This window comes from Aotus nancymaae, unplaced genomic scaffold (assembly GCF_030222135.1).
Source record: "Aotus nancymaae isolate 86718 unplaced genomic scaffold, 86718_ANA_hifiasm-v0.15.2.pri h1tg000002l, whole genome shotgun sequence".
Taxonomy (NCBI): domain Eukaryota; kingdom Metazoa; phylum Chordata; class Mammalia; order Primates; family Aotidae; genus Aotus; species Aotus nancymaae.
Window position 1 is genome coordinate 30683671 of NW_026988413.1, and position 72089 is coordinate 30755759.

The window sequence follows — 72089 nt, forward strand, 5'->3', positions numbered from 1 at the left end:
ACTAGATTATTAGTTTGCAATTTGGATATGTTTCTAAAATTGTCAGTAGTCGTTTCTGAGTAAGACAAACAAATTCAAATAATATACATCAAAATAATAAGTACCATTTTTTGGAAAAAACCTGTATCTATATTTTCCCCAAACTTGATTAAAAATATCTATATAGTTGGCTGTAACTAAGAAGCCAGACATAATCAACTACATATTGTATAATTCAATTCATATGAAATGTCTAGAATAGAAAAACCCGTAGAGAAAGAAAGCATATAGTGATTTTCAGTGACTGTGAGAAGGGGAAATAGAGTTTGACTGCTAATGGGTATGGGGTTTTGGGAGGGATTCATAAAATGTTCCGAAGTTAGATGGTGATTGTGAATACTCAACTCTGATTGCGTGAAAAACCATGGCATTGTACACTTTTAAAAGGTGAATTTTATATGTAAATTGTATCTCCATTAAACTGTTATACAATGTAGAATTCTTAAATATTTTTATTATTTGAATGCAACATTTTTTTAAATTGTATGTTTTCTATTTTATTGATTTTTTTTTCTTTAACATTCCCTTCTACTTTTTTGCATTTAATTTTCTGGTCTTTTTTAGCTTCTTAGGAGATGATTAAATAATTTATCAGATTTTTTCCAAAGTGTGTGTTTGATTTTATAAATTTCTCTGTAAGCCCTATTTTGTCTACATTCCACAAATTCTGCTAGCTATACTTTTAATTATATACTTATAATTATATACTTAATTATTTGATTCAAAATATTTTCTAATTTGCTTTGTTATTTCTTCTCTGACCTGTGGGTAATTTAGAAAACAGCACTTAATTTATAAACATTTGATGATTTTCTAGTTATCTCTTGGTTACTGATTTCTAACTTAATTCTACTGTGGTCGGAGTACTGATCCTGGCTTCATGGTCCATTTTGGTAAATATACCATGTGCATTTGAAAAGAATGTGTATTCTGCAGCTGTTTGGTATAATGTTCCATATACATATCAGTTAGATCTAATTGGTTAATTGGATTGTTAAAAAATATATCTTTTTATTTTTCTTTTTATCAGTTACTGAGATGGGAGCTGTTTTCAACCTATAAATGTGTATTTTTGTTTCTCCTTTTAGTTTGTGATTTATATTTGATCCTATGTTATTGATCAGTTTGTGATTTATATTTGAGCGTATGTTATTAGGGGTATACACAGTTACATTCCACCAAAATCAACCTTTTATTACAAGTTCTGCCCTTTTTTATTATACTTTAAGTTCTGGGGTATATGTGAAGAACATGCAGGTTTGTTATATCGGCATACACGAGCCATGGTGGTTTGCTGCATCCATCACCCCATCATCTATATTAGGTATTTCTCCTAATGCTATCCCTCCCATATGCCTCTACCCCCTGATGTTACTCCCTCAGCCCCCCAATCCCCCAACAAGCCCCAGTGTGTGATGTTCCCCTCCCTGTGTCCATGTGTTCTCATTGTTCAGCACCCACTTATGAGTGAGAACATGTGGTGTTTGGTTTTCTGTTCTTGTGTCAGTTTGCTGAGAATGATGCTTTCTAGCTGTATCCATGTTCCTGCAAAGGACATGAACTCATCCTTTTATGAATGCATAGTATTCCATGGTGTGTATGTGCCACACTTTCTTTATCCAGTCTATCACTGATGGGCATTTGGGTTGGTTCCAAGTCTTTGCTATTGTGAACAGTGCCACAATAAACATACATGTGCATGTGTTTTTATAGTAGAACGATTTATAATCCTTTGGGGATATACCCAGTAATAGGATTGCTGGGTGAAGTGATATTTCTATTCTAGATACTTGAATGCAACATTTTAAGAACAGTGTGGTCATTATCTGTGTCTTGATTTTTCAGCTATGTTCTCAAATGGTTTTTAGGGAAAATCTATGTGACTTTAATATAGTTATACCGTAAGTTTTTTTTTTTTTTTCCAAACAGATTCCTTTAAAAAAAAAAACAGCCTTTTGAAATGTGTACTTATAGACATATTTTGTTTGTTTTAAGAAGACTATAAATACATAAATCTTCAAAGCTGAGTTTGCAAGTGGATAGGGGTAAAACCTACACTACTTTTTTTATTGCTGTGCAAATATCTTAACCAATATATTATGCTCTAGTCAGTGGTATTTTAGGCGTGATGTAAAGTGATACCTACCTAGAACTTAGTTTTGCAAAGCTCTGGGTAGTCCTTTAAACTAGTATATTTTCTGTGAACAAGTCTTTTATTAGATGGTTTATGCTAATAATACTGAGTTTTGACTTTCATTTGAGTTTTCTTCCAAAAATGAAGGAGAGATTTAGAACTTACACTAGACTCAAAAAGCTATTTTCAAAGCAAATGATATTTTTGCTTGTAAGCTTCAGTAACTAAATAGAGAGGAATTTTAAATGCTAAGGAAAAGAAAGGTTCAGCAGGAAATAATAATAAATGACTAGCCATATGGAAACATTGTAAGGAAAGCCAGTGGGATGTAATTATTACCAACATTGTTGTGGTAGACAGGTTATGTGGTAACATTAGATTGTAGGAAAGTCACTGAAGCCACAGGAACACAAGTCATTGGGTAAACGTCCTTATTATTTGCATTAGTTTTTCTTTATGTGTGTTTTTCACTTGAAAAGCTAAAAATGAAATATTAATTGACCTATTTCACAAATGCCCATTTTGCATTTATCTAATATGTATATCCTTAATTTTCCATAAAGAAAAATTGTCAAAAAATTTACTTAAAGTACAAATGAGATCTTTATTTTATGTTGTGGGAGATACCGTTTTAAATGCAGAGAATGCAGCTATTTTCTTTTTGCTAAAAATAGCTGAAATTTAAGATTTAAAAAAATTGTAGTCAAATCATATAGTTACTTTGTTTTTGGAAAAGGGAAATAAGGATGTAGATACAGAATATTCACATAATTTAAATGGACCTAAGTATTAGAAACTTCACATGAAATGATGCAATAGTAGTTTTCTCTGATTTGGTAACACATAGTCAGTTCTGAAGGGAAAGAGAACAAAATATGAAGGTTTTACATTTGTCCCAGCTTACTCCCTGAGGTACTTTTTCAGCTCTTGAGGAAAAAAGAATGAAGAAAGATGAACGGAGACTCAAAGACCTGTAAAAACTTAAGTACACATATCCATGCAATGGGAAATCAAAAAGGAGAGGAGAGAAAAAATAGGTGGGGAAAAATATTTATTTAAATGACTAAAATGTCCCAAAATTTGATAAAAAATATTAGCCTATGCATCCAGTAACTCAACTTTATATATTTTCTAATAATTAGAGTTTATTTAGCATTACTCTGCACTGGATTGTTTGATAGGCTTTATTTTTTGATATTTGATTGCTGACAGCCTTTGAGCCTCATCTTTCCTTCTTCCTCTTCTGCCTCACTTCTGGATAAGCTCATAAGAAAGCCTGGGTGCTGCCTCCTTTGTTGCCAGCCAGCAGGAGATTTAAGCCACAGAAATCCCACCCTATATCCAGGAAGCCTTCCACCTCATATCCACAATAAAAGTCGAACACAGGGAGGGGAGCATCGAACACTAGGGTCAGTTGGTGGTGGGGTATAGGGGAGGGACAGCAAGGGTAGGGAGGGTGGGAAGGGTGGGGAGGGATAATGTGGGGAGAAATACCAGATATAGGTGATGGAGGGATGGAGGCAACAAACCAATTTGCCATGTATATACCTATGCAACAATCCTACATGATCTGCACATGTACCCCAGAACCTAAAGCACAATTGAAAAAAAAAGCCCAAGCCAGTATCCTTTCTTTGCTCTCACAGGGCATTTTTGATCATATTGGGAGGACTGATTGGTTTTTTTCAGAAAGCCTCAATTATGTATGTAACAAACCTATATATACCCTCTTGGATTGTGTGTGTCCTAGCATCAGTCTCAACATGCAAAGTAAATTTTGGGCAGGATTCCAGAATGCCATTACAGAGTAGTCAAAACCACTATAATCTTTTCATATATATAATTAGCCTTCTCTATCTGTGGATTCCATATACACGGATTCAACCAATTGCAGATTGAAAGTCGAGTATTTGTGGATGTGGAACCCACAGATATGGAGATTCCTGGAACAAATTCCTTGTGGATATTGAGGAAACAACTGTATAATCGAACTTCTGATTTCACTCGATGTGGAGTAAGAAGGATCCATCTGAATGAAGAACAGATAAAAATAGAAAAAACATGTAAAATCAAATGTTACAAATACTAAAATGTATAGTACTACCACACTGAAGATAAGGTACAGAGGTGAAAGTAAATTTTTTGAAGCATATATCTGATAAAGAATTTGTTTCAAGAATGAAGAACTCTGAAAAAACAATAAAAAAGCAAAAACCCAGTTAAAAATGGGCAAAATATTTGAAGAGACACTTCATGAAGAAGATGTATTCATGGAAAATTAAGACATGAAAAGATGCTCAACAGTATTAGTTATTAGGAAAATGCAAATTAACCAAAATGAGATACCACTACAAACCTAGTAGAATATTTAAGACTGATTATATTGGGTGTTGCAGAGGGTATAAAGAAATTGGAACTTTCATACACTGCTGTTGGGAAGGTAAAATGGTACAACCTAATTGGAAAACAGTTTAGAAATTTCTTAATGATTGCATAACCTTTACCTTGTGATCCAGCAATTCTGCCCCTGGGGTAGAATTAATTAGATAAAGGAAAAAACATATGTCAAACAATTGTGCACAAAAGTTCATAGTACTTTTATTTGTAATAGCCATAAACTGAACAACCTAAATGCCCATCGATAGGTGAATAAACAAATCGTTTTATATCTTTCTTATAAATATAAATACTATTGAGAAACACAAAGAAATGAACTGTTGATACAAAAGCATCATGAATAATTCTTAAACAAATTTTGCTATGTAAAAGAAACTAGGCACAAGAAAGGTACATACATTATGAGAACATGAATATTAAAACACTAGAAAACACAAACAAATCCATTGAGACAGAAAGCACATCAGTGGTTGCCTGGAGAAGTGAATTGTGAAGGCCAAGACAGAGGTATTACAAAGAGAAATTAAAAACATTTAGAGGTGGTGAATATTATCTTTCATGGTTACATAGTTATGTCAAAACTTGTCAAATTGTGCACTTTAAAAAGAGTCCACTCTAGCATATGTACGTGAACTACAACTCAATAGTGCTTTTGTACACGTGTATATATACATTTATATCATATATAATGTATATGTTATATATTATGTATTCATACACAGTAATCCCTAAAGCAACTACTAAAACAAAACTTTAAAGTTATAGACAAAATTGAAACAGTAATAACTAAAATCAAGTGTTTAAAATCAAATGAGGCAGTCACAGAGGAACAGAAGAACAATGAAAAATGACAATGGATATATAGAAAATAATAGCAAAATGAGAAATGCAAATCCAGCCATATCAATGTTATATTAAATGTACTTTTTTTCTAAATACCCCAATCAAATAGCAGAGACTGTCAAATTGGATAAAAAATTCAGGAATCAATATGTACTGTCTAAAAGAGACATCCTTTTGATTCAAAGACATAAATAGGTTAAATGTAAAAGATTGGAAAATGTAGACCTTGCAAGTAGTAACCATAAGAGAGTTACAGGGACTATATTATATTTTACAGTATATACTTTATTTTTTTTTCTTGTTAATGTTTTTAGTTTCTTTTTATTAATTCACTGTATTTTTCCAAATTTGCCACCATAGGCTTATACAAATCCCATTAATAATTCCTTACCTATAATTCCAAAATCCACAAAGCTCATTTGACAGCAAAATATGAATTCTTCTGAGTTTACATGAAGTCTTTAATGTTCTCAGGTGGTGTAACCATCTATACATTTCTCTGAAGAAATATTAGCGTATTATTTGACATTCAGTGTAAACAAAATGCATCTAAAGGCTGAGAATATTTGGCGTGCAAAATGCATCTGGCCCCTGGGTTGGGGACATAGGTTTGTGGGTCTGTATTACTTTTATAATCAGGACGATAGAAAGGTGAAAATTATAATGATACTCCCCTACTCAACAGAAGATAATCAATTAAGAAGGTGTGTATACAGTAAATGTTCACCCAGAAGATTATCTCCAAAAAGTAAATTTTGGGAAAAAGACAGGCTCAGTGGCTCAAGAAATAACAATAAAGTCCAAGAAAGATATCTATAATGAGAAAGCAGTTGTTAAATCCTGAATATTTAACAATTATTAATATATACTCACCTATTAAAAGTACCTTGAAATCAATGAAAGAAAACCTACCAGAACTGAAACAGATAATTCATCAATATTAATTTTATATTTAAATGATTTATTCTCAGGAAGGAAGAAACAAAGAAATAAGGAAAGAAGGAAAAAAGGAGGAAAAGAAAAAAAACTTCAAGTTTTTGCAGATGGGCTTATTGGGGCTTGTACCTGCCACATTCAGTCAGACAGATTACAATTTTGTCTTAGTTTTCAGTTCCTGCTTGTGATGAGCCTGAGGTTTGATCAGAAGATAGGACTTAGGATGTTTTCAGGTATTTTGTAATTATGCATCCAGTCCAGGATATGGATATGCTTCTAGATTCCTACTAATATTGAAGAGCTTTGAAAGCCATTACTCCCCAAATCTTTTCATTATTCAGCTTTTCTTTCCAAGCTTGTAGCTTGCCTATTGTTTGTTTCAGTTGTTATAGCTTGTCCATGTAATAGCAGCTACCACGTTTGCCTTTAAATATTTTTGAAAATATCTCATGTATAGCTTTCTCATTCTGGATGAGTTCTGGGTTAGGCAAATAAAAGGTAACCTTTTTGAGTGAGTTCTTCAATGAGGCACCAAACAGGTCAAAATAAAAAAGCACAGTTCTTTGAGAAAAAATAAATAAATTCTTCATTCTCAATAATTGATGGAAAAACTAAACATGAAATCACCAAGGATGTGGAAGACTTGACAAAACTGTCAACCAACTTGATCTGACATATACAGAATAATCCATGCAATAACTGCAAAATACATATTTATTCAAGGACACATTTTTTTTCCAAACAAATCCATGAAATAGACCATATCCTAAACTATGAATTAAGACAGATTCAATTTGAAAGAATTAAAATTAGAGAAAGTATTTTCTGTGACCACAAATAAATTAAATTAAATTAGAAACAAACCACAGAAAAGTATCTGGGAAATCTTAAAATAATATGGAATTAAACAAAAAATCACTTTTAAATAAATCCTTTTATTTAAATCACTTTTAAAAAATTCACTTTTAAATAAATGAGTCATAGAAGAAGTCACAAGGTAAATCAGAAAATATTTTTAACTAGATGGAAAATAACATAGACCACACTGAAAGTTATGTATACAACTAAAGAATAAAAAGATTTATAGCTTTAAATTCTTGCATTAAAAAATAAAGACTTCCAATCTACAACCAAAGTTTCTATATTAATAACCAGAAAAAGAAGAGCAGACTAAGAAAATGGTGATCAGAATAAAGCAAGAACTCAAGGAAATAGAAAACAGAAAAATACAGAAAAAAATAAAGACAAAAATTGCTATTTGAAATGATTAAGAAAACTGAAAAATCTTTAAGCAGACTAAACAAGAAAACCAGAGAGAAGGTGCAGTTTACCAAAATCAGAAATAAAAGGGAGACTTTATGACTAAACCTACATAAATTAAAATAATTATACAAAAATACTATGCTCAACTGTATGGCAACAACTTAAACATTAGAAGATATAGAAAAATTCCAAGGAAGACATAACTTGTCAAAACTGACTTAATAAGAAATAAAATAACAAAATGGACCTATAACAAGTGAAGATATTGAATTCATAATTTAAAATGTTCTTGCAAAAAAACCTTGGCCCAGATGGCTTTACTGGTGAATTTTATCAAATTTTAAAGAACCATTCAGGTATGTGAAGAAGGAGAAACAGTTTTCTATAAATTGTAGGAGGCTAGTATTTTCCTGATACCAGAGCCAAACAGACATTATACATAAAACAAAAGAAAACAAAACAATAAATCAATAGCCCTCAGGAACCTATATACTAAAATTCTTAATAAAATATTTACAGACAAAATCCAGCTGCATAAAATTATAAATAATGAACAGGTGAGATTTACTCCAGGAATGCAACAATGGATTAATATCTGAAACCCACTGAATTTTATATTAATACATTATATTATGAGAATAAAAGGAAAATTTTATATAATCATATCAATAGCTACAAACAAAAGCACTTAATAAAATCTGACTAATTGGAAGATAACTTCTTTTCAACACTGTGTGTACTCTAAGAGATTGATAATAGAAAAAATAAAAGGGAGCAACAAACAGAGATAGCACCACAGATACTCAGAGAGGGTCCATCAAGTTTTACCTGAGTATTGATCTGGGCATCAGTGAAAGGAAATTATACAAGGACAGGGAGAGAATTACTCAGAAGTAGCAGGCCTATCAATCTCTTAGAGTACACACAGGGTTGAAAAGAAATTATCTTCCAATTAGTTAGAATAGAAAAATTTCCTAACTCATAGAATAGTGTGGGCCACAGAAAGTTATTAAAACAATAGCAGGACTAAATTTTCTCCACAGCAGCTGCTCTGCAGGCACTCTAGGAAGTTTTAAAGCAAGTATTGAAAAGGTTTAATTAATCCAAATAATTTAATTGCATGTGAGGTAAAATCCAGCAGTATTCAAAAGAACACAACAAAATTCTCACCCAAATGTAAATTTTCGAATGTCCAGTACTCAGTCATCAATTACCAGTATTATCAGTCAGTATTCCACCAGAGGAGTAGAATCAGAAGGAAATCAATTAGTAGATGATATTCGTGTGATATATATTTACCAAAAATGTATAAAATCATACATTGCTAACTGTTGAATTTTACTGTATGAATGTTATGCTTCAATATAGTTTTTTTTAAAGATTGATAAGATAAACACAAAAGATGAGGTGTATCAAAGTCAAAGAAAAAGCCTCCCAGAGGTCCCTCTGAAAACTAGTAACAAAAGGGAAAATACCTCTGCTATGAACTGAACTGTGTTCCCTCAAAATTTATATTCTGAAACCCTAACCCTCACATTGGTGGTATTTAAATGTAGAGCTTTTGAAAAATATTTAGGTTTAGATGAAGTCATTAGGGTGAAGTATTCATGATGGGATTAGCACTTTCATAAGAAGAGACACTAGACAGTTACGTGTCTCCTTCTGCCATGTGAGCACACAGCAAGAAGTCAGCTATCTACAAGCCAGGAAGACACCCGGCACCAGAACCCAACCATGCTGGGAACCTGATCTTGGATTTTCAGCTTCCAGAACTTTGAGAAAATACATTTCTATTGTTTAAGCCACTCACTCTAGGGTATTTTGTTAAGGAAGCTTGAACTGACTAATACAACCTTCTATTTTATTTTCCCCTCTATATGTTTTTTTCTCCCCTTTACAAGCTGAAAAGGAAATTTAATGGCTTTTGAGTGACAGACTTTCAGTTATAAATCATACGATGACACCACAGAATTTATGTAGTAATAATATCTCTGACATGCCTGAATAGAGAAAACATTTATAACATTGAAAATATGTCCTGTGTCATTGCCACCAACATGACATCTTGCACACTAGTAAAATGAATGCCAACTGTATTGTTTCTTTCCTCATGTAATTGACAAATTTAATTCTTAGAAATAAATTTACAAATCTTCACCTCATCATCTATTATCTGTCTCATTTATCAAACACATAGATACACACACACACACACATACACACACACACACATACACACACACACACACACAAAATCTGCATGTCTATCTATATTTAAGTTTCTGCCTTGGTAAGGTATTATCAAATATGGAGAGACAATACAAATGATTCTTGGCAGATACAAATTATATATATTACAATTACATATATAATATACAAATTATATAATATATAATATACAAATTTTATAATATATAATAAATTGTATATATAATATGTATATCTTCTAGAATGCTAATAACTGTCCTAGAAATGTAATAAATTTTAATAATAAATATAAAAATAGCCTGGGATTAATAAGAGCAGATACCATTACAAAATTTGTTGTGTTTCAGATTTCTTAATCGTAGTACTTAATGCCTGAAGATAATGGTACAATTTTTAAGAATTCTGGGCAATAAAAATGTTTTGTACTCATTTTCATTCAAGCAAATGGTCAATGGTACCTTATCTCAAACATGGAACATTTCAGTAAAAATTTGTTAAATGTTGCATATATTAACTCTTAAGTAACATAAGTAAAAAACAACAATTAATTTTTTGGCACCAAAATCCATCCAAGGACTGTATGGTGAGGCTGTGATAAAATAAATGGTGAAGATTTGTAAACATATTTATATTTGTCAAAACTGATCAAATTGTACAACCTAATCATATGGTTTATTTTCCTTTAAGCAGACTTCAATAACACTGTAAAAAATAAGATTAAATATTACATCATTATATAAAATTGAAGCTCTTGGTATCCTATCATCTCACAATGTCTATTTTTATGTTGTCTTTTGATGACAAGTTTATAATATTTAAAATTGTATTTTACATTTCATTCCATGGTGTAAAGAGTGTATTTATCGTTCTAGATTTTTATGTTCTAAGAAACTTTTGCATATCTCAAGTGACAAATATTTTGTGACTTTTTTCTAGAATTTAAAAGTTTTGGGTTCAGTAATTCATCTTGATGTTTTTTAAAAATGTAGGCTGTGCTGTGACTTTTTAAAGTTTTTGTATTTTTATATTCAGTTAATACAACATTATTGAAAAAACTTTTTGGTGGAATGGCCTTGTTACCTTTGTCAATAATGAGTTGAACATGTATTTATGTATGTGGGTCTATTTATGCATTCTTTTTTGTTCCACTTATCTATATGTACATAATTTGTTTAATACCAAATGAGCTTGATTTCTGCAGCTTTATAGTAAGTCTTAAAATAAGAGAGATTAAGTCCTGCAATCTTCTTTTCCATTTAAAAAACTGTTTCAGTTAAGTTTAATAAGGTTTTCAATTTCTACAGAAAAATCCTCCTGGAATTTTGATTGTTCCACAACCAAATACATTGCAACTATGTATCAATTTCAGGAAAATTGCTCTTATCAATGTTGAGTCCTCTAATTCACACATTTAGCATTCATTCTTCATCTATTATCTTTAATTCTTTTAAGCAACATTCTTAATTTTCAAGATAAAGTGTTTAGATTTCTTCTGCTAGTTTTTTTTTTTTTATTAAATAATTTTATGTTTTGGGGGTACTATAAGTGGGATTATATTTTTGAATTTCATTTTCCAAATGTTTAAAGCTAATTTGTAGTTCATTTTTTTCTACACTACTCCTGTAACATGCTAACTTCATTTATTCATTCTGTGAGTTATTTTATGTTTTTACTGTGCAAGCAATCATATCAGTCACAAATAGTTGCATTTCTTCTCTTTTTCTGATATTTGTGACTTTTCTTTCTTTACTTGCATTATTTTAATGGCTAGGACTTCCAGTGTTGAACAGAAGTAGTGAAACCAATCATCCTTTACTGGTTTCTGGTCTTACGGGGAACATTTATTATTTGAAATTTAAGTATGATTTTTAGCTCTAGGTTTTTCATAGATGTCCTTCATTATTTTCAGGATGTTCTCAACCATTTATATTTTGCTGTAACTTTTTATTAAAAATTTCATTAAATGCTTTCTCTGCACCTACTGAAATGATTACATATTTTTTCATCTTCTGTTAACATAGTAATTTACAATAACTTATTTTCAAAATTTGAGCCACTTTTGCTTTCCTAAGGTAAAACATATTTGATCCTGCAGTGTTATCATTTTTATATATTATTCAGTTTATGTGCTAACATTCTATTTAGCATTTTTCATCTATATTCATGACTGATATGACTGGTAATGGTCTATTTGTGCTTTTCTCTTTTCCAAAACGTTGCCAGACTTTGTTTGATATTTAGTTTATTCTGAACTCATAAAACAAGCATAGAGTTTTACTCCTTGCATTTTGTGAAATAATTATGTAAGATGGTATTATTTAGTCACTCAATGTTTGATAAAATTACAAGTAAAACCATTTTTGTTTGTAGCTTTGATTTCTATTTTGTAATAAGAAATTCAGTTTCTTCAATAGATATGGAGTTATATAGATGTTTTTGTACCTCCTGTATAAATTTTGATAATTTGTATTTAAGAAGAAATTGATCCACTTCAAAGGTTTTAGTTATTACCATAAAAAAAGTTTTCTTCAAATTTATTTAATATTTTTATAATACATGGTCATAACCCAACTTTTTTTCTGCCATTGACAATTTCTCTTCATTCTCTTTTTTACTTGATTAATTTAGGGATTTATCTTTCACATACACAGACAAAAAACAGATTTGGCTTCTAAGTTTCTACGTTGTCTATTTTTTGTTGTTTTGTATTATTATCTGGTCTTACCTTTAGTATTCTATTTACTTTGGATTTATTATACTTTGATATTCTTTTGCTTAACATGGATCTTTAATTTGTTTCAGATAGATACTCATTCTTGTCCTCTTTCTTTTCTTCCTCCTCTTTCTTCAGCTGCTGCTTCATTTTGAATGCAAGTAAATATAAAAACTTTTCTCTGATCACTGTTCTAGCTGTAGCATTTTAATAAGATGTATTTTAATTTTTATTAACTTAAACATGTTTTTCTCTTTCCTACGATTTATTAGTAGATTGATATTTCCTTTATTAGCCTCTAATTAATTACATATGGTTAGATAACACACTTGTGTTATGGCTGAGTATATGATTCATTTTGTTGAATGTGCTGTATGCACTAGAAAATAGTATATACTTTATAAGTGTAGTGTTTATAAGTAACAAGAATAGCACAATGGTTTATATTTTGTTCAAATATTTTAGGTCTTAATGATTTTTTTATGTCTATTTTTTTTCTCAATTGCTTATGGGGGGAGTATAAAAAATCTTACTAAGGTTTTGAAATTGTCTATCTCTTCATTCAATTGTCAGTTTTATCTTTATGTATTGTGTACCCAGGATGCTAGGCACATAGCATTTATAAGTGTTTTATTTAACTGATGAATTATCCCTTTCAATATTATGTAATATCCTTCTTTGTCTTTATTATACTCTTTTTCTATAAATCAGTCTCAGCTGATTTTAATATAACTCCCGTTTTCTTATTCAATGTTTGCTTAGTAAACATTTTCCACTATTTTACTTTCAACTTACCTGTGTTTTAATGTAAATCTCTTAAAGGCTGAGCCTAGCTGTCTCTCTTTTCTATGATCTCTATCAATTTCTACCCTGAAATTAAAGTGTTTAGAACATTAACGTTTATTATGTTTATATGTATATAGATTTAGATCCATATTTTTTCCTGTTTGTTCCCCTATCTTTTGTTCCCCCTTTCTTTTTCCTGTTTCAAATTTTTTTGATTATTTAAGTATTACATTTTTTTGTACTCATGGTTAGCCTATACATCTTGTAAAAAAGGTGTGCTAAAGATTAAAAGATATATACATAGATATCCATAGAGTTAATATTATACAAATTTGTTTTAATGTAGAAACCTTGCACCAAATACTTTTTATCATCTCCACTGTTTGTTATATTTAGTTTTCATTTGGGCCAGATAAACATTTTCTATGTTTATTTATTTATTTATATTTACATTTATTTATTTATTTATTTATTTTTGAGAGGGAGTCTCTCCTCTTTCACCCTGTGCAGTGGCGCGATCTTGACTCATTGCAACCTCCATCTCCCAGGCTCACGCGATTCTCCTACCTCAGTCTCCCAAGTAGCTGGCATTATAGTCATGTGCCACTATGCCCCGACTAATTTTTTCTTGTATTTTAAGTAGAGACAGTGTTTCACCATGTTGGCCAGGCTAGTCTTGAACTCCTGACCTCAAGTGATATGCCCACCTCAAGCCTCCCAAAATCCTGGGATTACAGCTGTGAGCCAGCACACCCTACCAATTTTGTATATTTATATATTAACTTTATATGTCTTTATTTTACACATTAATCTTAGTGTCTCTTCATCAGAAAATATCGTTATTTTTCTTTCCTTCCTATAGGATATTTTCGTTTGCAGAATTCTGTGTTGGCAGTTTTGTTTTGTTTGTTTTCTTAAATTTCAGCAGCTTAAAATATTTTTCACTGTTTCAGGCCTCCATACTTTCCAGTGAGAAATGTAATAACAATAGAATTTGCTTATTTATTCCAATCAAAGTCTGTCAATTTGCTTATGGAAAACATTTTAGATAATGTCTAAAGTTCTGCCACCAAACAGAAGCTCACATACGTTTTCATGATTATTAGGTGATGTAGAAGTCCAATTATATTTGAATGTATGCTGAGAGTTCTCTCCTATGTCTTACATTTCTAGTCATTTCTGCATTAATTTTCATTTTCTTTATTCTGCTTTCACATAGTTTTATCTGAAGACATAGGAGAAAATGTAATGAAAGAAAAGCAAACCTTCTTACAATATATTCTAGGCTTTATACATTTCACTGAGTAACTGGAATTCACAATAATTGGTAGCCTCTGTAGATACCTACATTAATCATATAGTCTGTACCTGACAGTTTATGGATTGAAGTAGCACTTTTGTTTTATCTTGTCTGAAACTTGTAATTCTAATTGGTTTTCAGAACAGCATAACCAACTGATTTTGAAGATTATTTTCCCAAAAGAAAAGGTGTAACTGTTGTTGAACATTATAAAATTGTTATAGATAATGAAATTACACATCTTGTTTGATTATATCTCTGGCCTCTATGTGGCTTTTCTATATGTACAGAAGGAAATCCCTCTTTGTTCCTTCTGTATATTTTGGAGCTATACTATTTCACTACAGAGGATCTGCTAAATCTCTTCTTTCAGTCTAATGTATAGATTGAATAATTGAGCTAAATACATAAATATAAAAGGGTCTAACTCATAAGAAACATTTCAACTATAAATGGTAGAAATAATAAAACCCAATATAATTAGCTGGAATTATAAGATAATAGTGTCTTCTGGCAGTCACTCTCTAAATTGGTGATTCTTATAGGTCTTCAGGGAGGCTCACATCAGTAGTAAATTTAACTAAAATAAAAGAAAAAAGGCCCTATGTTTGGGACTATTTTTGCGTTTTTTAAGAGATGCATGCATTTGTCACTATAACTCATGAGTCTATTTCTGTTGCCTTATGCTCTATTACCAGACACATTACCATCTTAATATTAGCTTACTTTTATTACATAAGATGCTAAAAATAATTTAGAGTCTATATATACCAATTTTATGATTTACACATGAATTATGCAGTCTCAAGCAGCTTATCTATATCACAATTTATATGGTATAAAAATGTAGCACATGGATTCTTGAAATAAACAGTTTTAATTTATATTTTTGCTTTACTACTTAGTCAACTTCTTTAGTCACGTTGTATCTCGGATTTCTCAGTGGTCAAATAGACATCATTGTACCAGCTTTTAGGAATTTGAAAAAATTAAATAAAATGTGTACTTAAAGAACTTGGGGTCTGATACATATTTTATATATAAGTGTTTGGTTATTACTGTTACATATACTACCTGAGTTATAATATAGATATAATTCAAGCTGAGTCATGTGATCCAGTCTGTGCCAATATTTGCAATGCAATGGTCACTCCAGGCATGGTGATTGTTGAGTTGTAAGAAAGGATATTTATTTTGTTTCATTACAGTGTTTCAAGTACAGTCAATGCTCACACATGCCTAGGTCCCTACATTTATAGTGCCAGACTGACTTGCATAATAATCACTTTCTTAGAATATAAAGCTTCCACCATGATAGCAAGTTTTTAACAATGTCGTCACAGATCATAAATCATTCCTGCCAAATTCTTGGTTCTTGGTGTGAAAACCAGACATTTATATCAGTTTCTCTTATTTCATGATGAATTTTACTGTAGATAACTGTTGACCATTATCTAGGCCATTATCTGTTTCAGACTTGGGTTAACCCAATATATTCATTCATCCTCATGCTGCTATAGAAAACTGCCCAAGAATGGGTAATTTATACAGGAAAGATGTTTAGTAGATCCACAGTTCTGCAGTGCTGGGAAGACCTTAGGAAGCTTACAGTCATGATGGAAAGGGAAGAAAACATATCCTTCTTCAAATGCTTCAAGGAAGGAGAAGTGCCAAGCAAAGGGGGAATAGCCCTTTATAAAACCATCAAATCACTTGAGAACTCACTCACTATCATGAGAACAGCATAAGGGTAATCACCTCCTTCTGTCTGGATATCCAGGCATTTCCAGCTCCACCAGGCAGTGCCCTAGGGAAATGCAGAAAGGAAATGTGGGATTTGAGCCCCTATAAAGAGTTCCCATTATATGGGGTTGGAGCCACTGTATGGAGCCACTGTACGGATCCAGCCCCAAATTTCCCTTCTGCATTGCCCTAGTGGAATTTCTCCATGAGGGCTTTGCTCCCTCAGCAAACTTCTGCCTGGACATTAGGCATTTCCATACATCCTCTGAAATCTACGCAAAGTTTCCCAAACCTCAGTTCTTGTCTTCTATACACCTGTAGGCCCAATACCACATGGAAGCTACCAGGACTTGGTGCTTGCACCTTATGAAGCAATGGCCTTAGCTCTACCTTGGCCCTTTTTAGCCATGGCTGGAGGAGTTGGGATGCAGTCCCTAGGCTGCACACAGCAGGGTGGCCCTGGATCCAGCTGAGAACACTATTTTTACCTCCTAGGCCTCAAGACCTGTGATCTGAGGGACTGAAGTGAAGGTCTCTCACCTGCTCTGGAGACATTTTCCCATTGTCTTGGTGATTAACATTTGGCTTTTTGTTGTTTATGCAAATTTCTGCTGTTGGCTTGAATTTCTACCCTGAAAATGTTTTTTTTTTTTCTTTTGTATTACATTGTCAGCCTGCAGATTTTTTAAACTTTTATGCTCTGCTTCCTCTTGAATGATTTGCTGCTTAGAATGCTTTTCTTCCAGATAATCTAAATCATCTATCTCTAGTTCAATGTTCCACAGATCTCTAAGGCAGGGGAAAAATGCCACCAATCTCTTTGCTAAAGCATAGAAAGTCACCTTTACTCCAATTCTCAACAAATTTCTCAAGATAACCTCAGCCTGGACTTCATTGTCCATATCACTATCAGCATTTTTGCCAAAGTCATTCAACAAGTCTCTAGGAAGTTCCAAATTTTCTCACATTGTCCTGTCTTCTTCTGGGACATCTAAACTGTTCCAACCTCTGCCTATTACTCAGTTCCAAAGTCACTTCCACATTTTGAGGTATCTTTACAGCAGCACACCACTGTCTATGGTACCAATTTACTGTCTTTGTTCTTATGATACTATTGAAAAACTGCCCAAACTGGGTAATTCATAAAGGAAAGAATGTTAATTGATTCACAGTTCTGCAGGGATGGGAGGCCTTGGGAAACTTACAATTATGGTGAAAGGGGAAGAAAACATGTCTTCACATGACAGTGGGAAGAAGTGCTGAACAAGTAGGGGGAAGCCTCTTATAAAACCATTAGATTTCATGAGAACTCACTCACTATCATGAGAACAACATGAGGATAACCATCCTAATGGTTAAATGGCCTCCCACTGGGTCCCTCCCACAACACATGGGGATTTTGGGAACTACAATTCAAGATGATATTTGGCTGGGGACACAGCCAAGCCATATCACCCAGAAACCAACTTGCTTTAGTAACTTTGAAACTCAAAAAGAGGGAGTTGGAAATATTTTCATTACACTTCAGACATCTGGGGTGCTACATAAATTCATGATTGCTGATTGAGATTTAGGTAGTAGTCTTTACCAAGATTACTTTGCCAAACAAAAGCCAAAATAGACAAATGGGATCTAGTTAAACTCCAGAGCTTCTGTACAGCAAAAGAAATAATCATTAGAGTAAACTGGCAACCAACAGAATGGGAAAAATTTTTTGCAATCTACTCATCTGACAAAGGGCTAATATCCAGAATCTACAAAGAACTAAAACAAATTTACAAAAACAAACAAACAAACAAACAAAACCCAAAAAACCAAAAAAAAACCCATCCAAAAGTGGGCAAAGGACATGAACAGACTCTTTTCGAAAGAAGACGTATATGAGGCCAACAAACATGAAAAAATGCTCATCATCACTGGTCATTAGAGAAATGCAAATCAAAACCACATTGAGATACCACCTCATGCCAGTTAGAATGGCAATCATTAAAAAATCTGGAGACAACAGATGCTGGAGAGGATGTGGAGAGATAGGAACACTTTTACACTGTTGGTGGGAGTGTAAATTAATTCAACCATTGTGGAAGACAGTGTGGCGCTTCCTTAAGGACTTAGAAATAGAAATTTCATTTGACCCAGCAATCCCATTACTGGGTATATATCCAAAGGATTATAAATCGTTCTATTATAGACACATGCACATGTATGTTCATTGGGCACTGTCTACAATAGCAAAGACCTGGAACCAACCCAAATGCCCATCGATGATAGACTGGACAAAGAAAATGTGGCATATATACACCATGGAATACTATGCATCCATAAAAAATGATGAGTTCGTGTCCTTTGTAGGGACATGGATGAATCTGGAAACCATCATTCTCAGCAAACTGATGCAAGAACAGAAAATCAAACACCGCATATTCTCATAGGCAGGTGTTGAACAATGAGAACACATGGACAGAGGGAGGGGAGCATCACATACTGGGGTCTGTTGGGGGGAAATAGGGGAGGGACAGCAGCAGGTAGGGAGGTTGAGGTAGGATAACATGGGAAGAAATGCCAGCTATAGGTGACAGGGGAATGGAGGCAGCAAACCACATTGCCATGTATGTACCTATGCAACAATCCTGCATGTTCTGCACATGTACCCCAGAACCTAAAGTGAAATGAAATATATATATATATATATATATATATATAAATTATTCCAATCTTCTTGTGAAATTTATCTGGTAGGATTCTGAATACTTTCTCTGTGTTATCTTGAATTTCTTTGAGTTTCCTCAAAGCAGCTATTTTGAAATATTTGACTGAGAGGACACAAATCTTTGTCTTTTTGGGATTGGTCCCTGGTGCCTTATTCAGTTCTTAGGTGAGGCTGTGTTTTTTTCAGATGGCCTTGATGCTTGTAGATGTTTGTCATTGTCTGGGCATTGATGAGTTATTCATTGTAGTCCTCACAGTTTGGGTTAGTTTGTACTAATCTTTTTGGGAAGGCTCTCCAGGTATTCAAAGGAACTTGGGTGTCATAATCTTTGTTTTTGGCTACTGTAGCTGTATTTGTGTTAGGAACACCAAAGTCCAGTAGCACTGTAGCTCTTGCAGACTCATGAAGGAACAACTTTGGTGGTCTTATTGACACAATAAGAGTCACTTTCTGGTAATGCAGAGAATTCTTCTCTTGTTTTCTGCCAAACAAAAGAGTCTGTCTCTCTCTCTCTGTCTCTCTCTCTGTCTCTGTCTCTGTCCCTGTCCCTCTCTCTCTCTGTCTCTGTGTGTGTGTGTGTTCGCACCTGCGCGCATGTGCGCGCGCTGAGCTGCCTGGAGCTGGTGGAAAGGTGACACGAGCACTCTTGTAGCCACCACCACTTAGATTGGACTGGGTCAAACCTGAAGCCAGCATTATACTGAGTCTCACCAAAGGTCTGCTTTAACCACTATCCGGCTGCTGCCTATGTTCATTCAAGGCCCTAGCACTCTACAGTTAGTAGGTAACAAAGCCAACCAGAATTGTGCCATTATCCTCAGGGCAGCAAGTTCCCCTGGGCACCAGGCAGGTCCAGAGAAGTCACCCAGGAGACAGGGCCTGGAATGGAAACCCTTAGAAATCTACCTGGTGCTCTCTTCTGCTGCAGCTGATCTGGCACCCAATCCAAAAAACAAAGTCCTTCCCAGTTTTCTCTCCTTTTTCCTCAGGTTGAGTAGTCTCTCCCTATTGCCACCACAACTACAGCTCCACAGGGAGTACTTCTAGCCTACTGCTGATGTTCACTTAAGACCCAAGGAGCTCTTTAGTTAGCTTACAGTGAATTCTGCAGGCATGGAACTCACCCTGCAAGGAAGTGGGCTACTCTCTAGATCAGGGTTCAGCCAGAAATGTCATCCCAAAGCTGAGACTTGGAATCAAAGACCCCAAGACCCAACTTGCTGCTCTACTCCACTGTGGCTAAGCTGGTACCTTAGCTACAAGACAATGTCATCTTTACTCCTCCCTCTGCTTTCATTATACAGAAGGAGTCTCTCCTCATAGTCACCACAGCCGGAAATGTGCTGGGTCACACCTGAAGCCACATGTCTGAGTCTCACCCAAGGCCTACAGTGTTTCCTGCCTGGCTACTCCCACTGATTATTCAGGGCTCAAGGGCTTTTTAGTCAGCAGATGATAAATCCTGCCAGGACAGAGTCCTTCCCTTCAAGGTAGTGGGTTCCCTTCTGGCCCAGGATGTGCCTAGAAATGTCATCTGGGTGCTAGGGCCTACGGCGAGGCTTTCATAACTCTGCCCAGTGCCCTATCCTACTGTGGGATGACCTTGTATCCAAGTTGCAAAACAGAGTCTTCTTTACTCTTCTCTTTCTTCTCTTTAAGCAGAAGGAAAGATTCTCTTTTTCAGCTGAAAGTTGCACTGCCTGGGTTTGGGGGAGGGATGGCATAATCACTTCCTTGACCACCCTAGCTAGCGTCTCACTAGCTTGTATGCCCCTCAAGTCCACTGGTTCCAAGCCTGTCACTGAATTAGGACTTGCCTAGGAGTTGTAGTCATTGTGGCCTAGACTGCCTTTCAGGTTTATTTAGGACACCAGCACACTTTAGCCCATGGTGGCAAGGCTTGGCAGAACTCAAATTCTGACCACTGGAATGGGTGATTCCCCTTTGGCTAGGGCTTGCCTAAATGTTCCCTCTATGAGCCTCAGTTGCGTTCTGCCTAGTGTTGCTTTTTGCTGTGTTAGGGGGGCACTGACTTCCAATGCAAAGTTCCGTAGTCACTGCACTCCCTCTCTGTGCCGTGTGGCTACCGCCAAGGGATGGAGGAGAGGGGGCATTGGCAATTCAAGACTGTCTTTCCTATCCACTTTGGTACCTTTTAGAGTGATATGAAGTTAAAACCAGATACTGTAATTGTTTACCTGATTTTTGGTTCTTATGAAGGTGCTTTTATGTGTAATAGTTGTTAAATTTGCTGTTCCTGAGGAGAGGATAATCTGTGGAAGTTTATATTCAGCCATTTGCTACCTGATTACTTCTTTTCCTTTATGTTTCTCATAAATTCACAATTATTGTTGATAAAATCAACAGTGGTAGATTCAATCTAAATTATTATATTTGTGTCATATATACATTTTCTTAATAATTCCTTAACACATTTACATTAATTTCAACAGTTGAATTTTGTATTATATTTGGATGCTTTCTTTTCCCACTGCCAGTAGCCACAGGTATATGACAAAATACTCAACATCACTAATCATCAGGGAAATGCAAATCAAAATCACAATGAGAATATAATTTTATCCAGTGAGCTCTTATTAAAAAGAAAAAAACCCCACATGCTGGGGAGAATGCATAGAAAAGAGTCCTCTTATACCCTGTTGGTGATAATGCAAATTAGTACAACCACTATTAAAAACAGTATAGAGATTTTTCAAGTTACTAAAAATAGAACTGCCATACAATCAAGTAATCCCACTACTTGGTACTGATACGAAGAAAAATAAAATAAATCAGTATTTCAAGGAGATACCTGCACTGTCATTTTTATTCCAGCCGTATTTACAATAGAAAAGATATAGATTCTACCTAAGTGTTTATCAATGGACAATGAGTAAAAAATATGATAAATAATATGCATTATATATCTATAATAGTATTTCATTGTAATCAGTGTATACAATGGAATACTATTATAGAGTGGAATATTATGAATACCATTTGGTCATATGAAAGAATGAAATCATGTCATTTTCAGCAATATGGATGGAACTGGAGGTTCTTATGTCATGTGAAATAAGCCAAGCACAGAAAGACAAATACACATGTTCTTATTCATAACTGAGACCTAAAAATTTTTACCTCATAGAAATTAAAAGTCTAGTGATCGATACCAGAGGCTGGGAAGGGTGTGTGTGTGTGAGAGAGAAATGAAAACAGGTTAGTGAGTACAAACATACAGTTAGATGGAAGGAATAAGTTCTAATGTTTGATAGCAGAGTAGAGTGACTATAGTTTACAGCAATGTATTATACATTTTAAAATAGAAGAGAGGATTTGACATGTCCCCAATACAGAGAAATGGTAAAGACTTATGTTGCTCAATACCTTAAATACGCCGATTTGATCATTATGCATTCTATGCATGTAACAAAATATCACATATACCTGATAAATATATACAAATATTACATAATATGTAAAATTTCTAAAAATAAATTAAAGAGAGAGACTAGAAAATATATTTACTTCTTTATTTTGGTTTGTCTTCAGTGGACTATAACAAAATTTGAAAAAAAACATTTTTGGCAACACAAAAAGTGTTTTTAGGATTTCTGAAACCACAAATATATTGAGACATTGTTGACTTGCCCTCAGAATGATGACTTTGTGTCTGGGTATATTATTTGGAGTCACCATTTTCTCTTTTAAGATATATTAGATATATGTGTTAATTAATGTGAGGAGGTCTTGTTAGAATTATTTTTATTTGCTTGTTAGTGATGTGTTTTCATTTTTCCCAAGTGGAATATCCTGATATAATATATATTTTTATAACATTTAAAAATAGTCTAGATTTTGTCTGGCTGAAGACATTTTTAAAACTAATTAATTTTGCCTAGTTTACTGTAAATCCTATTTTTTTCCAACTATTCCTGCACAATTAATGAATATACCAATGGTCTTGATTTCTCCTTTATCTCACTCAATGTTTCCCTATTTATTTTCTTGTATTCAGAACTTTCTTTGAGTTTTTAAATAAGTTTCTCATATTAATCATCTAACTCACCAACTCAACTTTCTGAGCTATTCATGAGGGTGTTTATCGTCTCTCTTTTAGTTCCAAATTCAGAAATCATATATTCATTTAAACCTATCCATCCATATCTAAGATAGTTCATTTACAATATGTTCTTGTTTTACTCACAAAAATGGTATATCTTTCTTGATTTTAGACATGTAAATTTATAAACAAAATAATATTCTAATTTCTAAACAATAGTATTTCATCTGGAGATATTACTATTATTTTTTATAGTGTACACTTTATTTTCTAAGGATAGACACCTTGGTTTTATGTATTTTGAGTCCTTAATTATCTGAAAACATTTCTCTGCCATGTTCACATTTGAATAATATCTTTCCATGGAATAAAAAATTTGGAAAAATTTTACTTCTTTCATTTCTATTACCTTTCATTGTTTTGCATGGAAAGGTCCAAGTTGAGCCATGTTTTGTTCTTCTGTAAGTAATTATTCTTGCCCTGCATCTATGCTTACAGAATATCATTCTTTATTTCTGAAATTAAAAAAAAGCAAATAATTTTGAACTTCTTCTGGCCATGAGGGAGGAAAAGAAAGCTGAACTCATCTACACAATAGACAATTGCAAAACGGGACTAAACAAGGTATCATCTATTTAAAAATATTGGAGAAGAGTCAGGAATTATGTGAATTCCGAGAAAATGGAAAGAAATAAGGAAATCCCTTTTATCACCCAGGTTTTCTGCTTGAAGGTAATTTCTAGACTGACTCAAGGAAGGATACCCAAGTAGAGACCAGCGTTCCTGCTAATTTTAAAAGTCAGAGATTAGAGATTGATGATGCTGAGGCAGATATAATATGCAAAGTAGGTTATCCAAAGGTAAGTAGGTAGGCAGAAAAAAAGTTCTAGAAATTATCATGGTGGTCCTCTTGAGTCATTCATTTATCTAAAAATTAGGGAAAAATATTACAAAATTGAGAAGATCATGTTCTAGGGACAATAATTATGTAAGCATGGTAAGAATTCCCACAGGTCATGCAGTATCAGTAATTATTCAACTTCTAAGCAGATAGAATGAATTGAGCACATTGAATATACATGTTATTTAATAGGTCAGAGGAACCACATATTAAAAATGAGGTTAATTATCACTAGAGTTAGATTCACCTTATAAGAGCAGATGCCAAGGGAGGAATGAGGAATAAAAGCAGGGCCCAAGTAGCAGTGTGGCTTCTATCACAGCCTTAACATGGTATAGACCGCTTTACCACTTAAGATTTCAAAATTTCCTTCCTTCCATGCCACAGAGTATGGGTTGGAGCAGTATGCCTGCAAGTAAAAAGTGTTGCCTCCAAACCAAAAGTGGCCTACAACATTCTGTGCCTTCTTCTGTGTGGTGATGAGTACCAGATGCGTTAATTATCCCTTACTTTGCAAAGGATATCACTGGCCATCTCATTCCTACAAACATTAGTGAAGTGGTAGGTTTCATTCTCTCTCTGTGCAGTACAAGTGTCTTATTAAGGCCTCTGGCATACCATCCACCTTTTATTTATCATGTCTGATCAGCATGCTGTTATCAATGTGGTAGCTCAGTGTAATGTTCTATGGGTTGTCCAGGTGGTCTAGCTCTCCTCAGGCTATCTTTTGACATAAGGCAGCAGAGTCAACATAACCTTGAGCAAAATATAAACGAACATTGTGATCCATCCAACATGAATGCAAACTGTTGTGGATCCTTTTTCTAATCAGACTAGGGAAAAAAAAAAAAGAAAATTTACTCAAATGCTATCCTAGTAACTGGCTGACAGATGACTCATGCATGCACTGAACAGACCCAAAGAAACAGTTAAATTCAAGAAAGTGTAATGTGATTTGGGCTATCGGGTTTAAATAGATAGAACTTGAGGATTAAATCTATCCTAGTTAATTTCCTGCTACATTAAAAACATCAGTAGTCTTCAGGAGAATGTAACAAATGCACAATATTAAAGAAAAAACTACAGTGTCCAGTATACAATCCAAATGAGAAAACAGAAAAATATGCTGTACTCACAAGGAAAACACATTCAAGTCACAATAATCTCCATGGTCAGAATGTTAAAGCAACTATTATAACTACAGCTAATGAAGTAAATTAAAATATGCTTTCTATATTTGAAAGTTGAGAAATTTCTGCGGCAATGTACAGATTTTAAGAAATTAAATATAATATGAAATTTAGACTTAAATTATAACCCATTTTAAATAAAATACATATGCATGTGGTTAACAAGGGAAAAATGGTGACAAAGGAAAGAATCAGTGAATTTGATATTAGATTAATAGAACTTATTTGCTCAGACAAATAGAGAAAAAAAATTAAAATAAATATGAGAAGAGTCTCTGGGACCTATGAGGCAACTTAAAAATTTCTGACATTTATGTGATCAGAGTCAATAAAGAGAGAATAGAGAAGAAAACATTTGAATATATAATGTCAAAAATTTTCCTGAATTTGGTGAAAAAAAAACTTAAAAATTCAAGAATTTCCGTGTATCCCAAACAGGATTAATATAAAGACAATAATACCCAGACTCATTATAATCAAACTGCTGAACACCAAAATTAAGAAATTATTGAAAACATTTAAGGAAACTGGACATATTACAGCTCAGTTACCCATAATTTATTGTTGACTGACTTTTCACATCAAAATTACAAAAAGAAAATCTATCAACCTATATGTATATGAACACATATTTTTTCAAGAATTAAGGAAATGTAAAGAAATTTTCAAATGAAATATAATTCAAAGAAACTTTCACTATCACACTCACAGTAGGAGAAATGATAAAGGAACTTCTTGAAGCTGAAGAGAAAAGATACTGGTTAGAAAATTGTACATCCAGAAAGAAATGAAGAGCATAGGAAATGCTAAATATCTAGATTAGTACAAAATATTATTCTACTCTTGTTTTAAAACATGAATGAGACTGTTTGAAGTAGCAATTATTATCCTGTTATATGGGGTTTATAATATTTACAGCCATAATGCACATGACAAATGAAAAAACAGAGTAGAAGGGAAAAGCCTACATGGTTTCAAGGTACATACATTTTATATAAAAAGGTGCAATATTAATTCAGTGTGAAATGTTAAGACCATATTATGTAATCATAAGAATAATCACTAAAATATAAAAACAAAAAGAACTAAATTTTAATACATAAATTAGGATATAGTTATATTTACATGTAAATACAATATTCAATAAATCAAGAAAGGACAGTATAAAAAAACCGAAGAAGATTCAAGAGACTAAGAAAATAGACAATAAAATGATAGATCCATTTTGCATAATCATACCTATAGCTACGTTAAATGTTAGTGGAACAAACATGGTAGTTAAAAGCCCAAGATTAGTTGAATAGGTAAAAAATACATTCAACTGTGTACTACCCAAAGGTATATATATTTAATGTTAATAAACACATTAGTTGAAAAAAAGGATTAGAAAAAGATAAACCATGAAAATAATATACATAAGACTGGAGTGGTTATATTTACATCTGACAAAGTTGACTACAAAATAAAGAGTACTACCAGTAAGTAAAAGGAAAATTTCAGAATGTTAAAATAGTCAATTCATTAACAATATATAAAAATTTACCTCTGGAGTGTGTATTAATTACTAATTCTTACCAAAATCTATATTATAAGAAATATTTAAAATACTCCAGCCTTGGCAGCTCAGGGAGACCTCATCTCTACCAAAAAATAAAAATAAAAAATAGTCAGGCATGATGGCACATATCTGTAGTCTCAAAAACTCGGGAAACTGAGACTGGAGTGTAGGAGGATTGCTTGAACCTTGAAGGTAGAGGCTGCGGTGAGCCGTGATCAGGCCACTGCACTCCAACCTGGGTGACAGAGCAAGACATTATCTCAAAAAAAAAAGCAATGTTTTCACTCATATTTAGTATATCATTATTTTACTTGTTAACAATTTAATTACATACAGTATTAGAAATCTTATTCTTTAATTTTTTATAACACATAATGCCATAACTTTGATATTCCACTCAGAGTTGATTATCTCGTTTTATTTCCTATATCTTTTGGACAATAAAGGAAAAATGTTCCTTTAATATCCAAATTGATGGTCAATTGACTTATCCCTTTTAGTGAACTAATTACTTAGTACTACTATTGTTATTAAAGCATAAAAAATCTGAAAGCATTTGGAAATGTTTATGGTTATTCTAAAATAGCTTACTAATTATAACTCATGATTTTAACTTTTTCTGTTTTAATTGTTTTTATATTTCTAGTAATAAAAAATCAGGTTACTTGCACATATTATTGAACTTCATATAGTGATTACAAATTTTACAGTGACATGACTAATAATTTAGAAAAAGACTGATATTCTATACTGAAATTATTATTACATCTACTGTTGGGTCCCCTTGACCTAGATCTACTTTTCAGTCATAATTTCTCTTCAAATTTACAATGTTTGGTGAAAGAGGTGAAATAAAGTGACTGAGCATTAGGAGATTCTACAATTATCACATCAGTAATTCTATTCCCTCTTTCCTTTTTCTCACCTTTTTGCTAATCTGATCTTAGCTGCAGCATCTCTAATTCAGGATGTGAAATTTTGACAGATAATAACCACTTTTTACTTTATTTTATGAATAATTTCTCCCTGAGTATTAAAATTGAATAATAAAAGGTGATCTTATATTTAAGTCTTACAGATTTTAGACATCTGAACACTTTTTAACTGAGAATATGGATAATAATATATAAATGGACATCTTTATAACTTCATGGACAGTTTGGATACAAGAAAATAATTCTTATTTATGTAGAATTGCTATCTGGCACAGCATGATTGATCTACTTTAATTTATATTTATAAGGTCTTCATAATATCACAAAGGGACTTAATGATTGATAACACTGGAGTGATGTAGTCATGAATTTTTGTTGCTTAATTGAGAGTTTTCTTAAGATTTCTTTGAATAATTGATGCAGGCTCACATACAGATCTCTCTGTGAATGAAGTAGACATAGAAAATAAATTTGCATTAGTTTGGTGATATATATATATGTATTTTATTTATTTATTTATTTTTATTGTAGTTTAAGTTCTGAGGTACATGTGCAGATCTTGTAGGATTGTTGTATAGGTACACACATGCCATGGTGGTTGCTGTCTCCATCCCCCCGTCACCTACATCAGGCATTTCTCCCAGTGTTGTCCCTCCCCAACCTCCCCGCCCTGCACTATCCCTCCTTTAGCACCCCACCCTCAACAGACCCCAGTGTGTGATGTTCCCTCCCTGTGCCCATGTGTTCTCATTGTTCAACACCCACTTATGAGTGAGAACATGCAGTGTTTGATTTTCTGTTCTTGCGTCAGTTTGCTGAGAATGATGGTTTCCAGATTCATCCCTGTCCCTCCAAAAACCAGGAACTCGTTGTTTATGCCTGCGTAGTATTCCGTGGTGTGTTATGTGCCACATTTTCTTTATCCATTGTATTACTGATGGGCATTTGGGTTGATTCCAGGTCTTTGCTATTGTAATCAGTGCCACAATGAACATATGTGTGTCTGTGTCTTTGTAATAAAACGATTTATAATCCTTTGGGTATATACCCAGTAATGAGATTGCTGGGTCAAATGGAATTTCTATTTCTAGATCCTTGAGGAATTGCCATGCTGTCTTCCACAATGGTTGAACTAATTTACACTCCCACCAACAGTGTAAAAGTGTTACTATTTCTCCACATCCTCTCCAGCATCTATTGTCTCCAGATTTTTTAATGATTGCCATTCTAACTGGTGTGAGATGGTATCTCAATGTGGTTTTGATTTGCATTTCTCTAATGACCAGTGATGATGAGCATTTTTTCATATGTTTGTTCGCCTCATAAATGTCTGCTTTTGAAAAGTGTCTGTTCATATCCTTCACCCACTTTTGATGTGTTTGTTTTTGTTTTTGTTTTTGTTTTTGTTTTGTAAATCTGTTTAGTTCTTTGTGGATTCTGGATTTTAGTTCTTTGTGGATTCCCTTTGTCAGATAGGTAGATTGCAAACATTTTTTCCCATTCTGTTGGTTGCTGATTCACTCTAATGATTGTTTCTTTTGCTGTGCAAAAACTCTTAAGTTTAATTAGATCCCATTTGTCTATTTTGGCTTTTGTTGCCATTGCTTTTGGTGTTACTCAAAAGTGGGTGAAGGATATGAACAGACACTTTTCAAAAGAAGGCATTCATGAGACCAACAAACATATGAAAAAATGCTCATTATCACTGGTCATTAGAGAAATGCAAATCAAAACCACATTGAGATACCATCTCATACCAGTTAGAATGGCAATCATTAAAAAATCTAGAGACAAGAGATGCTGGAAAGGATGTGGAGAAATAGGAACACTTTTACACTGTTGGTGGGAGTGTAAATTAGTTCAACCATTGTGGAAGACAGTGTGGCAATTTCTCAAGAATCTAGAAATAGATTTTTATTCTTGTATAGATCTTCCAGAGTCAGAGAATTAGTATTTTTTTATTTGAAAGATTTCTCTTTCTGCTAACCTCTTTACCAATATTGATTAGGCTTTATCTTATAACATAAAGAGCTAAATATTTCCAAATATATAGCAAAAAAATCTTATATTTTTCCCAGTTGTATAATCCCAAACAATTTACCCAAAGGCATTTTTCCAAAATTTCTCAACATGTTTTATTCAATTCATTCCAATTTCTTATTACATGTAACATATTTGACATTTACTTTTTAATTTTTTTCTGGATCTTTTCTTTTCTACAAAGACTAAGTCCAGTTAGAGACATAGATGTTTTGGTAATTTATATCTCTTATTTACACCTCCTCAATTTTCTAGTTTATCGTTTAGGCCATAAACAAAAACATCAATTTGTATCTGTCCTTATAATTTTTTTCAATGTATGTTTGTGATTTTTATCAAGTGAAATAGTATTCTTTTTGAGGACAAGTATTATATCTTGTATTTTTCTCTATCATCAAAATGTAGAGCCTAATATTTGTAATCTAATATAGGAACAATAAACACCTATATGTTGATGCTTAGTTTGAAAATTCTAGTAGTATTACTTCTTAAATTGAGATTTTGAAACTGTTTAAATTATTTTAAAAATTTTGTGGATACATAGTAGGTATATATATTTGTGGGGTTCATGGAATGTTTTAATGCAAGCAGGCAATGTGAGATAAATACATCATGGAGAATTGGGTATCCATTCCCTCAACCATTTATCCTTCGAGTTACAAATAATCCAATTACATTTTTAGGTTATTTAAAAATACACAATTTAGTTATTATTGACTGTAGTCACCCTATTGTACTATCAAATATATATTTTATTCATTTATCATATTTTTTCTTGTAGCTATTAACTACCCATGCCTCCCCCTTAACCCTTACTACCCTTCACAGCATCTGGTAACCATCCTTCTACTCTCTATGTCCATGAGTTCGATTGATTTGATTTTTAGATTCCACAAATAAGTGAGAATATGCAATGTTTGTCTTCCTGTGTCTGGCTTATTTCACTTAACATGACAATCTCCAGTTCCATCCATGTTGTTACAAATGACTAGATCTCATTTTTTTAATGGCTGAATAGTACTCCATTTTGTGTAGGTACCACATTTCCTTTATCCGTACATCTGTTGATGGACACTTAGGTTGCTTCTAAATCTTAGCTGTTGTAAAAAGTGCTGCAGCAAACATGGGAGTGCGGATATCTCTTTAACATACTGATTTCCATTTTGGGGGTTACATACCCAATAGTGGGATTGCTGAGTCATATGATAGCCCAATTTTTAGTTTTTTGGGGAACTGCCAAATTGTTCTTCATAGTGGTTATACTAATTTACATTCACACCAACAGTGTACAAGGGTTCCCCTTTCTCCACATGCTCGCCAGCATTTTTTATTGCCTGTCTTTTTCATATAAGTCATTTTAACAGGGGTGAGATGCTATCCCACTGTAATTTTGATTTGCACTTCTGTAATGATCAATGATGTTGAGCACCTTTTCAAATGCCTGTTTCCCATTTGTATGTCTTCTTTAGAAAAAAATGACTATTCAAATATTTTGCCCACTGTTCGATTAGATTACTAGGTTTTATTTCTATAGAGTTGTTTGAGCTCCTTAGATATCTGATTATTAATCCCCTGTCAGATGGGTAGTTTACAAATATTTTCTCCCATTCTGTGGGTTGTCTCCTCACTTTGTTAACACAGTTTCTTCAATAAATGGTGCTGGGAAAACTGTATATCTATATGAAAAAGAATGAACCTAGACCCTTATCTCTCACCATATATAAAAATAAAATCAAATTGGATTAAAGACATATCTAAGACTTCAAACTATGAAACTGCTACAAAAAAAATTGGAGAAAATCACCAGGACATTTGTTCTGGGCAAAGAATTCCTGAACAATACCCTACAAGCACAGGCAACCAAAGCAAACTTGAATAAAGTGGATTACATCAAATTATTGGGTTGGTGCAAAAGTTATTGCGGTTTATACCATTGAAAGTAATGGCAAAACCTCAATGACTTTTGCATCAACATTATAAAAAGTCTCTGCACAGCTAAAAATACAATCAATAAAGTAAGATTTTTCTGATGGCTTTTCTTACCAGACTTCCATTCTGTATTCCAGTTTGTAATCAACTGACTGAATAATTCCTCACGCTCCACTGTCAATACATTGAAGGATGAAGGAGTATAAAGGTGATAGAAAAGGGAATACAAAGCTTGTCCTGGATTTTTGTGTTTGGTATTTTCTAATTCCTACTTTAGATGCACTCCCCAACATTGTTTATAATTTAATATGCTTTTAGAAACTGACTTACTTGGCCGCATTAAGAAGGCATCTTGTCCTCTAGTTCAGTGGTCCTCAACCTTTTTCACAGCAGTGACTCGTTTCATGGAAGACAGTTTTTCCATGAACAGGCAGTGGGATGGGTGTGGAGGGATGGCTTGGGATGAGTCAAGTGAATTACATTTATTGTGCACTTTATTTCTATTATTATTACATATTCACCATAAGGTAGAATCAGTGGAAATCCTGAGCTCATTTACTTGCAATTAGATGGTCCCATCTGGGGGTGATGGAAGACAGCGACCATCAGGCATTAGATTCCCATAAAGAGCATGCAACCTAGATCCCTCACATGCACAGTTCACAATAGGGTTCATGCACCTATGAGAATCTAATGCAACCACTGATCTGACAGGAGGCTGAGCTCAGGCGGTAATGTGGGCTTGCATGCTGTTCACTTCCTACTGTGTGGCCCAATTTGTAACAGGCCACAGACTGGTCCAGATTTTTTGCCCTGGTGTTGGGGACCCCTGCTCTAGTTTTTATGTGGTTTTAGATAATGGGAGTGTAGGGGGGACTGTTAAAGTTAGAGGTGGAAAAGGGAGTCATCAGTGTATATTTTCCTTCCCTCAGCTCCCTTCCTGATAAAGCTTAAACTGGAGGTGGCTGCATTTCTCTTCCTCAGGCCACAGTTTCTGTCTAGTGGCTCTCTTAATTCAATTCTAGCTCTCTCTACATTCTGGTAACCTCTCCTTTTCTTAGTTTCTTCAGGACTAAGGGTGATAAATCTTAACTTTTGCTACTTCTGGGATGTTTTCTTTGATGTTTTCCCTTAATATTGCCTTTTTTCTTGTAAATGAAGTTGTCCCTTTATTAGTCTCCTCAGTCATTCTAGTTGTGCTATATTTGGGGGGTTACTCTAAACTATGCAGTGTTTTATGTGAAAGATGAAAAGACTGCTACAGCATACCTCTTTTATTATTAGTTTTGCTTCTAAATTCTGTTTCAGAGAAAATATTTGTAGTTGATATCAATGAAGTAAGCGTTATAGTTGGTGATGTTGAAATAAATGTAACCAAGGCAACATTACCTCCAAAGGGGAAAAATTCAGCTCAGATTGACCTTCTGGAGAATTAAATGAATATGAAAAGAACATATTGGCAAGGAAGCAATGACATTTACCAGCTTCTTAAATAGGCGTTTTGCTTTCTTAAGTCCATAAGAAAGCTAGCTGAAAAGATTTCAGAGTGATTTGACAAAATGTTGGAAACACCATATAAAAAACTTTGGTTGACATCTTGTCATGTTAACTTTATCTCTGCAAAGTCAGATGTTCTTACTCTCCTCTACTTGATGTAAGATTAAGGTGCTGTGTGACAGATGGTTTTAAAAAGTACATTCATTCCATCTGGTCCCAAGTGGAAAAATGAAAGTCACCCACAACTTTTCATCTAAATACTTGTGGTGAAAGGATTCTCAAACTGAGATTTAACATTTTACAAAGGGAATCTATAAGATTCCAGTGATACAGCATTCCAACAATTTCTCTATTATAGACATTTTTTTCACCTGCCACCCTGGAAAATACCAAACTTTGAAATAAAGTATGATAATTTTAGAAAGCTCTAGAATCATTTTATGGCAGTGGCAGTTGGCTCAAATTTTAGTGACCTCTCTGTTCCCTTCCTGTTTTGACAATCTTTCTTTCAGGTGAAGGTCTTGTCCATTAATCTATTCTGTTGTATAAATAAAATAAAGCATATAATGTTTTATTTATCTTACTATTTGCATTTGTAACCTTTACCAAAGAAACAAAATTCTAATAATGGCATTTCAGTCTTGGGCAAGTCAGGTTGAGCATGGCTTTATGGATGCAGAACATTCCCAGTATATTGAATTTTCCCAGACATAAAAAAAATTCTTATTTAATACAGAACCAGTATTCAAAGAGTTAAAAACATTAGGTTGAGTCAATCCTGCAAAAGATGCAATGAAATTTAATTAAATGTCATTGATGTTTATATAATTCTGTGTTAAAGGAAGACTGTTCTTTAACAGTACCCAGCTGATTTTTTTGTTTTATGAAAAAGGATAGCCAGGTGGAATTGGTGATCTTATTATACAAGCTAGGGTGACTTTTTCTGCATCAGAATATTTCTGCACTTTATTTCAAAGTTTTATATAATTATGAAATAGAGAGAGAAAAGTGTGAACCTAAGATTAACAAGATAGATTTATAGTAATTTAACAATGTATTTATAATAATTAACAGCTAATGATTAATAACCAACATTTATATAAAGAGATTAAGCTTCATTGTTACATTCACATATGATATATGTGTATTGAATGTATGAATAAATCTATGTGACATGGAATATTTAAAATAATGTTAAATGATGCTTCACTGATGAATTAATAATGCATAGGTTTTATTAACTACTCAATTTTTTCCCTCTGCATCTTTATTCTAATTGGAAAATAAAAGAAAAAATAAATTCTCATATTATTTATCTATTTCACCCTATTATTATGTTGAGTACATAGTGTTCTGAAGTCTATGTGTAATATTTTTTAGACAATTTTTATCATATATTAGAATATGATTACCTGGAATATTCAGCTATTACTTTATTGCCAGATACAACAACTTTATTTAAATGCTCAATAAATTGGCTAAATATTAACTCTAATTTCAGCAAGAATTATGTATTTGAATTTAAGGCACAGAATATTAGTCATATATCTGATTAGAGATATATCATCATGAAAAAAATGTTCTGGTTATTTTTCCTTCTTTCTTTTGAGGTATATATGGACTGCCAAATCTGTGCCTAAAATTGGGCTGACTATAGTATTTAAAAGAATTTTAAAAATCTATGATTTTTTCTTTCAAAAGCTTGTATGCTCATGGTAAGACATATAAACACATATATGTAAATAAATAATTTTTAATTTGTGATATATACTGGTTAAGCTAACGAACAACAACTAGAAAATTCATCACTAACAAATGGAGATTATCCCAGGAATGAACAGTTCATCATTTGAAAAAAAAATCCATGTAAACTACCATTTTAAGAACATAAAAGAGAAAAACATATAATCCTATCAATTATGATGTGGTGCAGAAAATGCAACTGACACAATTCCACATCATTTGTTAGAAACTCTGGCACACTAAAGTTCCTAATGAATGGAATTCATTAGAAACCAAAATCTACCCAAATCTAATATTATTCTTAAAAGTGAATGTCTGAATTATTTTTCCCAAAATGTGGTAACACTGCTTCTATTTAACATTGTGCTGGATATTCTGGCAAGTGCAATAAATAAAGCAAGAAGAATAAAGTCATGAAGATTAAAAGTAAAATAATACAACTTAATAATAAATATACTATGAAAAAATGTCAGTCTCATAAATTGGAAGCCCTAGCACAGTTAAAATAATAATTCCTCCAAATTTAGGTATAAGCTATATGCAAGTAAAATAATCTGAAAATGCAGCAAAACTTTAGGGCAAGAATTCAAGGCAAATGATTGAATAATACATTTTTAAGGGATAGAAAATTGTTATGGTACATAATAATTTCCAAAAATAAAATTATGAAAACAATGTATGTATTTTATTGAAATATATTATTGTTACAGGATCCTTGGGGTGTTGCTTTGCCAGCTAGAAACTTCTGTGGCCAGTGGTGCCTTTGCCTGAGTTTTTACTCAGACCTGATTGTCTTGTGCCACTCACTTGGCCTGGCAGGCTGCACTCAGTCTGCACTACTGGCCCAAATGTCATGCCTGTGAAGGGTGAGCCAGACATGGAGTGGTGAGGGGTGTGTGAGTGAGTGAGTGTGGGGTCCAGCCACTGCACACACCCAGGCACACCAGCTGTGGTGGGGCAGGCAGCTCCAGATGCCAGTACAGGTGCTGGCTCTCTGTGAGGCTGCAATTGGACCAGGTGTACCACAAGCACCTTCCATGGCTGGCATCAGGGAGCATGGTAGTGCTTGGAAGCTTGGAGATGCCAGGAACTGCAGAGTCCCAGAGAGTGTGTCACAGCCCTGGCTCAGGGAGCTCCTAGGTCTGGGCTCCTTGAAAGGCTCCTTCTCTCTTCTCCCCTTCTTGTTGCCTGCAATGTGGTGAGCAAGGGGTGTGTTTTAGCCCTGTTTGTGTTACATCTCTTTTAGACCCACGATTCTGCAGGTCCCAAGTTCTTGTCCTATGTCCAGGAAGAATGAGTTACACAGGCAAGTGGAGGATAAGCAAAGCAAAGAGAAGCTTTATTGAGTGACAGAACAGCTAAGAGGAGACTGCAGTGGGTAGCTCCTTTCCACAGGCAGGGCATCCCAGGTGTTCTCAGTAGAGAGGAGGCCCACAGTGGATAGCTCCTCTCTGCCGGCAGGGTGTCTTAACAAGTGTTCAGCTCTCAGCAGAGTGGAGACCCTGTGGTGGGTAGCTTCTCTCCACAGCTGATCATTCCATTGTCTCTTGAGCTCTCAGCAGTTAGGAGACCCTGGAGTTGGTAGCTCCTTTTCTCAACTGGTTGTCCTGTTGTCTCCTAGAGTCTGGATGAGTCCAGGGCTTTTATGAGCCTCAGAAGGGAAGAAGCGTGCACTGATTAAACCGTGGGCAGACCCAGAAAAAGCACCACAAGTTCCCACTACAGTCTGAAGGGCTGGCAGCCCAGTCGCCAGGCTTCAGGCTCTCCCTGACTTGAAGGTGGGGATTTGCTGGGGACCTACCCCCTTCCATCCAGGAGCCTGTCTGCCATTCATGGTACCCAGGCTGCCATTCATGGTGTCCAGGCTGTCCATGCCAAGTGGCATGTGCAGTCCAGCACCCCCTCAGGCTCCTTACCATGCTTATTGATACCCAAAGTCCAGAGGGGGCCAAGGTGGCAGGGGACTGGCATGTCTGTGCTACCTAAAGTGTCCCACACCCAGCCAGGCTAAGATAGCACCTGGCGTTGGCCCAAACCTGTTCTGAGATCAGAGCAGGTGCCAGGCAGCAGGAGAAGGCATTTCCAAGCTTGCAAGGACAGAGGGAGCTTCCCAGGTCCCTGAGAGTGCAGAGATGCCTGGGTCAGAGGATATGGCATGGGCAGCTGCAACTGTGTGTGGGAGAGCAGAGTGTCTGCCTGCTCCTGGTCCCCAAGAGCACAGGGAGGTCTGGGTCTGCAGCCATGACTTGGCAGCTGCAGCCGTGCCCAGAGAGTGCAAAGCTCCCAACCTGCCAACTCAGTAGGGGACAGGGTTTCTGCCTGTTCCTGGCTCCTGCTTGCTCTCTGGAGCATGCAGCCCCAGATACAACTCCCCTACTGCAGTTGACATGATGGCATGGCTGCTGTAGATGGGCAACCACTGCCATCATTATTATCCTATCAAATAAATAAATAGATAATTTCGTTAGATATGAAGAACATGATCTAAAACTAATATTAAAAATCAAATAATAGTCAAAACTATTTTGAAAATGAAAAACCAAGGTGGGGCTCTTGCTATATGATTTTAAGGATTACTATCTAGATACAATAATGAATATCTTGTACTATTAGAGTAGGATAGACCCATAGATATGTAAGAAAGAATTTAAAGTCTAGAAACAGACCCACACAAATATTGTCAACTGAATTTTGAGAGTTTCAAAGGAAATTCAATGGAGAAAGAATAGTCTCTTGAGCAAATTATGTTGAAATGTGAATCAAGAAAATGAACTGTGACCTTTTTTAACACCTTTACAAAAATTAACTCCAATTGAATTATATATCCTTAAATGTAACATAAAATTATCATGCAGCTTTTAAAATAGGAGCAAACCTCAATGAAGTTAGGTTATGCAAAAATTCTTATATATGACAACAAAAGAAAAACCTATGAAAGTTGGACTTCAACAAAATGGTAAGCAAACAGCACAATTTAAAAAATGGAGAAAAAATTGAAGTAACTTTACCAAAAAGATACACAAATGACAAACATGCTCATGAAAGATGCTTAACACAGTTTTCCAATATGTAAATTTAAATTGGAGACAAAATAAGTAATAGTATTATGCCATGCCTATTAGAATGAATATGATAAACTAAATCAACAATACCAAGTGCTGACAACAATATGAAGCACCTGAAACTCTGAGAGCCTGATGATTGGAATGCAAACATGGTATAGTCTCTTTGGAACAGAGTCTGACCATTTATTGGGGAGTTAAACTTGCTATTAACACTCAACAATATCACTTCTAGGTATATTTCCTAGAGAAAAAAAAACAACTTATATTCACTTAAAAACCTGTACAAAAAATTGTTATAGCAGTTTTATTATTAATTGTCCTTAAGTATCTATGGGTCTATCCTTTAATAGTACAAGATTTTTATTATTGTATCTACATAGTAACCCTTAAAATCATATAGCATGAGCCCTCACCTTAAACCAGCTTCAATGTGATGAGAAAGTGGAAAAACAAACTATAACATCCCAACAATGGAATGCTACTCAGAAATAAAAAGGAATAAATGATTTATAACTGAATGACATGGATCAACCTCAAAAACACTATGTTAAGTAAAATAAGTCAGTCTCCAAACATCACATACTGTATAATTTTATATATATAAAATTTGGTAAAGGAAGTTACTTCAGGGAGAGAGAATACATCAGTCGTTGCCAGAGATTAGGGTAAACAGTTTGGCTATGAAGGGACAGCATGAGATAATTTTTTAGATAACAAGATTATTGTGCATCTTTATTGTGTTGGTGTTTATGTGAATCTATAAGTGAGTTAAAACCCATAGGCTGTATACAAAAATACTGTTACCTTACTGTATTAAAAAAAAATCGTGAGATACCATACCATAGCTATCAACCTGGAAAAAAATATGTAGACATGTATTTTTTTTTAATGTGGGACAATGTGAAATTTTATATGCTGCTAATGAAAGCATCATTTCATATGAAGAGCAATTTGTCATATCTAAGACCTGACAATTACATTCCTAGGTAATTCCTAGAAAAAGTCTCTAGGTACACGTGGTAACATGTACAAAATTGTTCATGTTATGGGTATAGCAACAATTGGAAATTACATATATGCTCAGTATACAGTTGTGATATATTCACATAAGGAAATGTTACACAGAATGGCAATAATTTAACTAGGACTAATTTTTCATTGAGTATGATGCTCATAGACGTAATATTAAACTAAGGGAACAAAAGAATTATAAGATCAATGCATATCACTTACTACATAGAAAAAATTTTAAGCATAAAAATGTTGCTTATATATTATATAGAAATGCATATTAGTTTAATAAAACTAAAAAGATATTCATAAGACTGGTAACTAGAAAATTGAGCATAGATGTTATCTTCAGAGTGGAATGGAAAACAAGGTATCATTACATGATTAGGTAGGAATATATAGAAAGATTTATCTGTGTTTATATAATAATATGGTACTTAATGTATACAGTGGATACCTAATGTTCTGTCCTATATTTATATATCTAAGATTTTCTGTAGGACATTTCTTAAAGAAAATATAAGGAAATAATAGCATGCATGAAGGCATTAATGACTAAATGATCTGTCTTTTTAAAGAATGTCTAAATTTTAAATAGCTATACAAATAATGAAACATTTATCTTAATGGGTATTATCATTAATGGCAGAGTTCCCAAATATGATGAAAACCTCAGATGGAGAGAGTGAAATGGAGAAAAGGTGTCTTTGCAGAGACCCATCATATGTCTTGTATGAGTCTGTAAACTGCCTCTGCAAAAAAACTGGACTTGAGTAGCAGAGTTAGCAGGTTATGGTGTAGCAGCACGTTTTTTTTTATTACTTAGGTAGAACCTTAGAAGGAATGCGATTTGAAATTTGTCATTTTCAACTCATTGTCATCATATATCATACTTCTGTATAGGATAAGTTAAAAGAGAAGTGGTAATGATATCTACTTCCTTTATCTGGCAATAAGGGTGTCTTTATACATTTCTCAAAAGAAATTTTTCCTGAATTATAGACCTCACAGGACCTGCAAATGTAACAAAATTTCAGTTAAATGCATTCCCTTCATATACATACTCCTCATTTACACAAAGTCTGATGCAGTCATGATGCAGTAATTTTGCTTTTCCAAGTTGATATGTTTTTCAAGATTAAATGGAAATGCCCTCTCTTCCAGAAAGGTTTATTACATTTCCCATAATACATGTGATATTTTTTCTCTATGGGATTTTTTTTTTGCATCATCATTTTAGCTTTGGGCCATCTTTTGACCCAAAACTTGCATACTGGCACCTTGCATGTATGTCATGCTTAGCCACTGTTAACAAAATTTAATATTTCACATAAAAATCCGGATTTCTAATTTGTCATATTCCCTGCACATGAGATTGGTTACATAAATTGTCTTTGAATTGGATGCAAAAGTTTGATTTGCTTGTTTTCTTTTCTTGTTCCTTTTTAAAAAAAATATACATAAGGGAGGATAGGAAATGGGAAGCACTTAAAAAGGCAGAGAAAACAAGGCTATTCACAATTTTTGAAGGGGTATATAAAAACCAATAAATAATAAAATATTCTTGCCCTGTGGAAGCTTATAAAATGGTAATAGAAAATGTGTACCATGTGCTTTTAAAACTCTGTATTATTCACCTGAATGAAGATAATGAATAATAATTCCATGGATATTCAAGTTGGCATATTTTTTTACTGTCCTCTTGCAAAAATAAAGGCCGCCAACCAAATTTCTGGCATAGGGACTATGCTTACAATCTGCCAGAGGTATTTGCTTGGAAATTAGAAATTAGCATTTTTACAGCCTGGTGTTGGGAAATTGACAACAAAGTCAAATTTTAAAATACAAAAGTTTACAATAGATACTGTAACAGGAATAATATATTCTTGGGTTTTAATACATGAAAGATACAATAAAATCATTTCAATTTGACTAAATCACTGTGTCATAACAGGATGAGACCATATTTTTAGAAATTATTTTACTATCTAATATTTTTGCATCTCTCATTGCCCTCACATAAGTTGAAGTTATTGAGTGAAGTCCTCATTGCCCTCAAATTAGGTTGGAATTATTGTCATACATGCCTTTTGACCTTAGGAACTTCCAAATTGGTCTCCTAGTATTTATTTCTATTATTCTCCTATCCATTATACCCCTGTGGTCAGATGATCTTCATAAAACACAAATCCAGTAGTTTCACAGTTTTTATTAAGCCATTCAGTAGTGTTCAACAAATCCTTAATGATGTTTATGCAGTCTTCTTACATATAGTTCATTTAGTTAGCTTTATATTCTGTATTTTTCCCATTTCTATTTTTCATTTCTATTTTTCAACAGTTTAAAGCACCATCTTCTTCATTTTATAGCTCTATGTCAACTCCAGGCTTTGCTTTGTATTCTTCTGATAAATGTAGCACGTTGTTCATTCTTTAAGTTTAATTTTCCTACTGAGTTTAACTTTCCTCCTAAGAGAAAAATTAAAGGAGGAGACTGAATCATCTTGTCTGAAGTCTGTCTTCTCACTTTGAGGCCATATCACTTACTTATTTTCTTATGAAGACCTTTAATAATCTGTGTTTCTTTATTCCTTTTTTCTTAAATACTATCTTTCTACCTCACTAGTTTTAGAAGAGCAAGAAGCATTACTTTTTTCTCACCATTGAATGTTCAGTGCCTGGAATTGTGTCTGGCACACTCTCAGTACTCAAGAAGTACTACAAAGTGAATAGATTAATAAATGATATATTATTTATTATTTATTATTAATATTATTTATTAATTTATTGTTAATATTATTTATTAATAAATAAAAATGTTGCTTCCATATCCAAGTCTTTCCTACATTTAAAGAAAATCGTGGGGACTTACAGCCCCTAAATTCTCTGAAAAACAAAGTTTCAAGTATATTTCAAATTAGACATACAGATAATTATGTTTCATGCATATCTTAGTTGAATTGTTTTAATATAATAGCAGTGGTGGATTTCACAAATTATTTTGCTCAAAGAACTTCCTTTATATAACAGGAAAAATGTATCTGAATCCATCTCTATAATTTCCCTGGAGTTGTTTTTATTTGGGATATTATTCAATGAGCATAGCCATGGGGATTGGTCTTGTTGAATATATGGGAAGCCTCATTTTACTCTCTTGAGTTTCTTTTGTGTTGGGGAATGCACTTACTCAACTAGTCTTTAGTTAACTAGGGAATTTTCTATCCATCCCTAAAGTCTAGGAATTTGTTTATTTCTGTCCCATATCTTAACAACTAAATACAATGTTTAAAAGCATTTATATAACATAAGATTACTGAAATAGTTTCAATAGGTATCCATGCAATTTAATTTGTTCAGTTGCTAAAATTGCTACAATTTATTATATATTGTTATGTTACTAAAACCTTAATCTTGATAGCAATGAAGTCTGAAAAATGAAAATTTAAAAATAAATGATAGGTTAAAATTTGAAAAGGCAAAATGATTCTCCTTGTTTCCTTTCCATTTCAATAATTTCTTCTGTGAACCATGAAAAAGAAGAATCTTTTAATCATATAATGAAATAATTTAAGTCAGATAGGCCGATAAGCTAAATACCAAAAATATTTTGTTGGTAGATTTACAATTATCTTTATGCTTCTTTATAATTTTGTCCTACATTTAAGAACTGCACAGGGACTCACAAACAACATTCCTTTTCTTAACTATGCTAATTAATAACTTTTATCAAGTATTAGTAATCAGGTATCCCATGGACAGTTGTAGTAACTCTGTACAGACAAAACTAAAAATTTCTGTATAAATCTAGTTTTTGAAGTTTATGAAAGTCATTTAATAAACTTATTTGAGAACCTAAACCATGAAACAAAAATAAAAGAGGAACAACAACCCAAGAACTATGCTATGACCGACTCTTGACATATACAGTTTCCTTCTGAAATAACATATAAATTTGATTAGCAACTGAATGCAACAAGATACTTTTTTTTTCCAGAAATAACTTGTACTGAGATGAGCATGCCCATTGAGGGCTTTTTAATGTTCTGATGTCAAAGAAAACATGGCAAATTTACACCTGGAAAATAAATCCAGTTCAAAGGGATAGATAAATCCCAAACTGTAATAAATTAAGGTTAATGAATCATTACAGTCTTCTGTAATGGCTGAACCCAATTGCAAGCTGGACCATTCTGCATCAACACAGAATATTTTGGCAATCTTTCTGCACAGATGAACATTTAAGCCTCCTTCTTATTGTGAAACCTGAAGTTAACTTTCCTAGATGATATTACTGGGACCAAAATAAAAATGTAAAACCTGATATTTATTTGTGTAGAAGTGTTTATAGTATTCACTGATGGTAGTTTGTATTTTTGTGGGATCAGTGGTGATCTTCCCTTTATCATTTTTTTGTTGTGTCTATTTGATTCTCTCTTTTCTTCTTTATTAGTCTGGCTAGCGATCTATCTATTTTCTTAATCTTTTCAAAAAACCAGCTCCTGGATTCATTGATTTTTTTGAAGGGTTTTTCATATCTCAATCTCCTTCAGTTCCACTCTGATCTTAGTTTTTTCTTGTCTTCTGGTAGCTTTTGAATTTGTTTGCTCTTGCTTCTCTTGATTTGGGATGGATAGTTCTGTAGATGTCTATTAGGCCTGCTTATTCCAGAGCTGAGTTCAAGCCCTGAACACATTAAAAAGCTTATCCACCATGATCAAGTCAGCTTCATCCCCGGGATGCAAGCCTGGTTCAAATGTGCAAATCAAAAGACGTAATCCATCACATAAACAGAACCAACGACAAAAACCATGTGATTATCTCAATATATGCAGAAAAGGCCTTCGATAAAATTCAGCACTCCTTCATGCTAAAAACTCTCATGGATGGAGATGTTCGGGGTGACCTTGAAAGTCATCGATTGTAGGTATCAAATTCTCAGTCAGCTTGAGTCCTTCCATCATGGCATAGAGGATAAGTCATCCCCAAACCTCTAACATAAAGCGAAAATATGTTTGTTTTAACACATAGCACAATGGCCTATATGTTGTAGTCTAGGATACCATAATGAATGCAGTATATATATAATGACTCAAAAAGCGTAAGCTGGAAATGCCGTATTTAAAAGTCATCTTATTATTGAGACTCACCAGGAAAAAACACCCATTAACTGGCTGTAGGAATGGTATAAAAGAGTATTATGGTGATATTTTTGAATTTTAACTCTACTATTCATGTAACCTCAACTAGGATTGCTCACCTTTCTGAGCTTTGAAATACTTTTAACTCCTTCCCTTAATCAGCATCAGGTCATGGCAAGCATCTGAATTTTAGGCATAAAAATCTCAGATAGAAACAAACACATGTATGTGTTCTTTATAAATTACTCCCATTTCAACAATCATAAAATTTGAACTATAAAATGGAAAAAACAATAAAAGTAACCCACGAAATTCAGTTTACCGGTTCACATATAATTTGTGTTTTACTTTACTTTGATACTCCGGGAGTCAAAAATATAACAACACTGGACTAACTTACTATGACCAAATAAATTTTGAGGATAACTACTTTACAATAACTATTTCTTTTAGTTTTCTTTGTGATCCAATAAATATTTTTGCTTGTTAGTCTTTTATTTAACAAACACATTTTTATCCTAAGAAGTAATCTATGCAGCAAATTCCACCATAATGCTGGAAATACTATGTAGAGAAATCATTATTTTAAAAGTAACTATAATAAATGTACTTTTTAGATTCACTAGCTTATAGATTCTAGATGAGGTTCTCTTCTTAAATCATGGCAATTAATGTCTCTCAGCAACCCAAAAGTAAGTCCTCATTTCTTCTGCTATCATTTCTTCGAGAGCTGTCAAAGGGAAGGAGTTCAGGAGGGACCTGTGTATATAAGTAACTGATGTATACAAATTGGCAGTGAGTTGTTACAATACCCTGTAGAGTATTTACAGTCCCTTTCAGTATCAATTCACCATTCCCTGCTCACTTGTATTGATATTTTACTGTTTTACCACATTGCTGATGTTGCTAAAGCTACTAGTAGTTTTTGCAAACTTCAAGGTGCCTACACCCCCCCAGGATTGGTACTTTTTGTTCTGCAAACACCATGACAATGCATTTTATTGTTATTATTTTTAAATTCTTGATGTAATAGGTTATTTTAAAATTCCCAGAAAGTTTCAGAAATTAATAAACATATTGTAGCTAACCCTGAAAAGATAATGGTGTTGATGATGGTGATTCACAAATAATAAAAATGGAGTTAGTATATCATAAAGAAAGGTCTCATCTGGATTTGTCTAGCTTAAAGGAAAAAAAATTAAAAGACTGTGAATTGATTTCATTATTGGCTATAAGCAAAACAAAAGAATTTATCAGTATATAACCACATTCATAAAATTTAGCTCAAGCCAGAGTCATTTTAGTTAAATATTAAGAAAAATCATCTTAGATGACAAGGATAGTAAAATCTTAGATGTTCTACTAAGAGAGCTTGAAGGTATCTATTACTGGAGTTCATTAAGCAGAGAATGACAATATTTTGACTTAGATTATATGCACAGATTATATATTTTAAAGACCAGTTCTCTCTAAGTTACTCAGGCTGGCCTCAAATTCCTGTGTTCAAGTGATTCTCCTGCTTCAGCCTCCAGAGTGGCTGAGACTATAGGAACATGTCATCACTCTAACTGATTTAGATAATTTAATCATTCATCTAATTCAAGGTAAAAGGTGGAGTTTGATGGGTTTTCATTCTGTCATAACCAAGGCTGGAACAGAGAATCCATGTAAACTTCTCTCATTCTAAGAAGACTTCTAAGCAAGCTCACAAATCTAAGCAAATTTGTCTCTCTAGATGAAAGTCATTGTTCTTCAACTGAGATTGGTCCTGGATTGGTTTTTTTAAGGTACGGACATGAAGATATTATGACTCCAAACAATAGGAAAAAAAACTTGGAAATAATATTCTGCGTTGCAATTTCTTAACATTTCATATTTCCATAAAATGGCATATTTCATATGGAAGCACATATTTAAATTAGAATTTATTTAATAAAATAGACAAGAACAATGTCACCACTTCAATTCACAAATGGCCTTTATTCCAATAGCCATGGATCAAGTACATATTTTCATTCTTTAAGCAGAAGGCTGAATATGTATATTATGATAATCTGACTACATTACTATTGGAAGAGGATTATCATAATTGTACAAACACTGTTTTTCCTGTTCTTTCAAATGAATAAACCTGTATATATTTTTTCTTGTGGTACAGTATATCCATTGTATATACACCAAAAAGTCAATGCAATTTAATTTTTTAATTCTATTTTTGCTGTTTTAATGTTTAGGTATCCACCAATATGCCAATTCAAATATCTTAGTCAAATAGAGATATAATTGGAAAATAACTTAGAGTTTTTGATATCATTTTATTTTTAGTCAGATAACAGAATTGAAAGGAAATAGCTCTCATAAATAACAAGTACATTTTGATGTGTATTTACATAGATATATACAATATAAAGTATTTGCATAGATATACATAAGTAAATAAACATAATGTAGAGGCTGCAGAGGTATACGTGGTAAAAATAAATCTTTGTTCCATCATGTACTACCCTTCCTACTATTAAACAACAATTAGTGATGTTATTTAAGGAGAATTTAAATTATCTACAAAAATGTATTTACTTATCTAGGTTTTGGGATATAGAAACAAAAAATTGTCTCTTGACCCCAAAGTTACTTGTTCCTTTTTTCTAAAGGGTCACTCTAGAAATAAAATTCCCCAATATATTATGCATGGAGGACAACATATCCTTTTCCTAAATGGAAATGTTTCTTTGAGGTCACAGAACTCTGAAAAACACAGCGTATTCTATTAACATTAACAACATTTGATCATCAGAAAGTATGTCTAAGACAATGAAAATGCAAGCCTCCAGGTGAGAGGAGACACTTGCTGTACATATATCTAGTGAAATCCTTGTATCTAGAGTATATAAGACGTTGCTTCAGATTGAAAAGAAGAAAGAAAATAGATAACCCAATGGGAGAATGCAATAATGCAGGCAGTTCAAAAAAGAAGATATCCAAATGACTAAAAAATGTAGATATTGGCTCAACCTTATTAGTTCTCAGCAGAATAAAAATTACAAAAAGGAGATGCTACCAAACAACAAAAATCACAAAAATTAAAGATAGTGACAATTATATATACTGGTGAAGATGCGAAGCAACCAGAGTTTTCATAGACAGCTACTGTGAGTATAAATTTGACAAGCATTCTGGCAGTATTTACTAACAATGAACATGTGATTAGCTTATGACCAAGCAATCCCACTGTTTTTCTATACATCAATTATAAATAACTAGTTCTATATGATTCAGAAGCATACAAAACTAATGTGTTGGAATATTCCAAATAGATAGTAGGTATATTGGGTAGGAATAATGAATAGGTAGGGGCACATAGGGGACTTTTGGAGATGCCAGTAATACAGTGTTTTCAATTTGGGTGCTGATTCCAAAGGGTGGCCTACATTATGAAAATGAAGAGTTACATATATTTATATATTTATATATATAGACATGCCACTATGCTGTATTTAGCTATCTATAGTGTATGTATCTATATTTATTTGCAAACATTATAAACTTATTTTCATCTCACTATATTTCCATTTCATTATCTTTATTTTCAAAATGTGATCTTGGTAGTAATGTTAGCTGATAAGTGCCTTCATTTGTTTTACCTGTGAGATTCCATAGGTAAGATTATTCCAGTTTTTTATAAATTGATTCTAAGTATTAAGTCCAATAAAGAGGACTTACATACATAGACAATTCACAACATAGGAAATATTATTTTATTTTAAATCTTCTTAGGTGCCTTTGTATAATTCCCTGGCATGAGGACTCTGAACTTTGTTTGGATCGTTTGGTCTTGTTCATCTTCTTGTGGGTCTCTCATTGTTTATATCTCATGTTGCCTATTCTGTAAGGATTATCTCCTTGTTACATAGCTCAGAACCCTTCTTACTAAAATTAGACCCTGTGTATGCAGTTTACCGGTAGAGACTTAATTAGTTAATTTTTCTTCCTTCCCATATGTTCTTTATAATTCTTACATGAACTATACTTGAAACGTTCTGTGCTTTAAATTATCTAACCTTTGCCTACCACTCATCTGTGGAATCAGGGAATGGGCATTCTTTTGATAAGTAGTGGACTTCTTACCTAGTTGGGGTTGGGATGGGTGGTTGAGGGTAGCAATTAAATTCCCATTGATGAAAAAAACACTTTCTATTTGAAGGTGAAGATAAACAGATTTCTCTTTTAGCCATCCTATCTAGCCAATAGAAATAATGACTTCTTATAATTTAATCACTTAGTTTCCAAAATTAAGTCAGTTACTTTGACACTCTGACTTCCAAATATTACTTTCTTAGCACTGCTATAGACTTATTGCCTAGGCATGATGAATCCAGGATTTGTGGGACCTGAAATTTATACAGTTGGAAGGACTATTTAAGCTGGAAGCCATTATTCTCAGCAAACTAACACAGAAATGGAAAACCAAGCACCACATGTTCTCACCCGTAAGTGGGAGCTGAACGATGAGAACACATGGACACAGAGAGGGGAACATTACAAAATAGGGCCTGTCAAGGGGGTGAGGGAAGGGAAAGTATCAGAATAAATAGCTAATGCATGTTGGGCTTAATACATAGGTGATGGGTTGATAGGTACAGCAAACCACCATGGCACATGTTTACCTATGTAACAAACCTACACGTCCTGCACTTGTATTTCAAAACTTAAAATAAAATTTATTACAAAAATTTTCAAATGCCATATTAAATATGCAGGTGGATATTTATTTAAAATGTTAATATTTTACCAGGTTGATTCGTGGTAAGGGTCCAGCACATAAAGGGTGTAAGAGCTTATGTGTCAATTTCCTCATGTTAAAGGTACCCCTGACATAAGGTTTTTATGCTGGTTCTAATTCGAAAGTTTTTTATGTGAATTTTCTAATACTTATCTCTGTGACCTGGTGATAAACCTTGCTTTTGTCATTCTAAAATTCTAACTGCAGATTTTCTTATTTAGGAAACAGCCATAATTCTCTTTTCTATCCACTGAGATCTACTAATTTGGTGTTCCTACTTCTGTTACATGGGTGCCCATTTTTCTCATGTTTATAGGACATTGCATCTTTATCTAAAATACTTCTCCTCCTTGTAGAACAAAGGGACTCTTATACATTCTTCAATGTTTATTTTAAATACAACTCACTGAGTGAAGATAGATCCTTTTGAGTGCCATTTACACTCTCCTGTATGCCTTCCCTCATTGTGTTATTACTGTGTTCACTTATCTTCTTCACATAGTGGGTAGTATTTTCTTCAGGAGCAAGGACTGTGCCTTTTTATTTTATGTCCTTACACAATTACATCACACAGAGGAACCATAATAGGTCCATAATATAATCATGCTTGTCTGCTGACTGCCTTAATTTCAAATAACAAATCTGACTTTTGGTGAAAAACCATCAAGATATGATAAAACATGTAGATTTTGTTCTATTACCTCAGTAACAATGCACATGTGTGTGTGTAGAAATATATATTGTATTATATTATTGTAATCTTGTGAGAGGTATTATTTGAAAAATGGAGTGTCTATTTTCTAAAAACATGTTTAAATAATAAGTGATATTCTCGAATAAAGGACTATCTGGCAGTAACCTGCCCCTATCTATCTTCTCACTCCCAAATAATGTCCTTCAACATTTAATCAAAGAAAAGAAAAAGGACTTGGTTGCCTAAGCAGCTGCAGATCACCTTGAATAGAAACATAGAAATATATTCCAACTGTTTCAGAAAAAAATACAGCACCAATTATGCTTAAGAAACAAAAGGGAAGCCATCCTGAATTAATATATAATGAAGGAAATGGTAATTATTTTATCCAAAGGTTTCCTGAATTCCACAGTTCTAATGTCTTTTGGAACTGCTTCATGCTGAGAACAGTATATACACAAAGAAATGTGAAAAGAAGTCATGTTGAGGGCTCTGGAGTGTTACAAAAAGTTGCCATGCTTTTTAAGAATGATTAAATGAAATGCTTTGTTCTCTAGTTGCAGCGGCCAGCTCAGGCTCAGTTGCTTTTGAGCATGCCATATTTATTAGAGACAATACAGAGAGAAGCAGATGTATCAACCACAACTCTATGCACCAATTAAAAAGGGGCTGGCAATCAACAACTGAGTAATTCTCAGCCAAGTGTTGCCATAAGTAAACAAAGTTTCAATCACCTTAGCAAATATGATCCTTCTTTAAAGACATATATTAGCTTCTTTCCTAGAAGCTAAACAGCCAGTTTAGTCATTTCTCTCGGTTTTGATTTTTAAATATGCTGCAATGTAAGTCAATCAGGCAGATTTCCCTATTAGACAGAGATAGATAACACAGTAAATGTCCTTGGGGATATTCCATGGGCTCTTGAAACCCTATTCTACCTTAGTGACATAAAATCATTTTGGTTTCAATGTAAGCACCAAAAAATGATACCTCATTGAGTAGTTCATTAAATAAAACTGGTCCAGAAGCTAATTTTTATTATTACTGCTTTGAGGACATAAAGAGTGCTATGGGTCAAAATCCTTTAAAGTATGTTTAGTTGTTATACTTTAACTATTATTGTTTAACTTTTCATTTGTTTTCAAGTAAAAATGCTAAGTAATTTTCAAGTTTTTTATACATATAAATTGCATGCCTTCACTCTTACCTTTCCTTGAACTATTTCCTGATGCATCAGTCCCCATTAAACAATTAGTTTTGTATACTACCATATTAGTTATTGCTTTTACAATTTTTTTTTTTGGTGGAGTCTTACTTTATCTCCCAGGTTGGAATGCAGTGGCGCAATCTTGGCTCACTGCAACCTCCACCTCCCGGGTTCAAGCCATTCTCCTGCCTCAGCCTCCTGAGTAGCTGGGATTACAGGCATGTGCCACCACATCCAGCTAATTTTTGTACTTTTAGTAGAGATGGGGTTTCACCATGTTGACCAGGCTGGTCACAAACACCTGACTTCAATTGATCCACCCACCTTGACCTCCCCAAGTGCTGGGATAACAGGTGTGAGTCACCACGCCTGAACTGCTTTTACACTTTTAATTCTATGCAGATTAAATGATAGTTCAACAATTTTTTTCATTATGACTGGAAAGCTTTTTTTAAAAAAACAGAATTTTATATTGCATTTTCTGTAGCATACCCGCTGCTCATGAACATTTGACATAAAGTGGGAATAGATCTGCATTTAACAACTCTAACCGAATCTCAACCCTCTTTTTATTTTTTTAAAAAAGTTTAATTCAAGCTATCAGTCAAATTTTCCACTGCACAAATATTACTAGGTTAATGGAGAATTTTCAGTTCTTCAGCTTCTAAAGTGCTTTTACAAAAAGCTGAAGTTTCATTCTCACTATCACTTCAGAATTTTCAGCAATGTGAGTTACCACATCACCTTGAACAAAATTTTTCAGCTTATACTTTGAAATATTCAATATTATTTTATTATCTATTACAAATGAAATGTGAAGTGTTTCTGTGTCAGGAACATAATTATAAATTTAATATTCATTATCCTCAGTTAAGAAATCATAGTTCAGATTATTTGGAGATTAATGTCTTAATGATATCAAGTGTTATCAATGTGTGATAGTATCCTTGTTTAGAGATAAGGTTCTTGGGTAGGGTTGAGTTTAAGATTTAATAGCCATGCTTCAGTGATAGTAAAATGCTGAGTTCAGTAAAAATGAACTTAGCAGTTATAGCCATGACTTCTGAAATTGAGGAAGGCTGACATTGATGCAAAGGATAGCTGCTTATTCAACATTTACTAGGGACAAATCATTATCCAAGGTACTGAGGGGAATCCTACCTGTGCAATATGCCTGGCAATTCTTACAACCAGCACATTGAGACTTACATGTGATAAAATTTACAAAATGAAGCATAACAACCTAATGATTTTCACCCTATTTCTAATTAGAGGGGTCAATTTGTACTGTAATAGCTGTAAGTGTTCTCTGAGAAGTGTCCACCAAGTATCCATAAATACAGTTATAATTCAAACCTGGTTTATAGTCCTAGTTTTAGTCAAAAGAGCTATGTGCTCTTGGACAATTTTCTTAAACTGTCTGGACTTCAGCTTAATACATATTAATATTAGGCTATCTTCTAGTATTCACTTTAATATTATTCAGTTCTAATCTTGACATAGAACTCAGTATTAAATTGTATGCCATAATATATGTGGCTATGATAAGAATCAGTTTTGACATTAACACACTAACTCCTATGAAACATCAGTGCTCCAATATGCTGAAGCAAGGTTCTGGATATTCATTAGGTTTTGTGAATATTAGACAGTATTATCGCTTTTCATTGAGGAAAACTGAATGAATAAAGCAATTGAAGTTAGTCAAGTATTCTAATAACACAGAAGTTGTACCTCTAAAGTGATTAATATGTGAATGAAGTATATTTGGCATATTTAGAAAATACACATAATATAATTTTTTTCTTGTTTCTAAGAATATATCCTTTAAAAATTACCTAAAGATAATTGACAGTATTTCCAGCCTGTATTAGTCTGTTTTCGTACTGCTATAAGGAACTTCCCAAGACTCAGTAATTTAGAAAGGAAAGAGTTTTAATTGACTTACACTTCTACAAGGCTGGGTAGACCTCAGGAAACTTAAAATCATGGCAGAAGCCAAAAGGGAAGCAAGGCATCTTCTTCACAGGGTGGTATGAGGGAGATGTGCCAAGCGAAGGGTCAAGAGCCCCTTATAAAATTACCAGATCTTGTGAGCACTCACTCACTATCAGGAGAACAGTATAGGGGAAGCAGCTCTCATGGTAATAACAGGATTTAATTACCTCTACCTGGTCTCTACTTTGACACATTGGGATTATGGGGATTATGGGGATTATGAGAATTAGAATTTAAGATGAGATGTGGGGCGGGTGGGGGCGGGGGAGGGACACAAGGCCTGACTATATCACAGCCCAAGCTTTGAAAAAATTGTAAATATAACTTTTGCCAAAACAAAAGATTCATTTTGTTTACAAATGAATTTACCTAAATTTACAAATGAATTTACCTAAATTTACAAATGAATTTACCTAAATTTACAAATGAATTTACCTAAAAAAAGTGAACAGTTAACTGGAAACATTCCTTTTTCACGTAAGTGACAGCAGAGATTTCAAGTAGGCTCAAAGCAAATTTGACAGTTCTTTCTTTGTCTAAGAAACATCTCTGAAAACATATAATATATTTTTACAAAAATGTTTTAACTAATACATATATTATTTTTGGGAAGGCACTGTGAAGAGGTAAATCACTAATGTTAAAAATACTCTAATTTAAAAAGTATTAGATCTTGACTATTGTTTCATTTTCTCTCCCTAGATCTCACAAATATATTTTCTTGAGTAGAAAAATATATTTCAATAAATTTTTCAATTTATAGTTATTTATATTTTAAAAGAACATCTACAAAATTCTATTAAAAGGTTTAGCATTATTTTAATAAAATATCAATAATAAGAAGGAAAATGAAAAACTAAATATTTAATGCACATGCTAAAGAATATGTTATTTTTAAGACTGTATAAACCTTAAGATGTCTTTATTTTAGATTAATATTTTACATATGCTTTTTTCTCTTTTGATTGTTATTATTCATCTTTTTATTTTTAAACAGTCTTATACATAATATTGTTGTGCTTAAATAAAAGTCTATTTAATATGTTGACACCAATTTGAAAGGATATTTTGAATTTCATCTTTAGGATGATACAGAAAGAAAAATATTTTTATATCAATGGAGAATTCACACTTTGATTGCTAACAGTAAATAATATTGACTATTTAAAAATAATTTGCAAGCTATAACCAAATATAAAAGGTTTACATTAGAAAAGCATTTTAAATCTTTCAAAAAGAATTATTATAAATAAAAACATATACTAACACTATGTATCGTTTCTAATAACAGAATGTTACAACCTTTTACATATATTAGTTTTAAAGAGTTCGCTACCTGCAAAATTCAAGTGTGTCTTTCAAATCTAGTTGAAGAGGAAATGTTGAATAAGTTAGCATGACCTTGCACTCAATGGGAATTCTCATATTTTATTACCTTTTATTATTTCACGATGATTAAAAAAATACTGGAGGACAAAAAGAATAGAATATATAAAATTACAAATTTGCCAATTAGATTCAGTCATAAAATAGTTCACTAAAATATTTTGCTTTCACTATGTGTACTGGTTTGCTAAGGTTGCAAGCCAATACAAAGAATGATTAACATATTAGGTGTTGTAAAAAATGGAAATTTATTGTTTCACAGCTCTAGAGACCAGAAGTGCAAAATGAAAGAGTGAAAAGAGAAACTTGTAGATGGCTGTCTTCTCCCACTTCCTCACCTCATCATCTATGTGTACCTCTGTGTCCAAATTTCTCTGTTCAATAAGAACATCAGTCACATTGAATTAGGACTTATACTAATGAACTCAATTTAAGGTGACTACCTCTGTAAAAAACAAAGAAACAAATGATAAACATATCTCCAAATAAGGTCACATTCTGAAGTCCTGGGGTTAGGACTTCAACATATTTTGGGATGTACAATTCAGCCCACAGCACTATGTAAAGTATTTGAATAGGTTAATAATTTGAATTATTTTCTATTATAATTTTCAAGAGCTTATGCATTGGTACCACCTGAATTTCCATGAGAAATAAATGTATTTCCTATGGGAGGTATCAATATTACTGTCAATATTGCCATTAAATAAAATAGTAGACATTATATTACTTACTGTAATGGTTAATTTTATGTGTCAACTTGGCTAAGATAAGGTGACTAGTTGTGTGGTAAAACACATCTAGATGCTTCTTTGAAGGTATTTGTGAATGTGAATACAATTTACAATCATTTGACTTTAAGTAAAGCAAATTATCCATCATAACACAAGTGGGCCTCATTCAGTTCGTTGAAGACCTTGAGAAAAAAGACAGAGTTTTGCTGAGGAAGAAGCAGTTCTACTTCGAGACCACCATGTAGAACTCTGCCTGAGTTTTACCTGGCCTGTCCTATAGATTTTAAACTCGAGACTGTGACATCAATTCTTATTTGAATTTCCAGCCTGCTGGAATGCCTTACAAATTTCAAACTTTCCAGCTTCCACAATGACAAGCCAATTCCTTAATATAAATATTTCTGTCATATATATATACACACACACACACACACACACACACACATACATATATATATTTATGTTTATATGTAGAAAGAGAAAAAATTATTAAAACATATATAAACCTATTATCAATAATGTTTTGCATGTATTCAATATTAATTGTATTAATAAATATGGGATAGACTATGCCATAATGACAAATAATTTCAAATCTCAGGAGCTCAAGAAAACAAAAGCCTACATTTTATGTATGCAACTTAACCATTTTGTACTGGTAGGGACATCTGCTCCTCACAGACATATAAATATTTTCTATATTGTTACTCTTATCTGCTTTTCAATGCTTCTGCCCACAAGAAAAACATGCACTGTTTTTAGTTATAGCATATTGGCTGTCACTAGTCACATGGCCCGACCTTAGTGTAATGGGGCTGGAGAGGGTTATCATCTATGAGTTCAGGAGAAAAAACTTAAATAATTGTGAATGCTACTGATGCCTACCACAAAATGTGATTAAAAACACTTAAAGAAAGTAATATAACTACTTCAGAAAATTCTTGATTAACATTGCCTTGTCTTTGACTTTTTTGTATTATCTTATCCAACTTAATTATTTCCCTCTGTAAGCATGACCCTTCTGTTGTTCATATTATTTCTTATATATTAATACTTAATTTCTTCTTAGCAGAAGTAACAGTGTAACATAATGATTAAGAGAAGCTGACTTGAAGCAAAATAGTCCTGGAGTTGAATTCTAGCTCTGCCTCTTTCTAGCTGTCCTTTGGATTCCTACAATTTATCAATATTAATTAGCCTTAGACTCAATATCAAGCTTAACCTCAGAATATGTAAGAAATAAAAGATACACTGTGTATAAAGGACATAGAATAATTGTGCCTTAGAAATAATTAATGATCAATAAGTTGTAATTTCATTTTTTAATCATTGAATTATTTTGATTCTTTAAACAAATTTTAACATAGTGGTCTGTCACAGTAGGAGTTTATTTGGGCCTTGATAAATGAAGTGAAACAGTGCCTTGTAACATAATGCTGTATCTCACTCTCCACTTCTTCCTGTTTTCTAAATCTCAGCATCAACATTTCTGCCATAAGACTATATACTAAGGTCATTGTTATTAAGAATTCATTCATCTTATGATATATTTCTTTAATAATTATACTAATTTGACAGTTTTATATTTTTAAGTACATTACATATTTATAAATGCCCCAATGGGATATATTTTGGTGAACTTTTCAAAGGAGGAGAGCTAACGTTCTGATAACATGGAATATTTGTAGGAAATTAGTTATTGATTCAGTAATGTTCTAATCCTCTATTCTATGACTTTTATCCTAATAATTCCATCATTTTTTAAAAGTCAGTCACTTTCAAAACGTATTTACCATTTATATAAATGTGTAGTTGTACAACCATGAAGTTTAATCCAAGAGTTGGAATACGGTTTACAAACTATAGGATTTCAGACAATATTCCCAATCTTTCTGATATATTCTTTCATATAATAAGGATAATTATTTATACTTTTAAGGGTTCGAAACTTTAAAAAATATCAGTATATACAAAACAACTAAGAAGCTAAAGCAGAATTTAAGTCTGAGGTATTCATATTGTGAATGTGAATGTGTGTGTGGTGGGAGGGGATGGGAACCTGAAAATAAAAAAGGAAAAGAGCATTTCTTAATATATTCTCATACCAGTGGGTAAAATAGGAGTAGCCATATCATTGCTGACAGTGGCTAGGAAAAGAACACCCATGATTAAAAGAGCAGGTTTTATTTTGTAAGGTAATTTTAATTAGCATTTTGACAAAGATACCTTCATAGCCAGGTATGATTTTTAAAGTTTTTTATCAAAGAAATCCACTTTCTTTAGTTTTCTTGCAATCTTTCACCTTTTTAACTTATTTTTTACTTTTCTACTTTTAATACACAAAAATATAAGAAATATTTTAACTTATTTCTTAACCTGATATGAAGAAAAGAAAAACAGTATATGTATGATAAGTGAAACAGGGAATCTGGCTTCTAAAGACAGTAGATGGTAGTGAGCTGTAGATTTTGTACCTTTTAAGATGGAAAGCCTCAATTGAATTCATTTCATTATTTGACAGTCATATTTTTCAAGGGAAGTGGGAAAATTGGAATTACATGTAAAAATCTTTCCATTTCTAAATGTGAGTAACTTCTTCTACCTGTAAACATTGAACATATTAACACTTTTTTGAGACTAAAGTAAAATATATTTTAGAGGTGAACAGGGCCTATGTGTTGCCCATCTGTGGATATAACTAGAAAGAAATATACAGCTGTCTATAGGAAGTATTTTGAAACATTTAGTAAGATCTGCCTGCTCCAAATATGTTCTTTAACATCACACTGTAGTCCTGGTACTGCCTTTTCTAGATCACTGGCCTGAGCTTTTGACTAAAATTTCACTAGATTAGTTGTCTCCAGAAGGATAGGGTTAACTTCATGCATATTACTCTGGGTTAGAGGGAATCTTGCTTATTTCTCTTTCATTAACATATTAGAAAAATGTTTTATTGTTTCTATGTTTTTTGGATGTGAAGGGATTTTATGAAAGGAATAGGGAGACAGAGAAAAAAGAAACTAGCAACAAACAGGAAAGGACCATATCTATGACATTCCTGGGAGAACAGATATCCTAGAACGAGTAAGAATCCTGACAGACTGCCTTGCTTCAATGACACCTGCTCTTACAAAAGCATCACAGGAAAAAAAGAGAGCTTAAGTAAAAGCACAACTGAACAAAACTTCTGTTTGATTTTACTTAATTCTGGTCAATTAGAAAGAAGACTACTTAAAATGGTATTTTTATAAGCCAACTTTTACTCATTTCCAAAGTCCAGAGCCTCTGATCATTGTGAATTGTTGCCTTTCTTTGTGAAGCTATAGCTTAATAAAATAATAACATTGAATTTAAACTCAACAAGAAAACCTCTTTAAATATTTTAATGCTCAATCAACAGAGAAAACAGAATCCATGGAAATGTAAAGGGAGAGATGATAAAGAATGTGTCTACCACACTGAATCAATTTATGGCAAACAAACATAATAGAAATTAAAATTTAAAAATACAGAGTCATATTCTTCCATACTTGTTATTTTAGAGAAGCACACACATATTATGGTAGAAGTTGGGTTATTTAATGATCATGCTGCCTAAAAAATATAGTGAGATATAATTTAATAGCTCTCTGCTCATGCAGGAGAAAGGTTCACAGGTTCTCTCCATGCCACAGCCTTCACCACCTTCTGATAAAATTCCCTGTTTGCCTTTCTGGGGTCCCAGGGGTAGGACAGTCTTTCTATTTTTCCTCATTCCCAATAGCTTTCTCACATCTTGATGGTTTCTCTGACCCTGACCACACCTCTACAAGTTGTCTCTTTAATAATTCTTTTCAAATTATTCATTGAGATTATCAAGTCTTTCTTCCTGCCAGGAGCCTTATAAATACCCTGTTTACCTCTTAAGAAATGAACTAGGCCAAAGTAGAATTCTGATTTGTAGAGAAGAAATATACATCACATTATACAAGAAAGTTATATTAATCAGAAGTCATTCAGTTTTAAATGTCATAAAACAAACTTAAACTTACTTTTAAAACTACAATACAATCAAAGCAAAATAAAATAGATTTGCTCTCTTCACTATAAAACGGTGTCATAGTGTTTCTTACTCACTTGTTCACCTCTGCTTTCAGTTATATTGGCTTCATTCCTTGAAAAAACTCTGCCCATGACTGGAAAGAATTCTTCAGGCATTGGGCTTACATGATCCTTATAGCTCACTCTCTCATAAGAAAAGAGAAATTCCAGTCTCACACCTCTCATGTCAATCTCCTCAAAACATATCAAATTCCGTCTTCTTAAGTCATGTGCATACTCCTGCAACTAAACTTTGGTCCAGTAGGACAGAGTGCTCTGATTGACTTGGGATGGTCAAGTATTTGAATATAATGAAAACAGGTGGAAAGACAAGAAAAGTAACAGAGTGCCCAATACTTCGCAAAAATATTGTTATTCATTCCTTTATTTAGGGACCATATGAAATAATAGTACTATGCAAGTACTTTAACAAGGCTCTTGTGTAGGTCCTGCAAGCACTTTAACAAAGGTCCTGTGGGGTAACTCCTGGTACAGAAAAAGATAGCAACAATAGAGTGTAAACTTAAAACTAGAATCTTCAAGAACTTATACTTCAGGACTAAGATGGGAATTATAAGATAGATTTGTAGGGTGGTTTCAGTTTAATTCTTCTTCACTTGTTTCTATGATAATCTTATGCTTAGAATGCATATAATCACATATTATCTTGTGAAATATTGCTATGGTTTGTGAGAACTTGTTTTCACCTTTAGGTTAAAGATACAGAGTTAAAATAAAAATAACAATGAAGAAATAAATAAAAGACTCAGTAGAATTGTTGCTGATGGTGGTACCAGGGAATGAATAGCATCTAAAGTCACTTGTCAATTTCAAATGAAAGAAAAAAAATTCTAGCTTGACTGTAGTTATTTATACAAAGAACCACAAAATAGATTTGACACTATAAAAATATATTTTCTTTTTCTAATCTATAATGTCTGTGAAATTCATTTATTAGAGCTCATTTTCCATCACTGAATAAAGAATAATTTATTTTTAAGTTGCTCTGGTTAGAAACTGTAGAAAGGCAATTATTCTACTCTGATTTAAAAATAATATACCAGTAAAATTAAAGATGTCTCTACAGCTTAGTCTGTTAAGGTATCTACATAAATTATATTATAATAAATTATGCAGTATGGTACAGAGTACATAGTATGTGTACTATTAAAGTAAAATTAATAATATTTTCATAGCTTAGTCTGTTAAGGTATCTATATAAAATTACCTTTGTATTATAATGAATTACATAATATGGTACAGAGTACATAGTACATGTCATATACAGTACTACAGCATACTCTGCTCTCTCTATATATTACATATATTATCATTGCAGGGGTTCGAATTGAATTTAAAAAATCATAGTAAGAATTTACTTGAACATTTGATTATGTGCTATAGCTGGCCTAGAGCCAGAACCTGAGCAACGCCATTTTATAAGACAAAGCTGTGTCTCCAAAAATGAGTTGTAACTGCTGTCCCGTTTCCCTTGCAATAACTGCTGACCTTGGCTTCTGTAAATAAAAACAGCTAGCTTGCTGTAAAGTTGCTTGTCCTGCATCCCCTCACCCCTTGGTCCTAAAACCAGGATGTGGTTTTCAGTTTAAAAACCCTGCTCCCGCTGAGTTTGGGGCCACAGGTTGGAAAGACGTGAGTCCTCTGTGGTCGCTGGCATAATAAATGACCCAGTAATTTGGTATACTTTTGTCTTGGTAATAATTTTCTATGCCTGGTCCATTATAACAATTACTGAGAATATATACTTAGAAAACTTGTTGAATTGAAGCCATAATTTTCTATATGAATAAAGGGATATGGTTTTTTTTTTTTAATCTGTTTAGAAGTATTAGTAACTATATTGGATATTTACCTAAGTACTTTGCAAAGGTAGGTCTCTTTGTGGTCACCACATATCATACATCAGGGAAATTCCAAAACACATGGTATGCAGTAAAGAGTGCGTTTTATTGAGGGAAATGTACAATGTAAGTGTTCAATAAGGAGAGAAAATGCAGTTCCTTCTTGTCCTCTTGTTAATCTGTGGAGAAGCATGCATGACGATGACTCTTTCTAGATATGCAGTGAAGTATTTCATTTTGAACAGTAGAAGGGGGACTCTATAATTCTCACACTTTTAGAAAACAACTTTTTCAGTAGAGGAATAACAAGATTACTGGGTCACCAATCAGTCTGAGTTGTAATTCTAGCTGTTTAGAATCATTAACTAGGAAAAACAGTTGCCCATTACCTGGAATACCCTGGGATCTGTGGGAGGTTGACTTCAGGGACAACACCTCCTGCCAGGAGAAGGAAAGCACTGGATTCTAGAAAAGCAGACTTTAAGATCACTTTCCTGTTGACTAGTGGGCCTCAGGTCACTGCTGACTCATTGTTCGGGTAACATAGGGTATGTTCTTGGGTTCATTCTGAAAGAGTCCTGCTTATCAAACTATATACTTCAAATGTAAAGTTTTGTTATTGTTGTTTAATGTTCAGAAGTAAAACCTGACACATTTGCTTCTGTTTGATTAGTATGTTCTTTTCAGAATTCAGTGAAATCCATTTGTGGCAGCATTGTTTTCAATTTTCCAAATGCTCTATAAAATCTGATAAGAAAGGAAGACTAAAAGTCCATTGATAACTTCTACAATAGAACCATGTGAAATAGCATCCCAGTGAACCACAAAACATAGGAAGAGATAAATCTGGGATTCTTATAAGACACACATGATTACAGTGCCTGTACAGGAGAATGAAGAAGGAAAGTGAGAATTTATCTGATAGCCGTGAGGTGGTATGGCCTATTACACTGAATAAAAGTGTAAGAAAATCATTTTACATAAAAATGAACAACACAAAAATAATGTACTCTAAAACCAGGTCTGGGCAGTCAAAATGATTGAGATAACATTGACTGAGGCAATTATGACCTATGGCTTTAACCTGCTGAACCAAGACTAAATTATGGTTTTAACAAAAAGTGTTTATGGTTTTAACAAAAAGTTTATATGATTTGTGAAGGCTTTATGCTCTAATAATATTTTTTTAAAAGTATGCCAAAAAAGGAGAGCATGAAGTAAGTGTGTGAAAATAAGAATATGTTGAAATAAAGCTCACTTCTTGCCTTACAGAAAATGAGAAACAAAGTAGACTTTACTTCAAAGAAAAACATTGCAAAAAGCTGTAAGAACATCTAGTTTCCTGTCTGGTATCTATGGAGTTTGGAAGATGCCACCCTATCCTATCAAAAAAACCAAAAGAACAAAGTCTGACAAACTGAAAATCAACAGCTCTTTTTAGATTCATTAGAAAAGAGAGATTGTGGCCTGGCACGGTGGTTCATGCCTGTAATCCCAGCACTTTGGCAGGCCAAGACAGGTGGATCACCTTGAGGTCAGGAGTTTGAGACCAACCTACCTAATGTGGTGAAACCCCATCTCTACTAAAAATACAAACATTAGCCGGGCATGGTGGCGGGTGCCTGTAATCCCAGCTACTTGGGAGGGTGAGGCTGGAGAATCGCTTGAACCTGGGAGGCGGAAGTTGCAGTGAGCTTAGACCGTGCCACTGCATTCCAACATGGGTGACAAGAGTGAAACCTGTCTCAAAAAAAGAAGGGAGGGAAGGGGGGAAGGAAGGAAGGGGAGGGAGGAAGGGAGGAAGGAAGGGAGGGAGGGAGGGAGGGAGGAAGGAGCCGAGGGAGGAAGGAATTAAGAAGAGAAGGAAGGGAGGAAAGTGAGGTTGCAGTGCAAACCACTGATCCTAAACTTGGAGAGACAGACAGGCAGATACAGAGAATTACAACTTATCAAAGTAGAAATCACAAGCAGAAACCTCCCCAGGAACCAGTACCAGGGAAGGAAAACCTGAACTGTCAACAATGAGTTGCTGGAGGCTCAATGTGAACAAGTCTGAGAGTTAAAAATACCAAGATCTTCTCACCTTTTGACATTTACTTCCTGGGGTTCTACCAGGTTCTCACAGTGAATATCAGAGACAAATCTTCTGCTTCAAGCAGGAAGAGGAGGCAAGTAACATTTTGAAATATGCCAGAGCATTCTATTCTTTTTAATAAGGCCTTCTCTCAACATAAACTATTTACCAGAACCTAACCTATTGGGGTTTTATGAGAGCCTAACTCACCTGAGGCAAGGGAAATACTCAATTTCAGCCCATGCTATCCTGTCTCACCTAAGGAAAGGGAATAACCTGAGAGGTACTTGTGAGGTTCACAATCTAGGGGCATAGGCTCACCAAAAGATTGAGACCTGATTATAAAACTATAGAACGCTTCTTCTCCCATATCTTACCAATATGTTACTAAAAGCCTATTTACTGGAATTCCTTTCACCTAGTACTATCATCTTTGGCTTTCAACAACAAAATTATGAGGCATACTGAAAGGTAAAAAATGTAGTTTGAAGCATCAGAGCCAGACTCAAATATGGCCAGAATATCAGAATTATCAGCCTGGGAATTTAAAGCAACTATGTTTAATACGTGAAGGGCTCTAATTGAACAAAGTTGACAACATGCAAGAACTAACGGGTAATGTAGGCAGAGAGACCATGACCAACTCAATTAAAAAATTGGGCCAAAGACCTTAACACATACTTCACCAAAGATATGGGGATGGCAAGTAAGCATATCAAAAGATACTCCATAGCATGTCGTAAAGAAAATGCAAATTAAAACAACAAGATACTACTACACATTTATTAGAATGGCCAAAATTCAGAATATTGACAATACCAAATGCAGGTGAAGATGTGGGAAAACAGAAGGTCTCATTCGTTACTGGTAGGAATAAACAATGGTACAGCCACTTCAGAAGACTGAGCGTTTATTACTAAACTGACCTTCTCTTACCATATGATCCAGCAGTTGAGCTCTCTAGTATTTACCCAAATGGGTTTAAAAATTTCCTCACAAAACCCTGCACAAGGATGTTTCTAGTGGCTGTATTCTTAATTGCCAAAACTGAGAAGTAACCAAGATGTCTTTCAATAGGTAAATAAGCTGTGGTATAGCCAGACAATGAATATTACTCAGCACTAAAAAGAAGTAGGCTATCAAGTTATGAGAAGTCATGAAGGATCCTTACATGCATATTACGGAATGAAAGAAGCCAATCTGAAAAGACTGGAAAGGCAAAACTATGAGGACAGTAAAAAGAGCAGTAGTTCCCAGAAGTTAGGGGAAGGAAGGGATGAACAGGCAGAGCACAGAGGATTTTTTCAGTAGAGAAACTTCTTTGTATGAGACTATAATGGTAGATATATGTACTTATACATTTCCCAAAACCAATAGAATGGACAACAGGAGGGAAACCCAATATAAACTGTGGACTTTGGGCAATAATGTTGTGTCAATGTAGGCACATCAGTTGGGACAAATGTACCACTCTAGTGTGAGATGTCAATAGCAGGAAGGCTTCTGAGTGTTTGGAAGTATGGGTCAATATTAAACACAAAGCAATAGTTACTGCAGCTACCTGTGGGCCATAGTTTTTTTTCTTTTTACTATCCTATTCATGTAAATGTATATCATTTACATAAAAAGGTTTTTAAAAATGTTAAATTAAATCTTCAACGATCAAGTTCTGTTACTAAGTGCATAAACATTTAGGATTACTATGTCTTCTTTGAAAATTGAATCAAATGTCCCTCTTCATCCCTAGCAATATGCTTTACTCTGAAATATACTTTTAGTGACATTAACTTAAATGAGTACCTATAGAAATAAAATCTAAAAGAGTACACACATTCTTTATAGTAGCCTCATATATATTTTCTCCATTCTTCACATGTAAATGATTATATATTTATATTTAAAGTGAATTTTTTGTAGATAGCATATAATTAGGTCATGCTTTGCATCCCGATCTGACAATGTCTGCCATTATTTGTGCTGGATAGACCATTTATGTATGATGTAACTATTGAGTTTAGAACTACAATTTGTAAGTTATTTTCCATGTGTCCCATTGTGCTTTCATTACTTTTCTACCTTATTTTGGATTGATCAAGTATTTTTATGATTTTCTTTTATATTCTTTGTTGGCTTACACTTATTTTTGTTTAATGTGATGGCATTAAGTTTTATAGTACACATTTTAGTAAGTCACAGGCCATCTTTGAGTAACTGTAATATTATACCACTTCAAACAGAGATTAAAACCCTCCCACTGTTAACACTTTGCTTCCCCTTTGCTGGGGTTTTTGCTCCTCTAAGTATTTATAAAGTTATTAGTACTCATTGTATTTTTATTATTTCTTAAATTACAATTATTATTTAGTAAGGTTTATAATTTTATATAAATGTTTATTTAAAATTAGACTGTATAATTTCAGAAAATATTTTATATTTTAATATCTATTTACTGTTTTGAGTGGTCTTCATTTGTTTGTGTGGATCTAGGTTTCCATCTAATGATATATATTTTTTTCTTCTATCTGAACGACTTCTGTTAGCATTTTTTATAATTCTGTTAGCATTTCTGCTCCTGATTAATATTTCCAGATTTTGTATATCTGAAATTATTTTGGCTTTTGTTTCTGAAAATACATTTGTCGAGTATAAAATTCTACGTTTGCACTGATTTGACAGGAAGCCTGTTATTATTTGTGTCTCTTTTTCCTCTAGCTCATTAAAAAATATATTTTTATTTCTGCTTTGAAACAGTCTGATTGTAGTGTGCCTTGTAATTTTTCAAAAAGGAAAATATACTTGTGCTTGAAATATACTGAAAATCTTGGATCTGTGTGTTTAAAGTTTTTATCTAATTTGGAAAATGTTTGCCTAACACTCCAAATATTTATCTATTGCTTTTCCCCCTCATTTTTTCCACTTACTTTTACATTAAATGGCTTGATGTTGTCCCACAGCTCACCAATATACTGCTCCCTTCTTTTCTTCTTTTTTCCTTATATTCTTCCTTTCTCTTTATTATAAATCTTTTTAATTTCTGGTTTTTATTTGGATAATTTATATTGCAGCATCTTACTTCAAATTACCTATTTTTTTTTCTAGTCACAAATCTGCTATTATTCAAATCCATTGGATGTTTTCATGTCTAATGTTGTATTTTTCATTTCTGGAATTTTTATAAGGCCTTTTTAATGTTCACCATGTTTCTTAGCCTGTGTGTGCTTTTCTTTACCCTATTGAACATATAAAAGATGTATTTATTTTAACTCTTTTAATGCCTTTGTCCTCTAATTCTATCATGTATGTCATATCTGAGTTAGTATCTATTGTATAATTTTCTCTTCATTATGGGTCAGATTTTTCTGCTGCTTCTGTTGTTTCTTCCCTTTTCTCTATATATAGTGTAAGTTTTTTCTTCTTGGATACTGGACATTTTTATATTTCTTTAAATGTTCTTGAACTTTGTCCTGGGATGCAATTAAGTAACTTAAGTTCCTTAAGTAAAAGAACAGTGACTCTTTTTGAGGGTGGCTTTTGTTCTTTCCTAGTATTAGAGCATCCTTTATTCTATCACTGATTTTGTCATCCTTTTGAGCCCAAATCCTTCTGAGTACTCTCAGAAGGTCTCGTGTTTTAGAATTTGTCACTCTGGTCAGTGGGTGCACAAGTTATTTCCAGCCCTCTATTAGTGAGAGGGTTAGTTCCATCTCCTTCTTTTCCAGAGCTCTTCTCCAAACAGATGAGGGTTCTTACAGTCATGTGCTGATCAGTACACAGAAGGGAAAGCCTTCTGCAAATCTCTTACTCTGGACCTTTACTCTGTGAAGTTGTTAACATCTCCTCTCTGTAGTCCTCTGTTTATGGAATTGTTCTCTGAGAATTCTAGCTTTCTTTACATTCTCAAATTCTCAGTTTTATTTTCTCAGCGAACAAGACCTTCAAACTTTATTTTGTTTTCTTCTCCTCATGCTGTGGGTTAGAAACTCTCTCCAGACAGTAAGCTGGGACAAATGTAGGGGTCATTGCATTTGTTTCCCATTTCTCTAGTATCACTACTTTACATTTCCTGCTGTACAATGTCTGAAAGCCATTGTTAAGTTAATTTCATCCCCCCCTTTTTTTTAGTTGGTTGAGATTGAAGGGTGAATCTGATTTTTTTCATCCATTATGATTAGCACAAGACTTCACTTACTAATAGCTCAGTTTTCATAAGGAACACTTTTCATTCAGATAATTTGAATCTAAAAATAAAAATCCAGCCTTTACTTTGTCTATTTTCTAGTCAAAGAATTGTTCTGAATAAAAACCGTTACATTAGGTGAAAAATAGTTGAATATAAGATTTTAATTTTGTCTCTTCTAATTCTCCTACTCAGCTTTTAGTGATGGAGCGAATGAGTAATAAAATAGATACAGACTTATGAAAGAGAAGTTTATTCTGTAGTCCCTTCTTCTGGAAAACTAGTTATATTTTATAATACTGTTACTTTTCCAGCCTAACTCGCCTAAAACATTTTTCATTGTTGGCAAAATCAGAATAATATTTGTAGCACAGTGATATTTGTTTTAATGATAGGGAGAGTTATAGTTCATTCCCAGAAGTTGGAGTTCTAACTGAATTAATACTTCAGTACTATTTATTTTATTATAGCATAGTCTTATAGGAGATGTGCTATTAAAATATCTACTACATATAATTAAAACCAATTCATGACTTTATTGACTAGCAGTTTTATCTTAGTGTCCTTTTAATAGTTGTTCTATTGGTATAGGAGACTAAGCTTAGAGTAAGACAGCACAGATCTTACTCACACTATACTATTTCCATGCAGTTCTCATCATAAAATATGTGTTTGTTCTTTAAAAACAATACATTTTATGATAATCAAGCTCTGTCAACTGCAAATGGATATTAATGGCATGAAGAAACACACAAAACAAAGACACTAGTGTGTTCCTCTTAACCTAAGGAACTGCAGTACGGTATACTTGGTTCATTGGTCTACAGAGTAAGATAAGATTCACTTTGTTTTAGGAAGACACACAATGTGATAAATTACTCCTGTAAAGAGGCACTGCTAAATGACGTTTACCTTGCTTTGAGAAAAAGGACTATTACAAGTTTTTACATTCCTGTGATACTAAATATTTATCTCTTATAAACTTATTTTTATTTAAAGTCAGAAGTTCTATCTCAATCTACTTACTCTTATTTATTATTATTATTGTCACCTTCAACCTCATTCTCTAAGCCATAATGCTGAAAGCAAACATATCCCAAACTGTCTACATCATAATTGGCATAAGAATATTCCTTGGTACTACAGTAATTTTATGACTCACATTTTTTCTACTAGTAGAATTTTAGTACTATAGAAGTTCTTCTAGGTAAGATATAGAGATATCAATATTTTCTTTGCAATATACTATATTTTGTTGTGCATATGATATTTATTGTTTTACTGTCAAATATGCTAAATTATTATGATAAAAATTAACTAACACTTTGCAATAGAGTGTTGCAAATTTCTGACTGCTTAACAAATGACTATTCCACCCAACCCTTTACGCGTGTCTAACTCTCATTGTAATTGCTAAATTATCCATAGATAATTTCAAAAGCTTTCCATGAGATGTAAATAATCTGGGTATTACTTGTAGACATAAATTGAGTAGACCCTCTAATTCTCTCAGGAGTTCAGTGATCCCAGAAAAATTTCTTTGGATAATTTTTATGACAATTTTGTAATGTCCTTCTACTGTCAAATAAAGAAAGTTGCAAGAAGGCACTGAAATAACTTTTTTCTTTTGAAAAAATGTTAAGTTTCACTTTTAAGAATTACAAGAGTTTGACAACACCTAAAATTGTTAAAATGACTACAACTTCCCAATAAAACAGCATACATTTGCAATCAAGCACAATAAGTAAGATTTTTGTTAGCAAATTAGTATATATAAGTGTAAGACAGACTAATTATCATAAATAATAAAGCTAAGTAATAGGGATTAGAGTTATATCTGTTGATATGGTTTGGCTCTGTGTCCCCACCAAAATCTCATGTTGAATTGTAATCCCCAGTATTGGAGGTTGGACCTGGTTGAAGGTGATTGGACCATGGAGGTGGTTTCTAATAGTTTAGCACCATCCTTCTAATTCTGGCTTGTGATAGAGTTTTCATGAGATCTGGTTGTTCAAAAGTGTATAGCACCTTCCTGTTTGCTCTCTCTTTCTTGCCGGCCATTTGAAAATGCTCTTCCTTCCTCTTTGCCTTCAACCATGATTGTAAGTTTCTTAGGCCTGCCCAGAAGCAGAAGCTTGTACAGATTGTGGAACCATAAGCCAATTAAACCTCTCTTCTTCACAAATTATCCAGTTTCAAGTATGTCTTTATAGCAGTGTGAAAATAGACTTAATACCTCTCTTTACCTTAAATATCATTATAAGTTTTCATTTCTCCTGGAAAGCTTTGGGTCCAAAAACATAGAACTGGATGCCTCCTTGTGGTTTGGTGGGAAAATCCAAGACTCCAAAAGGAGCATCACAAACCTGAGCAGACTATGGCATCATTCAAAGATAGAAAACGTAGGGCATAGTAAACATTGAGGGTGAAGGAAGAGAAAGAGGCAGTGAATATGAATATGGCTCAAGTGGAGGGGATGTCTTATTAATGAGATTCCTTGAATATCCAAGTAGAGATAGTCAAACGGCAATTAACTACACAGGCTTAGACACAATGGAAAGGAAAAGAACCTATGTCTCGTTATAGAATCTATAGGGAAGGAGCAAGGGAAAATAAACCTTGTTTTTAAAACTGATAAATTTTCAAGTGCCCCAGGGTATATACAAGGAAGGACCACTTTAGCCTGGTGGATCAAGGTAGACTTCCCTGAAGGAGAAACATTTAAGCTATGAATTAATCAGTTACTGAGTATTAGCCAGGCAGAAGGAAGAGTGTTCTGATTAAATTGAAGAAATTGTACCAAAGCCTGAAATAGGGAGAAGTACAGGACAGTAGAGGAACCACAATGAACTGTTGCGTCGGCCCAGTGGTCATCATTACTGGTAGCTAAGTCCTCTGGTAAGAATGAGTTCTTCCAGAGACACAACAGACCAAGAAGTGAAGATGTTCACAGGAGACCCTGGGGAATAGTAACAGTTTCCATTAAAAGGAAAGTTCCTATATTGAAAATTTTATAAAATGACCATGAATCAATATCCATATCTTTTTTTAAAAAGTTTGTGTTTTTTTCAGTATTGTGTGCATTAACATTGATAATAATTTATTTTTTACAAAGCAGTTTCTGTTAAGACTCCTATTATATATGGGAGTCTTAGTTAATATTCTAATGTTTGTGCTAATTAAATTGTTTGAAGTAAAAATATCTAACAGCATTGCTGCTGTAGATGTGCTCCCTGAATGTATGTCTCTATATTATACTCTTCAGGGACCTCACTTAATCTTTTAGTACTCACTTATTCTTTTAGCTTACTTAAGCCAAAGCCTTACTGTGCGATACTGTGGGAGATTCAGCTCCTTTTTCTTTTGCAAAGTGCACAAGATACATGAAAAGATTTCTTCCGACTAGAAAGAGAAGAATGCCCTCACTCACAGCCTTGTTGTAGTGTGTCCTCTTTTGCTCTGGACTATAGCACATGCTTCTCTGGGACACCACTGGCCTTCTCATAGCTACCTCCCATATAGTTGGTAAAAGGCATAAAAACAAATCCCCACCTTATTCACAAAACACAAGTAATACAATGTTGTCATATTTAACAGACCTTGGTGTTTTTTTTTTTTTTTGAGATGGAATTTCACTCTTGTTGCCCAGGCTGGGGTACAATGGTGTGATCTTGGCTCACTGCAACCTCTGCCTCCTGGGTTCAAGTGATTCTCCTTCCTCAGCCTCCTAAGTAACTGGAATTACAGGCATGTACCACCACACCTGGCTAATTTTATATTTTTAGTAGATGGGATTTCTCCATGTTGGTCAAGCTGGCTTGTCTTGAGCTCCCAACCTCAGATGATCTGCCTGCCTTGGCCTCCCAAATTGCTGGGATTACAAGTATGAGCCACTGAGCCCTGCTGATATGGATTTTAGGTAGTATGTAGACATTATGAACCAAAATATTGCTGAATAATAACTGCTGGGCACATTTTATATCAATAAATGTGATTCTTATAATAGTTTTCTTTAATATTTTATGAGACTACCAATAACTACATTCTTTAAAGTCTTCTTTAGCATAAAAAAATTAAACATTTAATGGAAGACTAAGGGAGCCCCACAGAGGCTATGGTTCTGTGGGTTCCAGTGCTTCTTAGCTAGTAGAGACCTTGAAAAACACTTCATTAACAGCTGTATAGATGTCAGTGTAAACACATGCAAAATTCAATGTGATTTAAAAACTTAAAAAATTAGAGCAATGACAACAAAAAACAATGTCAGTGAGTTAGTTAATTCAATGTGTTTATATAATTTTGTCATGAGTATAAGAACAGTAGTTTTATGGTTGAATGTCTACTAGCTGACATTTACTTTAAATAGTACATCTCTAATTCTTAAAAAAAAAGAATCACTGAAAGTATTATCATACTTACAAGAAAGCTAAGTCTGAGATAGAGCATGTTACTTGTTCAAGATCAAATAGCTAACATCAAGAACATGATTTAAACTTAGTCCTTCATGGTTCAAAACACATCCTTCTATTAAGCCACCCAAACTTACTGTGGTCTACAGAAAAAGTTAAACACCTTGGTTTTATGATAACATTTTTATTCATATCTACAATCTTTGAGAAGTCAATGAAATCAACTCTAAGACTAATTACATATTTTTTACATATTCTTTATATCATTTATTTCTCTTCCATTCTTAAAGAAAGGTGCACTTACCACTTTTGTAGTTATATTTCAGATAAACTTGGATCCCTGACCATTGACAGTCATGTAGCTGTGATGTTAGTCTAGCAAATTTCAGATAATCTCATTTTAGGGCCAACACTCTCATTGGCATCTCAGTGTAGTCACAAAGGCAATCTGGCACCCCAAGCTAAGTATAAGGTTGGTAGAAGCAGGGATGAGTGTGAACTTCAAATGAAAAGGTAGCTGATTCCTGTGTGTGACACATGTTTGTGA